Below are 72,089 nucleotides of genomic sequence, written 5' to 3'. Positions count from 1 at the left end.
TTCCATTAAGACTCTATAAACAGGGGGAGCACAGAGTCTGAAACTCCGCAGCTCAATACGTGGCGGTGCTCTGGTGGGAAGGGGGAGTCCTCAGGAGCAGACTGAGGTCTGAAGGGTCCTCAGGCCACATGCAGAGAGGCAGTTCCCCTGCTGGAAGGACATTTGGTAGAGGCTGTGCAACCACCACACAGGCAAGGGTCCCAGTGGATCCTGGAGAACAACCATATTCACTGGTGCTGGAACAAGGACATTAAGGGTGAAGCCTGGTACCAGATGTGTGTTGTGATTTACCATATCCCTGAAACACTGCTACATGATCGCATGAAATTTTTCTGGGGGACACTGGCACCCAGCTGCAGTCTCTGGGCATCAGCAGCACCACAGTTCCACAAACATTCCAGGGGGGCGGGCCAGCACCCTGCCATTGCTCGGTGAGACTCTCCCCCAGATGGTCAGAATGGATCAAAGCCACAGTTCCTTAAAAGTGAGGGGTTGGGAAATACAGCTGCATCTGAGATAAAACTCAAGAGGGAGGTGCCGCCTGACAACCTGACAGCTTGGTCACGGACAGTATAAAAGCAGGAAGTGGACGGAAGCCAGAGACAAAGGATGGGTGCAATATTGCTGGTCAGGGAGAACAGAGTTCCGATACTAGAGACTGGATAGCTGGGTAATGTCATTTTTCACCCCTCCCACACATGTGCATACACATCTACAAATGCCACAACAGTCCAACCCAGTAAACTCAGCAGCACCACTTGGTGGAGAATAGAGGCATTACACTAAGCCCCACCCAACTGGGCCCGTCTCATTCTTCAGGACCACAAATCTCTCCTCCTACTTAGTTTATGGACTATAAAGAGCTTCATAGTTTGACTTCTAGGAGAAACCGATGTAATTCCAATCATATTTCAGTCTGTTTGCTGGTCCATCTATTAAATTTTTTTCTTTTTCTTTTCTTATTCTTGAATACAGAAAGAAAAAATTTATTTTTATTTCCAATTGTTATTTAAAATATTTTTCTTTAATTTTTTTCTACTATATGTTTTACCTTTTGTAAATTTTTTAAATTCTATTTTACTTCCATCATTTCATTTTATTCTTTTTTAATTGATGTTTATTTTGAGAGAGAGAGACAGAGACAGAGACAGAGCATAAGTGGGGGAGGGGCCGAGAGAGGGAGACACAGAACCCAAAGCAGGCTCCAGGCTCTGAGCTATCAGCATAGAGCCTGATGTGGGGTTCGTCATGGACAATGAGATCATGACCTGAGCCGAATCAGACACTTAACCAACTGAGCCACCCAGGTGCCCCTCATTTTATTCTATTTCACTATATTCATTTTTTCAAATTTTCAAACATTTCCCTTTTTTTTCTTTTTTTCCTATTTTCTTTTTTTTTTTTTTTCTTTTCTTATCTTTCCCTTTTTCCTCTAATCTATCAAGCTCCATTCAACAACGAGACCAAAACACACCTAGGATCTAGCATCATTTATTTGATTGTGTGATTGTGTGTGTGTGTGTGTGTGTGTGTGTGTGTGTGGTTCTTAATTGTTTAATTTTAATTTTTTTTACCTTATTAATTCCTTTCTTCCTTCAAAATGACAAGACAAAGGAATTCACCCCAAAAGAAAGAGCAGGAAGAAATGACAGCCAGGGACTTAATCAACACAGATATAAGCAAGATGTCTGAACCAGATTTTAGAATCATGATAATAACAGTACTAGCTGGGGTTGAAAATAGATTAGAATCGCTTTCTGTGGAGATAAAAGAAGTAAAAGCTAGTCAGGATGAAACAAAAAATGCTATACCTGGCTGCAAGCTTGAATGGATGTTACAGTGACAAGGATGGATAAGGCAGATGAGCAAATCAGTGATAAGGAGGACAAACTTATGGAGAATAAAGAAGCAGGAAAAAAAAGAGGGAGTATAAGGCAAAAGAGCACTATTTAAGAATTAGAGAAATCAGTGACTCATTAAAAAGGAACAACAACAGAATCATAGGGGTCCCAGATGATGAAGAAAGAGAAAAAGGGGTAGAAGAGTTATGTGAGCAAATCATAGCAGAAAACTTTCCTAACCTGGGGAAAGACACAGACATCAAAATACAGGAAGCACAGAAGACCCCCATTAGATTCAACAAAAACCAACCATGAACAAGGCATATCATAGTCAAATTCACAAAATACTCAGGCAAAGAAAGAATCATGAAAGCAGCAAGGGGGAAAAAGTCCTTAACCTACAAGAGAAAACAGATCAGGTTTTCAGCAGACCTATCCACAGAAACTTGGCAGGCCAGAAACAGGATATATTCAATGTGCTGAATTGGAAAAATATGCAGCCAAGAATTCTGTTTTTTGTTTTTTGTTTTTTTAGACCAAAGGTTTATTCAATTGTGATGACCTCTAAAAGGTACAGAGTATTTATTTATTTATTTATTTATTTATTTATTTATTTATTTTAGTCTTTTCTCCCCTCAGAGAGTCCCCCTTAAAATTTCTTGCAGGGCTGGTTTAGTGCCCTTTAGTTGAAGTCTGTCATTCAAAATAGAAGGTGATATAAAAAATTTCCCAGGCAAACAACAACTAAAGGGCACGAAACCAACCCTGCAAGAAATTTTAAGGGGGACTCTCTGAGGGGAGAAAAGACTAAAATACATACGTACATACATACATAAATACCAAAAGCAACAAAGATGATAAAGGACCAGAGAACACCACCAGAAACTCCAACTCTACAGGCAACATAATGGCAATAAATTCATATCTTTCAGTACTCTAAATGTCAATGGACTAAATGCTCCAATCAAAAGACACAGGGTAACAGAATGGATAAGAAAACACAATCCATCTATATGCTGTTTACAAGAGACCCACTTTAGACCTAAAGACACCTTCAGATTGAAAGTAAGGGTTTGGAGAACCATCTATCATGCTAATGGTCAACAAAAGAAAGCCAGAGTAGCCATACTTATATCAGACAATCTAGACTTGAAAATAAAGACTGTAACAAGAGATGAAGAAGGGCATTATATCATAATTAAAGGGTCTATCCACCAAGAAGACCTCAGATGTAATCCACATTGTTTTGTGGATACTGAACCAGCCCTCCATCCCAGGTATAAATCCCACTTGGTCCTGGTGAATAATTTTTTTAATGTATTGTTGGATCCGGTTGGCTAATAAGTTGTTGAGGAATTTTGCATCCATGTTAATCAGGGAAATTAGTTTATAGTTCTCCTTTTTAGTGGGGTCTTTGTCTGGTTTTGGAATCCAGGTAATGCTCCAAGGTTATGCTCCAAATGTGAAAGCACCCAAATATATAAACCAATTAATCACAAACATAAAGAAAGTCATTGATAATAATGCCATACTAGTATGGGAATTCAACATGCCACTTACAGCAATGGACAGATCATCTAAACAAAACATCAACAAGGAAACAATGGCTTTGAATGACACACTGGACCAGATGAACTTAACAGATATATTCAGAACATGTCATCCTAAAGCAGTGGAATATACATTCTTCTCCAGTGCACATGGAACATTCTCCAGAATAGATCACATACTGGGACACAAATCAGCCCTCAACAAGTATAGAAAGATCGAGACCATACCGTGCATATTTTCAGACCACAACACTATGGAACTCAAAATCAACCACAAGAAAAAATGTGGAAAGATAACAAATACTTGGAGACTAAAGAATATCCTACTAGAGAATGAATGGGCTAATCAAGAAGTTAAAGAAGAAATTAAAAGTACATGGAAGCCAATGAAAATGATAACACCACAGCCCAAAACCTCTGGGATGCAGCAAAGGTGGTCATAAGAGGGAAGTATATAGCAAACGAGGCCTTCCTAAAGAAGGAAGAAAGGTCTCAGATATACACCTTAACCTTACAACTTAAAGAGCTGGAAAAGAAACAGCAAATAAAACCCAAAACCAGCAGAAGATAGGAAATAATAAAGATTAGAGCAGAAATTAATGTTATCAAACCTAGATAGATAGATAGATAGATAGATAGATAGATAGATAGATAGATATCAATGAAACCAGAAGCTGGTTCTTTGAAATAATTAACAAAATGGATAAATCCATAGCCAGTTTGATCAAAAAGAAAAAGGAAAGGACCCAAATAAATAAAATCAAGAATGAAAGAGGAGAGATCACAACCAACACAGCAGAAATATAAACAATAATAAAAGAATATTATGAGCAATTATGTGCCAATAAAATGAGCAATCTGGAAGAAATGGACAAATTCCCAGAAACATATACACTATCAAAACTGAAACAGGAAGAAATAGAAAATTTGAACAGATCCACAACCAGTAAAAAAATCAAATTAGTAATCAAAAATCTCCCAAAAAACAAGAGTCCAGGGCCAGATGGCTTTCCATTTAAAGAAGAATTAACACCTATTCTCTTGAAGCTGTTCCAAAAAATAGAAATGGAAGGAAAACTTCCAAAGTCTCTCTATGAAGCCAATATTACCTTGATTCCAAAACCAAAGACCCCACTAAAAAGGAGAACTATAAACTAATTTCCCTGATTAACATAGATGCAAAATTCCTCAACAACTTATTAGCCAACCGGATCCAACAATACATTAAAAAAATTATTCACCACGACCAAGTGGGATTTATACCTTGGATGGAGGGCTGGTTCAATATCCACAAAACAATCAATGTGATTCATCACATCAGTAAAAAAGGACAAGAACCATATGGTCCTCTCAATAGATGCAGAGAAAGCATTTCACAAAATACAGCATCCTTTCTTGATAAAAAACCATCAGGAAAGTAGGGACAGAAGGATCATACCTCAAGATCATAAAAGCCATATATGAAAGATCCATTCTCGCCACTGTTATTTAACATAGTATTGGAAGTCTAAGCCTCAGCAATCAGACAACACAAAGAAATAAAAGGCATCCAAATCAGCCAGGAGGAGATCAAACTTTCCCTCTTCACAGATGACATGATACTCTATACAGAAAACCCAAAAGATTCCACCAATAACACTGCTAGAATTGCTCCATGAATTCAGCAAAGTGACAGGATATAAAGTCAATGTACAGAAGTCAGCTGCATTCCTATACACCAATAATGAAGCAACAGAAAGAGAAATCAAGGATTAATCCCATTTATAATTGCACCAAAAACCATAAAATAGCTAGGAATAAACCTAACCAAAGAGGTGAAAAATCTATACACTGAAAACTATAGAAAGCTTATGAAAGAAATTGAAGAAGACACAAAAGAATGGAAAAATATTCCATGTTCCTGAATAGGAAGAACAAATATTGTTAAAATGTCAATACTACCCAAAGCAATATACATATTCAATGCAATACCTATCAAAATAACACCAGCATTCTTCACACAGCTAGAACAAACAATCCTAAAATTTGTATGGAACCAGAAACGACCCCAAATAGCCAAAGCAGTCTTGAAAAAGAAAAACAAAACTGGAAGCATCACAATCCCGGACTTCAAGCTGTATTACAAAGCTGTAATCATCAAGACAGTATGGTACTGGCACAAAAATAGACACTCAGATCAATGGAACAGAATAGAGAACCCAAAAATGGACCCACAAACATATGGCCAACTAATCTTTGACAAAGCAGGAAAGAATATCCAATGGAATAAAGACAGTCTCTTCAGCAAGTGGTGCTGGGAAAACTGGACAGCGACATGCAGAAAAATGAACCTGGACCACTTTCTTACACCATACACAAAAATAAACTCAAAATGGATGAAAGATCTAAATGTAAGACAAGAAGGCATCAAAATCCTCAAGGAGAAAGCAGGCAAACACCTCTTTGATCTTGGCCGCAGCAACTTCTTACTCAACATGTCTCCAGAGGCAAGGGAAACAAAAGCAAAGTGAACTATTGTGACCTCATAAAAATAAAAAGCTTCTGCACAGCGAAGGAAACAATCAGCAAAACCAAAAGGCAACTGAGGGAATAGGAGAAGATATTGGCAAACGGCATATCAGATAAAGAGTTAGTATCCAAAATCTATAAAAAACTTATCAAACTCAATGCCCCAAAAACAAATAATCCAGTGAAGAAATGGGCAAAAGACATGAATAGACACTTCTCCAAAGAAGACATCCAGATGGCCAACAGACATCCAGACGGCCAGATGGCCAACAGCACATGAAAAAATGCTCAACATCACTCATCATCAGGGAAATACAAATCAAAACCACCATGAGATACCACCTCACACTTGTCAGAATGGCTAACATGAACAACTCAGTCAACAACAGATGTTGGTGAGGATGCAGAGAAAGAGGTTCTCTTTTGCATGCTGGTGGGAATGCAAACTGGTGCAGCCACTCTGGAAAACACGATGGAGGTTCCTCAAAAAATTATAAATGGAACTACCCTCCAACCCAGCAATTGCACTACTAGGTGTTTATCCAAAGGATGTTCGAAGGGGCACAGGCACCCCAATGTTTATAGCAGCACTATCAACAATAGCCAATACCTACTCTATTGGAAGTCTACTAAAATTAAATTTGGCTCTTTTTTACTTCTTTGCTGCTCACACTTTAGCTCCTCACTGGACTGTCATGTCACTCATTACAAAGCAAGATGTAGCCTCCATGACCTCCCTGCAAGGGGATTGCTGCTGGAGCACCAGCAGTCCAGGACAGACAGTGATCACACCTCCATCAGGGAGACTTTATGGAGTCTTTAAAGGAGACTCCTGATCTCTCAGTCAGAGCCGGGGAGACAGGAGGAAGAGCTCGTGAGGCTTGCAGGCATGTGCTCGCTCGCTCTCTTTCTCTCTCTCTCTGGTACAGAAGCAGCCCCTGGATTAAGCCACAATAGAGAACTATACCAGGGGTTGATAATGTCCTGTGTACTTCTGGCCTCAGAATGTTTCACCTTCCCCCATTTGTCTCCTAGGCCCTAGGGAAACATGAATATTTGTACAGTACACACAGAGGACAAGCCTAAAGGCCGGGACGCTATCCAAAGCCCAAGCCCAAGGCTCTCTGCTTGGAATCACGAGACGCCAGGCTCTGCCACAGGGAAAAGAGAAGGGCCTTTTCGGGACAAACATCTCCAAGGCAGAGGGTCTCCAAGGTAGGCTGATTTCTCCCACGTCTCTGGAGCATGACCACTCTTGTCTTTCTCAATGCCAGTTTGGCTGGTTGTGCTCCAAGGGGCTGAAGTGGGGAGGGAATCAAGACCGGGACACTTACCGTACATTATCTCAGTTAATCCACACAACCGCTTGAGAGCTATGCATGACTATTATCCACATTTTACAGATTCAGAGAAAGTGAATGGCCCAAGATCATATGATGAGTCAGTGGTGAAGTCAGGATTCCAGCCCAGATCTGAGCTCGGCACTAAATTATAAGATCTGCTGGACCATAGCTGCTCATAGGTGAAGCCAGCAGGTGAGGCCGGCTCTAGTGTGTATCAACATTGCCTGCTTCCTGAAGGAAGGGTCTGTGAGAGTGTCCCCTGAGAGCACAACTGGGACTGCCTGTTACCTTCCACTTAGGAGTTGCTTTTCCTCCAACACTCCTGCTACCCTGCGGTTCACATTCTGGGAAATTCATAATCAGGATAATGAATTTTTTCTTCTCAGTTCCTGTTTTTGAATGCTGTCCATTTGAAAGAATACAGATTCCTATTGTAAGAACCATTGGTTGTTTCTATCATTGGGTTTCTCTATGTGTCTCGGAAAACTTTAAAAATCCAAAGTTGAGGGGCACCTGGATGGCTCAGTCAGTTAAACATCCAACTCTTGATTTTGGCTCAGGTCATGATCTCATGGTTCGTGAGTCCCAGCCCCAAGCTGGACTCTGTGCTGACAGCGCTGAGCCTTTTTGGGATTCTCTCCCTCTCTCCCTCTCTCTCTCTCTCTTTCTCTCTCTCTCTCTCTCTCTCTCTGCCCCTCCCCTTATCTCTCTTCCTCCCCCCCTTTCAAAATAAATAAATAAATTTTTAAAATTTTTTTAAAAAATCCAAAGTTGAATTGATGACATTGTCTTTTTCTTTTGCCACATGGAATTTCTCTAAAATGAGCCATCATTTCTATGCCTCGTAGATTCTCAGTCTTGCTCTTAAAAAAATGAATGTAAGACGTCTTTTGCAAAGGGCAGCTCAAGTTTGAAAAATATTCCAGGGAGGTTTCTATGTTCACATGCTGGATCAGGACATTGGTCTATTGAAGCCAGTCCAGGCCTGCATTTATACCAGCAGGCAGGTACACGGAGGGGGAACAGGGGCCCCTGGCTCCTGTTCCACCAACTGACACCGATTGCAAATTACTGTGAATTATAATCTTTCCCACGTAAAAAATTGTCTTTAGGAAAAAGAGATTATTCTGTATCCACTCGAGATAACCACTTCAAATTTCAAAGTTAATGGGTTAAAGAATGCTAAGGAGGCAAAAACAATCACCAGACAATGGTAATTAAACCAGAATCAAATTACTAATTAAGAATAGACCCAGGAAAACAAAACTTGCTTCAGCCAAACTGAAATCTATAGGAGTTACAAGTCGAACTCATGGCATTTAGCATTTCAACTTGCAAGTCACGACACAATTTCGGGACAGTGCCTGCTGAGGACAAGCGGCTGCCAGGACGTCATCCACTGCAGCCGGATTCTAACACCTCTGTCGGGGCGATGTTTTAAACTGAGTGGATAACAACATACTCCAATAACCTCTGCTTCCATAAATTCAACCCTGCCAGTATTTGTGAACACTGAATTCTGAAAATCACATCATAAATAAAAATTTTACAAGCCGCCACCTCTTCTTTAAACTCGGCCATGGACCATAAAAAAATTATGAAGTTACGTCTCTCCAAAATGTGCACAGTCTCCGGGGCCAGGGGAGCCTTAGCAGATGAAAGAGGAAGGCCCGTGGCCCCTGGAGGACCAAGCAGACTTTGCCTCAACTGGGAGATGCCTCTACATCTCGTAACTCCTACAGCTTTGCCCTTAAAATGAAAACTTAGACACCTGCCTCACCTTCCCAAAGATGCTCTTGAAATCCCAATTTATAAGTCATCAGAGAACTCAGTGATACCACTAAAACATTTGTATATCACTTTGTTTTTCCATATGTTTAGTTATCTCATTAGATTCCTCAAACTAGGTCTGTAATGTTGCAAATAAGTTCAGAGAGCCCCAAAAGATTAATTCCAAAGTCACAGGGCTAGCCAACGGCAGAAGCAGAACTCACACTCAGGTCTTCTGGCTCCAAATGTGTGCTCTTTGCACTACATGATGCATTGCTTTCATCACAGAAACCTCAAAATTTTGTGTGCTTTATTAAGGGAGCTGAAATACTGTAGCTATGCTAACATACGTTCAATGCTATGGGCATAGGCTAAAGATAAGTTTCTTGCCATCCCAGAATTTGACCAGTCAAGGCATGGATCCTCATATCAAGGAAATATGAAAATATAGTATTTTCACATTTAAGAGAAAATGCCTGCGAACATTTTTGGGGACATAGACATGGGGTCGGAGGATAGCACCCTTGCTTTTATTCATTCCAAAAATTAGCACACCATTCCTGAAGATCTCTTACACATCTATTTACGTGTAGCTATGAATTCAAATCAGATGGCCACCTTGGATCCAGCTGTTGTTTCTCCAGCCCAAGAAAATTTCCACAAACCCCCCCAGGCACTAAATTACTACCTCCATCCTCTTCTTTTAACCTCAAACTGGGTCACCTTCTAATCAAGAAAAATTAATGACTAGCAACATATTTTTCTTTTCCTCTTAATTAGAGTAATTCCATCCTGGCAGTAACTCTCAGACTGAAACTATGCTAATGGCAAAGTTCTCATTCAGAAAAAAGGGACAAGCCACCAAAAGTAACTAGCCCAGGGGCGCCTGGGTGGCTCAGTCTGTTAAGCATCCGACTTTGGCTCAGGTCATGATCTAGCAGTTTGTGGGTTCAAGTCCTGCGTTGGGCTCTGGGCTGACAGCTCAGAGCCTAGAGCCTGCTTTGGGGTCTGTGTCTCCCTCTGTCTCTGTCTCTGTCTGTCTCTGTCTCTGTCTCTCTCTCTCTGCCTCTCCCCCCACCCAAAAATAAATAAAAGTTAAAAAAAAATTTTTTTTTTTGAAGTAACTAGTCCATGCTATGCCTGGTAAACTGCTAGTCAAGACAGCAGGCCCACAACCGATTTACCATGAAGCCAATGAAGCTTCAGCTTAAGGGACCCTCACACAGCCGGCCCCTCCCAAGGCCTGGAGCCGTGGTGCACACGGTCATACGTGTTTGCAAAACTTTCAGAAGTGAGACATTTTAACCGCAACTGGTTAAGATTAATCCCTTGCCACTCGAACTTTCCCTCAGCCATACCTCCCTCCCAGATTAGGCAGCACTGGAGTGGTGGCTGGAATTTGGGGAATCCAGACAAGGAGCAGTGTGGAATTCATTCAGTTTGGGTTTAGAGACCCATCTGTCTGTAGCCTGCAGTCATTTCCATGTATAGGTAAGTTAGTGCTGGCTGTCCCAGTCTAAAGAGGGCTTTCCTGAATTCCCCTCCCACCCACAGAGCCCACTGATCCAAGCCACAGAGGGTGAGGGCCAGAGATCACATCGCATCGCATTGCCCATACTGGACAAAGTACTTTAACTCCTCAGAGCCTCAATGTCTCATCTGTAAAATGAGGATATAACATCGCCTCTCTCAGAGACTGACATGATTTATTAAAATCGATTATTACTGGGGTGCCTAGGTGGCTCAGTCGGTTTATGCATCTGACTCTTGATTTCAGCTCAGGTCTTGATCTCACTGTTTGTGGGATCGAGCCCCACATCAGGCTCTGTGCTTATGGCATGGAGCCTCCTTGGGATTCTCTCTCCCTCTCACTCTGACCCTCCCTGCTCACTCTCTTGCACGTGCAAAATAAATAAACATTAAAAACAAAAACAAAAACAAAAAATGTCTAAAATCGATTATTAACACTAGCGTTACTCTATATCGGGCGTGGTGTTATGTGCTTAACATACATTATCTCAATTAAATCCAGGCTTAGAGAAATTAAGTAATTTATCAAAGGTCACGCAGCTGACAAACTAAGGAGCCACGAGATGAATATGAAGAGTCTTTCAACCACTATGCTACACAGGGGCTCAACCTAGATGCTCAGTATCGCCATTAATGCCTAACATTTAAGGGAACAGGCACTCACAGGAGAATGATGGCAGTCAAGATCATGTGGGAGGTGGGGGCTGGGGGGGTTGTTGTACAGGACAGACAGAAGACCTAGGCTCTAGTCCAAGGGCAGGATAGGGATCATAACCTGCAGGGAAACATCAACAAAAACAACTACCATGTGCCAACCTGCATCCTAGGCATATCCCATGTATTTAAATTGGGATTCTTTGACATATATTAAACCACCAAAAAAAATTGAAAATCAAATTAATAATATTCAATGTTGGCAACATTTTGCCCACCTGCTACATTCATTTATTCATGTCAGGTATGTAAATTGCTACACTCCTAGAAAGCAATTTGACAACATATATCAGAAATCATGAAGACATTCATACCCTTTGACACATTAATCCCACTGCTGGAAATGTATCCTAAGGAAATCTTTGAAAGAAAGCAAAAGATCTATTCACACAAAGATATTCACTACAATGATATTTGTGATTCTGAGACTCTGGAAGCCTCTGAAATGACCAGAGGGGAATTGATAGGTAAATGATAGCACTCCACCTTGATGGAATAACATGCGCTCATTAAAATGATTCATGGGGTCTATGCAGAACGTGGGCAAGCACATCACATGTGCAAAAGGACTCGGCAACAATTATGCTATTTTTGCAACTATAGATCTGTATGGATAATGGCAGGAAGCACCACCAAACAATTCCCCCAGGGTGAGGTATTGTGAGAGATCTCATTCTTACACCTTTTTTTTTTTTTTTTAATTTTTTTTTTTTTAATTTTTTTTAACGTTTATTTATTTTTGAGACAGAGAGAGACAGAGCATGAATGGGGGAGGGTCAGAGAGAGAGGGAGACACAGAATCGGAAGCAGGCTCCAGGCTCCAAGCCATCATCCCAGAGCCCGACGCGGGGCTCGAACTCCCGGACCGCGAGATCGTGACCTGAGTTGAAGTCGAACGCTTAACCGACTGAGCCACCCAGGCGCCCCAATGTTTATTTATTTTTAAGAGAGAGAGAGAGAGACAGAGTGAGAGTGGGAGAGGCGCAGAGAGAGAGAGAGAGAGAGAGAGAGAGAGAGAGAGGGAGACAGACAGACAGAATCCGAAGGAGGTTCCAGGCTCCAAGCTGTCAGCACAGAGTCCGATGCAGGGCTGGAACCCACGAACCGTGAGATCATGACCTGAGCTAAAGTCGGAAGTTTGACTGACTGAGCCACCCAGGCACCCACCCTTGGAGTGTTCTCATGGTGGTGTTAAATGAAAGCTAGGGGGAAACAGAGCCCACAGAGCCCACAAAGCCCAGCGCAAGTGAGAGCAGCTGTCAGAGGGCTGGAGGACAGAGCCGATCGAGGACTATGGACAATTCCAGCAAATAGCTCAGCCTTGGTCCACCAGCCAAACCAGGACTCTGGCTTCTCCACCTTTCCAATCAGCAGCACCCAAACTGCTCTGAGTCTCAGTTTCTTTAATTGTACTATTGTACTTATATGTACTATTACCTTTTGGGGGGCAACCTCGCAGGGTTGTGGGGGGTGAAGGGTCCATTCAGATAATGCTGTTTCACTGCCACTTAAGAACACCTTTCTAGCATCTGTCCAAAGACATCAGAAAATCAAAGGTACGGCTCCAGCCTTCCAGTCCAGATCCTGGGGTGGAACAGGTTTACCAGCTGGCCCTTAAGTCTCTAGCTCTAAGTGCTCATGTGCAGTGGGCTGGCCGCCTCACTAGTGTTGCAAAGCACAGGTCCAAGTTAAGTCACTTATTGTGGGGGGGTATCTCCTGCTGTTGCTCTCTCCAGTGTATCTTTCCAGGCATGCTGTACACCCATTCTCTTCAGGGCCAAGAGAATTCCTCAATTCTCCCTCTTGAGCCACCATTAAAAGAAGAAAATATCATTCTCCTGCCCAGTTACCCCTGACTTGCACCACACTAGGTGCAGGAACCACCTTGAGCCAACTCTAAAGCCACCCAGGAACACCATCATTGTGAGCTGAGCCCCCCAAACCCAGAGCCTCCTCTCTTCTCGGTCTTGCCCCCTGTAGCATCCCCAAAGCCAGGGATGGAGTAAGGGCTTTGCACAGAATGGCCTTCCCTATTTGCAGCCTGGTAGACTCCAGCCATGTTTCAGGTCCAGCTCAGACCCTAGGGTATTACTTCTCATCCTTCACATTTGAAGGACCCAATTCTTTCTTGTAACAGGGTGTCCCAAGCACTATAGGATGGTTACAGCATCCCTCTACCCATTAGATGCCAGGAGTACCCCCCCACCCCGCCAACATCCAATTTTAACAATCAAAAATGTCCCCAGACATTGCCAAATGTCCCCTAGGGAACAAATCACCCACTGCCTCCTCCTCCCCACGGCAGAAAGATTTCCTTTCCCATCTATTCATTCCTGTAGTGTATATATCTATAATATCTAAGTATCTCCCTTTTATCCTTGTCATTTTATCCTATGGCTAATTCTCTACCTGTCTTTTGCTGCTGGGGCAGACCTTAGTTTCTCCAAGGTAAAGGCGGTATCCTGAGTAGTGTTCCATCCCCAGCACCCAGCACAGAGCTTGGCACAGAGCAGGTACACAAACAAGCCTGCAGAGTTCGGTGATGGCTTAGTGGATCCCAGGACATTTCAGAGACAAATAAAGATGACCCTGACCCTGACCCTGACCCAGAGGTGTAATACTTTGTTCCCTCCTAAACTGAGGTGGAAAAACTGGATGATATGCGCATTTATTCAAAGGGGGAAAAAACTAGATTCTATTCTTTTTGCTGAAAGAGATGTTCAAGAAAGTTTGGAATTGTGTTGGGGATTACTTTCAATAAGTTTCTAGTTTGAGATCGTGCTAAACTATACCCATGGGGACTAAACTGCATATTCCAAGAGAAAGGACAAGAAGGAATACTCCCAAAGCCTCAAGGCATTGATTTACACTTGGTGAAACTCTCCCTAAATCTCATCTGATGCTACTTACAATAAGATGTCCCGTGACTTCCCAATGGAAAGACTAACAAGTGAAAATGTGTTTACTCTGAGCCATGAGGGATTTGGATGAACCATGGGTTAGAGGCCATTGTAATTGGGGACATGAGGGACTGGAGCTCAGAGTCAGGTTCCAAAAAGATGGATGCTGAGTTGTCTCCAATGCTCTAGAGAAGAGGGGGGAAAAAAAACCACACAAGAAAAGTGGATTTACTTTCTGTTGGATAAGCAATACCCTTCCCTCTAGCAAAATCTATGTAAATAACCTTGATGTAGAACACCTCTGAAAGAAATTGACCTTCTAAAAGATAAATGGAGCCTTTGAGGAATTTTCTTAAGACTTTAAATGAGCTTGGAGAGTCTGTACAAAGTGTCTCTGCCCCACCCTCTCCAGATTAATGAGTGTGTACGCGTGTGCATACCTGCACACATCGACCGTGCCTCTTTTCTTTGGTGGTTTATCAGGCTGCCCTGACTTTATGCTTGGGACTCAAGGAGGAGGAGTGGGTGATTTCAGTGGGACCAGAGCCAATGGTAGGATTCAAGAGTTCTATCTCCCCAAGGTCTTCTGCACACTTACAGGTCTACACCCCATCCCACCAAGCTCTAGGGCAGCTGAATAGCCCAGGCCCAACCCCCTTCCACTTGGCCTGGCAAAACAATGTCCTGCACAGACCTGTCAGCCCCAGGGCTCCTTGGATACTTCTTCCAGTGGAACTGAAAACAGCACTCAAGTGAGGAGTGGGTATAGGCAGGGGGTGGGGCCTGGACTATATCTGACAACTCCCAGGAGACCCCCTCAAGTTAAACCTGTCTGTAAAGGTGAGAGCAGGTGTGGGCAGTAGGGGCCCTTAGCTCCCAAACAAATATCTTCCCTCAGTCCGCTGAGCCCAGAAAGCCCCCATGAGAGCTAAGTCTGAGACAGCTAATACACCAGGAAGACATAATAAAACACCCTCAAAACAGTCACTGTCAAGTGCAAACCACTCTTCTCTGAGGTCATCTGCCCCTGTCCCCCACCCTCTGACCTCCCGTTCTCAATAATGGTACCTTCTTATCCTCCAGGCTGGAGGCTAAATGTCTTCCCTGTCTGCTCTGTCCTAAGTAAGTCCCTCTTGGGAATCGTGATCACGGTTCCCTGTGCATGTCCTTCATGATCCCCCACTACACTGGGGTTATGTCTGTGATGTGACTACCTGTCTCCCCAACTCAACTTGAAACTCCCTGAAGGAGATCATGCCCATCTTGCTCGCCTGACCTGTGCCCATTCCCAGCAGTGCCTGGGGCATAGCTCATATGCCTGATTATGCTCAGGGCATAATCTTGACTGAATTTGCTTATTGCCTAGGAGGGGGGCCTGCACCCCTTGCTGCCTCGGGGAGCTAAGAAACAATAAAATAAAGGAACTCTGTGTTCACATCCCTACTTCACTGCTCCCCAGTCATGTGTATTGCACTGGTCCTTCCCTAGGACTAACATACAGGAAGACTGGTCTGAAATGCATGTAAAACCACAGTATAACCTGGAAATTGAAGAACAGCACTTAATACATCAACCTGAGACAACCCCTAAGTCATGACTCAGAGACCTAAGTCCAAATACTAGATCTGCAGTAACCCTTCCCCTTGGAAGATGTGTTAAATCAGCCAAATGTGAAGAGGCTATCTAGTTTAGCAACCAGTCAGAACACGGCTATAACCACTGCCTTCAGTGGAAGAATGATTCCAAATCAATCTTAAAGCACCTGAAGCCTGGGCCCATCAAATACTAAAGTTCAGCCGGTTTCATTAATTTCCTGAAGTGTACTTGCTGATACAAAATCAAACGTAAGTTCTGCCTGGGTGATAATCTCTTCGAATCCCGAAAATCCACCTTCGGTTTTCAGTCTGACAAATGAAGGAAGGAAACTAAATTACTCAACTTTGAACTCCAAACATCTTGGCAACTTTGGGCTACCTGAAGGCTTCAGGTGGGATCCTCACTTGTCTTCCTCCAAATCTCAATTTCCATGGAAGTTTTCTGGATGAGAAACTAAATATGGCACAAACTCCACTGAGCACAACTTAGTAGAATCTTGGCCAAGAATTTTTAAAAACTGTAACGTCAGACTCTATTAAAGAACTTAGGGATTTTTCTTTCCTTTCCTTTTCCTTCTTTAATGTGGCATTGGTATGCAACCCTCCTCAGGTAGATCTAACCAACCGCAAATAACTAAAAGGCATTTTAAATCTTATTAATAGAGCTGCTTTTCTTACTGACAATACAAGAAAGTAACAGCCTCTAAATTTAACCCATTAACAAGCCTTTCCAGCTTCAAATATGTGTGAAATGTCACAAAGATTTTAAATAAGAAAACATCTAGTACAAACACAGGGGAACCCAAGGGTTTGTTTGGAAATTTATATTCTCTCCACCCAGACCTCAACACAAAACACTTTCGGGAAGCAAGGATATGCAGAGGCAATCTACCTGCCTATTCTGCATGATGAATAGCCCCAAAACTTAGTGGTTAAAAACAGTCACTTTCTCTGGTTTGGGATTTGGTCCATCGTGAATTGGATCAGCTGGGTGATTCTTACCCAGGACTTTTCATGTAGTTTTAGTCAGATGGGGGGGGGGGGGGGGGTGCCTGCTGTCATCTGAAAGCCCAATGGGCTGGACGTCCAAGATGGCTGTCAGCCAGGAGCTCAGCTGGGGCCATTCCTTGAAGCAAGCACCTCCACATGACCTCTCCATGTGGTTTGGACTTCTCATGGCATGGCGGCTGGGTTCTGAGACACAGCATCCAAGAGTAAGTGTTCCAAGAAACAAAAGTAGAAACTACATAGCTTCTACTTACCCAACCTCAGGAGTCACTCGGTGTCATTTCCACTCCATTCTGTTGGTCGCCAGTGGGTCACTGAGGCCACTAATATTTGTGGGGAATTTGTCCCACCTCTCAATTGAAGGAGCATCAAAAAATTGGGGGCAAGTTTTGACACCTGTCACAGTACCATCAGAAATGATTACCCCAGGGGCGCCTGGGTGGCTCAGTCAGTTAAGCACCCAACTCCAAGCTCAGGTCATGATCTCACGGTTCATGAGTTTGAGCCCCGTGTCGGGCTCTGTGCTGACAGCTCAGAGCCTGGAGCCTGCTTTGGATTCTGTGTCTCCCTCTCTCTGCCCCTCTCCCGCTCATGTTCTGTCTCTGTCTCTGTCTCTCTCTCAAAAATAAATAAACATTTAAAAAAATTTTTTTAATGATTACCCCAGTGCTGAAGGCAAAGCTGGCCTAGGCCACATCTCTCTCAGACAATGCTATCCTTCCTCACACATACTATGTTGTAGGAGTCCAGACAACAGTTCCTTTCCTCTATGATTCAACCACATATATCCCTAATCCCCTACCTGAACCCAGCTCAGAGAAGAGTGTGCAAAGTAGGGCCCCAGTGTAGAGTTGTGCCGGCTGTGCACTGTGCAAAAGTAACCAACCGAAACGTGCACCCTTACCTAGTCATGCACCTTTCTCAAGCCTCTGTCTACCCAGGGAGGCTGTTTTGCCTAATTCCTACCAAGGTACTGTATAGTCTAGCAGCCCCGGTGCTCACCCTTGCCTCAGAGGCTCCCAGCTCCCGTTGCCATGTACTCTCTCGTCCCTCACTTTCCTGTCAAATTCACTGCTGTGTGTGGGGTGACAGGAAAGGGTAGGGAACATATACCTCCTGCTCCACAGCCAGCGATAGAATATACGAAGTGCTGGCAGAGTGCAGATGGACAGATGCCTCAGGCTGAGGGTGTAAAGAAAGGCTCCACACAAGGAGAGCCTCTGGATGGGCACCAGGGATGCCTGTGATCTGAGTTAGGGAAGAGGAGAGAGGAGGAGCCATTCCCAGCGAAAGGAATGAAAGTGCAAAGGCATAGAAGGGAAGGTGTAACCAAGTAATGGAATAGGGGGGGTCTATGGCTGGAGCCCAGGTTAGCAAAGGGAAGAGGGGGAAACTAGGCGAGAAAGAGAAGCGAGAGAAGCCACCAGCGTCTGTGGACAAGCGCCGTCTCCTGAGGCACAGTAGCTCCTGCCGGTGTCTGCCCAGGTCCCTGTCGGGTTCCCTGTGACCCTCCCGAGCCCCCATGCTTGCTGCATCCGCAGAGGACTTCCCTAGAACAACCACAGCCACGCGGAGGCCCAGAAGTACCCGGGAGTTACCGCGGGAGCCAAAGCCTGCCAGTGAAAGGTCAGGGCAACCTCTGCGGGTGATTTCCACACCAGGTCATTCAACAAGTTGGAACATCACCTGAAACCTCACCCCTGCTTACCTTCCTTTCCCCCCTGTCCCGGTCCCCACTCCCCTACTTGTCTCCCCCGGGGAGAACATCCATAATGGCCACTTCACATGAACACACATGAAGGAACCCAACCCGAGACATGAAGGAAGTGCCAGGGATCATTCCGGGTTTCATTTTAACCTGATTAGGCCTAATAGTAACGTCCAACCAAAGAAGACTGACCCCTGACTCTCCCTGCTACCTCCACCCCCACCCCGTAAAAATTGGTGTTGTTATTGTTTTTTATTTTAGAAGCCAGACTCAGATTTACAGCACTGCAACAAGAACGCCCAAGAAGTGTTGGCCGCATTCATATCATGGTGCACCGGAAGAAGAATGGCTTCTCAACGGTCACCAACCTTTTCACTTTGGAGCCCCACAGAACCTCACAGCCACAGGAGAGAGGCATCCATCACCATATTTTGCCTTAAGCAGAAAAAATATTTAATAGCACCATGGCATAGGCACCAACCAGTGAGAATGGATGGCCAGCTGTAAAGCATCAGCATTGGTTGGTTATCTAATTATCCTCAGTCATAAAGAGGATGGGCCTCTGTAACTTGCAGCTTACCACAGTCCAAAGACTACATTTTGAACTTCTTTAGCACTTCCTCGGTGCCGGGTCTGTCGGTTACTATCTGGGTGTCCTCAGACAAGTTGTTTAATCTCCTGAGATCTTGTTTCTTCTTTTGTAACATAGAATAATAATGGTGCCCTTAATACGGTTGCTAGGGGGTTAAATGAGGTAATGCATGCAAACATTAGCAGGGGGCAAGCTAAAGGGATACGACAGATATACCTCAAAATGTACAATCGGCCAAACACAAAGTGTTTCTTGGTCACACGATAGACCCCTGAACGTGAACCTGGTTCATCTTGGCCTTTCTCCGCATGGCGATTCAACGACCCAGACTCACTCCATCTTGTGGCTCTAGGGACATGTCATTGTCTGCATCCAGCCGGCAAAGAGATGGAGTCAGGAGGACATACACCCATTCTTTGAAAGGGCTCGGCACATCACTTCTCCTCACAGCGCCATGGAGGGACTTGGCCACATCTCAACACAAGCGAACCCGGGAAGTGTTCTGGATTCCGATAGTCAACTTGCATTCTGTGCCCTAGCACTCCATAAATGCAAGCTGCTGTTGTTCCTGCTCTTTTTGTTGGGTAAGCCAGTAGGTATTTGCAGGTCGCTTGAATGATTCATCAAGTGAAAAAGACAAAGAATAAAGCAAGACAATGGATGTTGCAGGGTAGCCTACAAGAAGAAATAGAAATGGAGATGACTGGAGAGAGGAATGGGTAAGAGGGTGGTACACAAAATATAAGTAGTACAAGGAGTAGCTCATGCCCACCACATCAAGAAATAATACAACCAGGGGCACCACAGTGGTTCAGTGGGTTCAGTGTCCAACTCCTTATTTCAGCTCGGGGCACGAGCTCACGGTTCCTGGGGTTGAGCCTCATGGCAGGCTCTGCACCAACTTCTCAGAGCCTGCTTGGGATTCTCTCTTTCGACCCCTTCCCTGCTTGCACACATGCACAAGCTCGTTCTCTCTCTGTCTCAAAATAAAGAAACATTTTTAAAAATTTTTAATAAAAAAAAGAAATGCTATAATAAGAGTCTTCCTTTTCACCTGGATCCCAAAACAAGCGCACAAGTTCAGTCTTCCAAGTCACAGCATCCGAACAGTTGAGAGTCCCCTTATGATCGTCACACTCGAAGAGCAGCAGAAAAACCCTCTCTTGCCTTAAACTCCAGGTTGTTTTAAGTCTTCAGTCTGCACTAATTTGCATTCTCAGCTTTGAGTGGGTTAAGGGCCAGAGGAAAAAGCCTGCCACTCTAACTACATCCGAGGAGTGTGCTAAATTCTTGTGGATGGTAATTAGCATCCAGCTTCTTTACTCTGCCCGTACAGTATTTTCAAATCAATTGCTCAGCATTAGTGATTCTGCTGGGATTGATTTAATAGTCTAATATGAAGTCTCAGCCCTTCTGTACAGGTTAATTACATGTGGTCTTATACATTCTAATTTAAAAATACTGCCTTTGCAATTATCATCAGCACTAAAACAGAGCACTAGTAATGAAGCTGGGCTTGAGTTTTTTTCCAGAAGTAATGAATTGAAAAACCGAAATGACTTTTAATTTCTTTGGCACTTACCATTTCAATCTCTCTTCTCTTCTGTGGGAAATATAAATCAGGATCTCCTCCTTATCGCAGATTGTTATGAAAACAGGCAAGATTGCCCTGAAGAAAGCAGAAGGCTTTGATTTTGAAACAGCCAAGACTTGACTCTTTGAGTCTTGACCAACCCAAAGGGCGCTTCCTTCACCCTAATCCCTCAGTTAGGTATGTATTTGTCTGTGAATTTGTATGTTTGACAAGCACTTACATGTTGATTACTGTGTGGCAGGTACTGTTCTAGAGCATTATAAATATTAACAGCTCTATGAGGTGCTGTATCAGTTATGTAACAAAGTACCCCAAATGCAGCAACTTAAAACAACAAGCATTTATTATTTCCCTTTCTGTGAGTCAGGATTGGGGGGAGAAGCTTGGCTGGGTGGTTCCGGCTCAGGATCTCTCACGTGGATGGAAATTTGGCCAGAGGTGCTATCTTCTGGGGGCAGAGGACCCATTTCGAAGTTCATTCATGTGGCTGCTGGCAGGACTAAGTTCCAACCCACATGGGCCTCTCTACCGACTGCCTGAGTGTCCTCACTTCATGGCATCTGGCTTCACCTGGATCAAGTAATCTGAGAATCAAAGCGATACATGTCACTTCTAGTGTGTTCTCTGGGTCACGTGGACAACCTTGGTTCGATGTAGGAGGAGATACTAAGGGAGTGAATACCAGTAGGTGGGCGTCCCTGGGGGCCAGCTGGCTACCAAAAGTAGGTGTTATTATTATTTCTGATTTACAGGTGAGCCAATGAGGCACAGATGAGTGAAGTCACTTGTGCGAGGTCACTGTTAACGAATGGCCAACGCAAGATCTGAATTTGGCTCATCTTTCTGCCTCTAGAATCCAAGCTCTAAACAAGTACTCACACACAGAATGGTGTATGCTCCTCTAACAGGTTTTAAAAGCAGCTTCTAGACCAGCCGACAGCATTTATTCTGTTTATAGTTGATGGAAACCCTTTGCTGAGGATACAACATCTAAACAACTCATCATCATCAAAAAACACTCCTTAGTGTCCCCCGGCCTCTGTTGCGTGATGTTAAACATTCCTATTTCCTGGGCATTCCTTATTTTCTTGGAAAATCAAGCAAACAGCCATCACTATCTATAGATTCTTTCTGGATACTGTACCTCCCATTGCACCACTAACCAGTTTCTTCCTGTTCAACCTCTGAGAAGACAATGTCAGCTCTATACAAGGACACTGCTTATGCTAAAACTCATTATTAATCACACCCACCCTTCATATCCAAGGGTCACACTACCCAGACCCTCCAGGTGTCCCTGATACCAGCTCTGGCTTCAGATACATATCCAAACATCTGAGGATCAGACTGCATCAGAGACCTGGCTCCAAGAAGGATTGAACATCAGGGTACCTTCCAGTGGAACGTAAAAGGGATTTTGCTAGCCAGTATTCTAGGCACTTTGTGTATATTTCATTTAATTTTCCTGTATCCTATAAAAATAATCATGATAATCATAAATCATAGCTAGAAGAGATAGCAAGCTTATTATGTGCCAGGCTCGGGGCACCCAGGTGGCTCAGTAGGTTAAACTCTTGATTTCAGCTCAAGAAAGAAGAAGAAGAAGAAGAAGAAGAAGAAGAAGAAGAAGAAGAAGAAGAAGAGAAGAAGAAGAACAACAAGAATGGCAAGGCACAGGCTAAGAAAATACTATGTGCCAGGCTCAGTAGGTTAAACTCTTGATTTCAGCTCAGGCCATGATTCCAGGGTCGTGGGATCAAGCCCCACATTGGGCTCCATGCTAAGCATGGATCCTGCTTGAGATTTTCTCTCTCCTTCTGTCTCTCTCTCTCTCTCTGTCTCTCTCTGTCTCTCTCTCTCTGAAGAAGAAGAAGAAGAAGAAGAAGAAGAAGAAGAAGAAGAAGAAGAAGAAGAAGGAGAAGAACAACAACAACAAGAATGGCAAGGCACAGGCTAAGAAAATACTATGTGCCAGGCCCTATGTTAAGTGCTTTATATACATTAATTCACTTTATCATCAGACAAATCTGCGAGGTAAATTTGACTATTGTTCTCATGTTACAAATAAAGAACCTGAAGCTCAGAATGATTAAATGACTGTCCAGAAGGCACACAGAGGTGGGACTCAAACCTGAGTACGTTTTACTATAAGAGCCTTCTTTCTAAACTGGATGAGGAAGGTTAGGGACAGAGGCATCTATCCTCCATTTTTTTTTTTTTTTTCAACGTTTATTTATTTTTGGGACAGAGAGAGACAGAGCATGAACGGGGGAGGGGCAGAGAGAGAGGGAGACACAGAATCGGAAACAGGCTCCAGGCTCTGAGCCATCAGCCCAGAGCCCGACGCGGGGCTCGAACTCACGGACCGCGAGATCGTGACCTGGCTGAAGTCGGACGCTTAACCGACTGCGCCACCCAGGCGCCCCTGTCCTCCATTTTTATACAAAGCAGCTGGGTGCTACTCCCAGCCTTTCACATCCAAATGGTCCATCTGAGGATTTTTCTAAACAAAGACCATTCCTTCTCTAGAAGAGATTCTGGGTCCAGGTGTTAAATGCCTTTTTTAACTTTTCTCCACTAGCAAATAAAACAATATATCAGGGGGTTAGCAAGCCTTCTTAAAGGACCAGATAATAAATATTTCCAGCTTTACATCTGGGCCATATGGCCTCCATCATGAATACTCAACTCTGCCATTGTAGCAAAAGCAGCCATGGACAATATGTAAATTAATAAGCATGGCTGTGTTCCAATAAAACTTTATTTATGGACATGGAAACTTGAATTTCATATCATTTTCTCATGTCATGAAATAGTCTTCTTTTGATTTTTTGTCAACCATTTAAAAATGTAAAATCCATTCTTAGCCCCAGGCCTTACAAAAACAGATGGCCATAGTTTCTTGGCCCCCACAACTTATAACAGAGAAGTCAAATTCTCCCAATGAGTTCAGTATCTTGGATTTTATCAAATCAACAAAAAGCCAATTCTTAGGAAACATATTGTCTATAAGGGTTGTCTCAAACCTAAATGTATAGGGATAAAATCAAGTGGAAGTAATTTCTCACTTTCCACACACTTCCTAAAAGATTGGCTGGGGAAAGCCAATGAGGGATGTGGTGTGCACTCAGTAAATTGTGCCTTTGTGACAGAGACTCAGATTTCACCTTATCTCTCCTGTTAGATCATAACAGGGGCTGAGCCTTATTCACCTGTGTGTCCCCACACTGTCCCATTCCAGCTTATTCCAGAACCTTAACCATACCCAGGGGCATACTTCCCAAGCCAGATAGAAAAGCCCAAGGCCTAGCAAGGATTTTTTTCCATTTTGTGAGTTCTGTCATGTGAAAAGTTTAACAAGGATATTGAAACCAAATCACAGTTAGTTAAATATTTAATAAAACATCTTATTGGAAAAGAATAAAATTATTAAAATATGGCCTATACTGGAAAATCTTAGCTATAGAACACTATGAATGTGGCAGGCTTTCAATAAATGTTAAAAATGAAAAAAAGATCAAGGGAGGGAGAGAGAGGGATAGCAGAGGGAGGGAAGGAAGGAAGGAGGAAAGGAAGGACAGACAGAAGGAAAAGACAGAATATAGACTATTTCTTATTAGGCCCCTCCCAAATGGGTTCAATAATTTATTTAATAGAGAACTACTTCTAATAAAGCCAGTGATTCATTCCACATCATTTTTGAGTAAGGTACTATTTTCCAGCAATACTGTCCTTACTTCCCGTTCAACTACCTTTTTCAATAATAAGGGAAATTATTTACATTTGTGTGTATGCCCAGAACGACACCTTTTAATGTTTTAAGAATATCAAGATTATGTTCAGTCTTTTCATCCAATGCATTAAACTGCTCCTGGAACACAGAATAAGATAACCCAGCTTCCCACAAGACACCATACACTTTTCTGCAACAATGGGGCCAACCCCCGTAGACAACAGGTTTTGGAGGGCAGGGACTGTCTCATTCATTTTAGTACTCTGGGGACCTGGTACCACAAGGCATTTGATAAATGTTTGTTGAATGAAACGTGAATGAGGGAAACGTTTCACCTTAAGAGAATTAAAACCTATTTTCTAACAACGCAACAGCACCTGAGTGAGGCAAGGGTTCCTGGGAGAGAAGAGACACCCAAGAGAATCAAACAGCAAGAAACAAAGGTGAGTGTTGCAAATGTCGGGGAGGGCAAACCGGAGGGCTATTCCTGTGCTTAGAACAAATGCTCCTGGAAGAAATGACTTGACGGTAATCCATCTCAACCCACCTCTTTGTCTAAAATGAGAAAATTTGTCTTAAATTGCCCCAAGCTTAAACAAGGTTTAGTTAGAGTCAACATGTTCTAGTAGAAAGAGAAAAGCAAGGGAGTCCCAACAACTCTGTTCTATCAAAGTTGGAGCTACGTTCACGGTTGTGTTTTATTGTGCCAAGACCACCAACATTAGAAATCATAATAATTGGGGCTCCTGGTGGCTCGAACGGTTGAGCGTCCGACTCTTGGTTTCGCCGCAGGTCATGATCTCGTGGCTCGTGAGTTCGAGCCCTGTGTCAGGGCTTGGGATTCTCTCTCTCCCTCTCTCTCTGCCCCTCCCCCCACTCCCAAAATAAATAAATAAGCTTTTAAAAAATTGGTAATGATCGCTGAGTGTGTGTCTGGGTTGTGCCGCCAGCTGATGTTCAACTCATTTCAGCCAAAATGATCTGATACTTTTCTGACTTCCTGACCTCGTCTGAATCTCAGTCAGTTGCCACCAAATAAACGCCAGTCAGAAAGGAAAGCATTATTCGTTTCTCTGTGTGTAGAAATCAGGGTGATTTCCCAATCAGGGCACCGCCAGGGCCAGGAAAGTGACTTTTGTGTTAGGGGAGGAACACACTCCCTGGGCAATCGTTTATCAGAGCATGGGTGGGAAGCCCCGCCTCCCACAAGCCACCTTAGCAGATGGGATACTCCTGCCCACGAGGCCATGGGGCTGCCTCTGGTCTCCTCCAGGACCTGGCTTTGGGAGGGGAAGAACAAATGGGCCTGTTACTTTTTATATTCACACTTCTACACAGTTTTTTTTAATGAGCACACGTTTCTTTTATAAAGTATATGCCCTTTTCTAGCCAGCCCTATGATCTAAGAGAAGTTACTGCCATTTTCTCACACAACCTATTCCACAGGGTAGTTAAGAGATATGGCCAGGACTGGCTGGCTAATCCCCAGATCCGCTTCCTCTTCTTCCTGGTGCACAGCCAGACTACAGTTCCCAGCATCCTTCGCAGCAGGTGTGCCTATGAATGGAGTTCTGACCGTGGAATGTGAGTGGAAGCGGTATATACCACCACTTCCAGAAATCGCCCATAAGACAGTTCTCCCACTGCCATCTTCTTGTAGACAAGCACACTGACTCTGGAAGCCATGTGTTGAAGATGGCTGAGCCACAAGATGGGAAAGGCCTGGGTTCCTGATGATTCCTTGGATGATAGCCACCTACCCATCATGAACACTCTCTCAGACATTCTCTTAGTTTACCACGGCTGCTGTGACACAGTCCCTCCAACTGGGTGGCTTAAACAACAGAAATCTACTGTCTCACGGTTCTAGAGGCTGGAGGTCCAAGATCAAGGTGTGGCAGAGTTGGTTTCTTCTGTGGCTTCCCTCCTTGGCTTGTAGATGGTCACTTCTCCCTGTGTCTTCACTCGGTCTTCCTTCTGTGCCTGTCTGGGCCTTAATCTCCTTCTCTCATAGGAATACCCGCCATACTGGATTAGTGCCCATCCTACTAACGTCATTTTAACTTAATCACATCTTTAAAGAGCTTATCTCCAAATACAGTCACATTCTAAAGTACTGGGGGTCAGGGCTTCAATATATGAATTTGGGGTGGGGGGGGGGGACACAATTCAGCCCATAACACATGTCCAAGCCCAACATCAATGAGACAAGGAAGTAGACTCCACCCACTGTAGCAGAGATGGGGAAAGAAGCAAGATGTGAGCAAAATAACATAATCTGCCAGTGGCACCAATGATGATACAGTGTAAGAAGTGCCAAGATGAAGGATAACACACCTGGATAAAATTCAAAAATATCTGGCATTCAAACCGCTCCAAAATCTGACCCCCGATTATCCGTCCTTCCTGATCTCAGGTTTACTATTGAATAGCATCAAACCCCTGTACAAAGGGGCAGTGACAAGTACAATGTGATGTAGTAGAAAGAGTATACCCAGATTCCTAAGACCTGTTACTTTCTACATGGTATCCTAGTTTCTCTTCCAGTGTGAGCCAAAAACCATCTGTGTGATCCTGATGAAATCATTTTGTCTCTGCGGATCTATACCCTGATTTCTGAGATGAGGAAACAGACACTAGGGTCCCTAAGATTCCTTGACCCAGTTTCTTTCCTTTGCAACGTGTGTTCTGTTGAACATTAGTCCCAAGAGATGCCATGCAAATAAATGTTTCCATGAGCAAATCACTTGGAAAAAGCTGCATACAATATCCCTTTCCTAGAATACCAAAGGTTATGAAAAGTCCTGCAATAAAAAAAAAAAAAAAATCCTGTTTTACCTCAACTGTTTCCCAGATGTATTTGGCCTAAGAATTTCTCCTTCTGCCCCTTGTAACATGGCTCAGAAGCAATGAACTAACTCCCTAAGTACACTCAGGCTTGGGAGAGTTAGATTTGTTAACAGCCATGTCCACCTTCCCCTCCCTGCCCCCAGGGAGCATGATGCTCCGTGAATTTTTGCTTCTAAGCCAGGAAGCCCCCAGACTAAGAGGTAGTTACCTCTCACAGGCCTTCTCAGGCCACAGCTCAGTCTTCCCCATTGTCTAAACGCTCCACAAACAGAGCAACAAAAGCACCAGACGTCCCACGCGTCCATTGGTATATGGGGACTCGGGGCCCTTATTCCCAGTGTTACTCAAAGGACTTTTTGCCTCTCCCTTTTGGAGATACTCTTCAGTCTACTGCGTATTTCCAAAATCTCTTCAGTCGTGGCACCTCTTTGTCCTTTGCGGGAGAGATTCGAGTTTGGGAGACAATGAATGTCTACTGGAGCCAAGTCTGGTGAATCCCTTGGGCGCTGAAGCTGAGAAAGACTGTTTCGGCATCAGAAATGGAGGGTGCAGTCCACCTCATCTTTCAGTCAGCCTCCTGCTCATCTGGCTCCCAGGCTTCTGGAACAAGAATAGTCATTCCAAATGAGATCGCCTGTGCATTCCGGAATCTCCACACACCATATGCCGAGCGGTCTGTGGCTCCCTTGAATGGCAAACAATTATGTCCGCTTGTTTGTTTTGTTCCTTTATTTGGCCCCTTGTCTGAACAGAGATGCCGAATCCAGCGTTTCTTGCATTGTGAGTTCTCCTGGGGCCATTCGCGTTTCCGTCGCCAGCTATTGTTCTGAATTCAGAAGACCATCCCCAGATTGCGCATTCGCATCCCTAATTGAACCAAAGCCATTCTAACACCTCCCGTTCTTCCTCTCTCCCCTTATCCCCTGCACACTATCTGTCTGCCTCTCTCTGGCTTTGATCCCAGGGTAAGGATTGTTTTGTTAACACTAGTCCTGTTATTCAGTAGTCAGCTTGTGCTTTTTCTTTCCTTCAAATAACATTTAATTGCTTTAACACAACTTTTTCAAGGAGGCAGAGGAGTGTTCTTTGAAGACCCAAATTAGCCTCAAAGCTGGTCTCTCAATGCTGCGAAGATTTGTGCTGACTTTGAATAACCAGAACATGAGACAAAAGAAAGTTTTATAGCACCTTCTCTGAGAGCATTTGAACTGTAGCTATGTAACCACAGATTGTCAGAGCTGGAAGGTAATGTAGGGGTCGTAGATTCTTAGTGGGTCCCAAACTTCTTTAGCTGTGGGACTCGTTTCAGGGAAAGAAGCTTCCAGGATCCCAACTATTAAACAAAAGCAACGAGAGTTTCTCAGGAGAGTTTAGATCTTCAGATTGGCTTCAAATGCTTCATTGAAGTATCTGAAGTATCTGAAGAATCCTCTTCTGGATTTTGATCACAACTTAAAAACACAGACATTTTGGGGCGCCTGGGTGGCGCAGTCGGTTAAGCGTCCGACTTCAGCGAGGTCACGATCTCGCGGTCCGGGAGTTCGAGCCCCGCGTCGGGCTCTGGGCTGATGGCTCAGAGCCTGGAGCCTCTTTGATTCTGTGTCTCCCTCTCTCTCTGCCCCTCCCCCGTTCATGCTCTGTCTCTCTCTGTCCCAAAAATGAATAAACGTTGAAAAAAAAATTTAAAAAAAAAAAAAAAACACAGACATTTTGGGGAACCTGGGTGGCTCGGGTAATGATCTCAAGGCTTGTGGGTTCAAGCTCCACATCAGATTCCGAGCTGCTTCTGATTCTGTGTCTCCCTCTCTCTCTGCCCCTCCCCCGCTTGTGCTCGTGTTCTCTCTCTCTCTCTCTCTTGCTTTCAAACGTTTAAAAAAAATTTTATAAAAAAAAAATAAACTCACAGACATTTTACTAAGGTCAAAAGTAAGGCCAAGAGAGAATCAACTAGTACCTGACAGAGCAAAAAACAGAACCCTCACCTTCTGGTTCCTATACCAAGTGTGGCTATAAATCCAGCTGTGCATCTGAAGCACTAGGGAGCTGGTTAGGAACACAGATTTGGGAGCCCCAGCTGCTGAGGATTCTTATGAACTAGGTCTGGAGTGAGAATTTTGAAGAAGCACCTTCTAAAAATTCCCTGTGAGTCTGATGGAAATCCAGGTTTAAGAACCACAGATCTGTAGTATCCAGTCCTCCATGCCCAGGTACCAAAGGGCAATTGATTCTTTTCTTTTCTTTTTTAAGTTTATTTATTTATTTGGGGGGGGGGGTGGAATCCCAAGAAGGCTCCACACTTGCAGAGTCTGATGCAGGGCTTGAACTCATGAACCATGAGATCGTGACCTGAGCCGAAATCAAGAGTTGGACATTTAACCAAGTGCACCACCCAGGTGCCCCTGATTCTTCTTAGGAAAAGCAAACCAGGCCACAGAAGAGCCTAGATTTGCCCATGATGTGACCATCACCAACAATGTTAAAGTAGAGTGAATTGGGACTGCTTTAACCAGGTCCTAAAATCAATTAGTGGGTTACAGGGGTTATTTACAAAGTAGCATTCAGAAGGAATTTGACCAATGTTTTGTCTTCCTAGGTAATTGGACAGCAGTTTATAGGAATAATCTCTGAACAGTCGTATCTTAAGATGGATCATGCTCCACCTTTTACAAAGTGGCTTTCCGTGCACTATCTCTTTCAGTCCATTCAACAACCCAAAATATGGGTAGAGCCGGTCTTATTTTCCCTATTTCACAGACAATATGACTGAGATACACAGAAAAGTGGCACACTGAGTACAGAGGTGGTGGGGCTTGGTCTGAAACCAAAATCTTGGGATTCTGATTCCAATATGCCTCCTTAATGCATCAAAAAAAAAAAAAAATCCATAGTACCATAGCCTTCTCTTTTCTGCTCACTCCAGCACAATCACAAATGGTATTATAAAATGGAAAACTCGATAACTCTAATAGCTATTAAAAAAACACTATTGATGCTCACAGCCAGGACCTCATGATGTTTATTCTAATGTCCTCATTTACTACTAAGCTATCATTGTAAAATGAAAACCGTTCAACAGAATTGTATCTTTTGACTTCCCGAAATCAATTTCTACTTAGGCTAGGAAGTACAGTAGTAGGTTAAAACTCAAAAATGGGAAGACTCTACATCAGAAATTGTTCATCAACAGCAACAATAAAAAAAATCAATGTTTATTTCAATTTTAAGAGGAAATAGAACTTGTTAGGAATCAAAATAAAAGGAAAAGCTACTTCAGAAATGTGAGTATTCATCCTCAGATTACATTCAAGGGAACCAGGTTAGCCATGGCCTGAGTAATCTGATGATTTTCCTTCGCATCATGATCCACTTTGTACCTGTGGACTACACTGAGGATGTTGCAATATAATTGATTATTACTCTGGCTAAAGTCATGGCTCTGTCCCTGGTCTTATTTCAGTCACAGGGATGTTGCTCTTGTCACCCAGACATGAGTAAGAGAAGAACAGATTACTTTGACTGAACTTGAGGATACCCCAGCAAAGCTTCCTCCTGAAGAGCTGGGAGAGTTCCCTGGGCATCAAAATCTTTACCAATTAGATGGGAGTTTCCTATCCACTCCCCCACCGCAATAAATCCCTCTGTTTCCTCCTTCTCCTGATCTTTGCCCTGCATCTCTGTTTAACTTGATCCTCTTAAAAAGAGTTCTAAAAGTCTTGCCTTGCCCAGTATTAAAATGTATTGAAAAGCTACAGCGTGTAAAACAATATAGCAGAGGTTCAGGAGTAAACAAATAGATCTCAATGTCCACTTTGTTTCGTTAGTGAAATTGTTTCTCTCTCCCTCCCTTCCCTTCTGCCTCCTCTCCTCTCTCTCTCTACCCTCTCCCTCCCCACCTCTACTCTCTCTCTCTTTCTCTCTCTCTCTCTCTCTTTCTCTCTCTCTCTCTCTTTCTCTCTCTCTCTCTCTTTCTCTCTCTCTCTCTCTCTTTCTCAATGGATCTGTAGGAGTATGAAGTCTCTCTCGTTCCCTCTGAATACCTAAAGCTCAGAACAGAATTGAAGGACAGCTTGGCACCCAAGTTCCAAAAAGGAAACATTCTGGACAAGATAAAGGAGGTAAATGGAGTATCCAGTGATAACAGAGGCAAAGAGTGGAGAAACACAAGTGGAATCCGAAGGAAAATGCCAAGTAGGAGTTGTTTGCTATTGTTGTTGTTGTTGTTGTTGTTGTTGTTGTTGTTTTAATATGAAGTTATCCTTCCTGTGTCTCACTAACCCTTACTGAAACCTCAACTTAACAAAACAGCATGCAAATATGCCACCCTAACTATGAGGAGGAGGGACTGGGGTCACAGAAGGATTTTCTTTGCATTTTTATAGCAGACGTATTCTTGTTTCTAAGCGGATGTCTCCGGTGCAGGGGTACTAAGAGTCATTCTATGAAAATAATTGGCCAAATTTTAAAAAGATGTAAAAATGATATTTATCTCCAAGTTATTTATAACAGTGAAAAATAGGAAACAACCTGAAAGTGCTTCCACAGAGGGCTGGCTAAGTAAATTAATGTGCACCCATACAACTAGGTTCTGGGTGGCCGTTTAAAAAAATAGAGGGTAATTGTTATGGAAACATAGCTGCAGAATATCGTTAAGTGGAAAAAGCAGCTAATAATAGTATGCATAATAGGAGATGACTTTTGAAAAATATAAAGATACTTACACAGGAAAAAAAAAGTCTGGGAGAATATTAATAGTGGTTAGTTCTGGGAGGTGGCATTTTCCCCCACCTCAACCTCTCACGGCAATTACTTACTTTTAGGGAAACTACAGTTCCTTTTTCCAGAACATACAGCGAACTACACTATAATACATTTTTACAAAGAAAAATATAGTTATTTCTCCACCTAGCCATCCAACTTTCTACATATAGAATTTTATTTCTTCCCACCAACTCTAAGAGACGTGCCTCATCTATTGTAAGTGTTGCCATTATAGAATTCAAATACGTGCTCAGATTCAGTCGATTTTAAGACCAGAAATAATTGCCACGTTCAGTTGAATGCCACGTGCCTACAGGTGTCCAAAGGTAATATTTTAAACTTTTAGGTTAGAGATTAGCACGGTAATTGATGGAGAAAGTCACATCTTGGAAGAATGTAGTAACTATATCACTGACTTGACGATGGCCAGTGCTAAGGCAAGGAAAATTTCCATGTATTCAATAAGGGAAGAGCCCCAGGAGAAAACAGAAAAGATGCTTATGGCTTCTTTTACTGTTCAAACCATCTCCTCTACCAGAGTTATTACAACATCACAGACACCTCTTCTGCTTACATGTGGGCTGTAACCAAGGGAGCAATTTCCCCACCACCCCATAAAAACATGGGGGAGAATGGATGAGGAGAAGAGAGTTCAGGAATTTTCTCCTCTCTGTTTCCAACACCAGAATCCCCAGTACCCGCTCTCCTAGGTGCAAAGGAGAGAACAGAGTCCCAGAAAGGAGGGAGGGAAGGAGATAACTCACTCTTCCCTCCCAGATACAACAACCTCATGGCTGAACCTGTGTCAGGAGCAGAAATTGGTTTCACAAACACGACAGATCTGAGAAACAAAGTTGTCATCAGCTCATATGTTCCACCGATTTGATGTGGTTATAAAAGAAGAATAGCCTCCGGATAAAAACCTGGTTTCTGAGATCATGGGCCCTATTACGATGAAATTTCCCTGTAACAATTTAGATCCAGGTATATGGAAAACACTTCACTTCCATGGTTTCTCCCAAGTGTATTAAAATTTTTATTTCATCCACAATAAAGCCTGTTTTCTCCCAGAAAGAGATATGAGAGGTTTAATAAGGGAGTGGCTTTGCAGAGTTTGCAGACTCTGTTTATGGAGGCCAGTTTTCTCCTGCATGCCAGGGACCAGGGACTCCTGCACACATGGAGAAGGTCACCTTCTCTGGGTTTCCCATGATTAATCCTAGACTTGAGCCTAGGGACAAGCTTGGTCCAAATTCTGACTCCAGAGCTATCCCCTTCCACATGCTGCCTGCTCCAGGGCTTTGTCCCCTGTTATTCTAACAAAGGCTTAGCGAGGTCTGAAGCCTAAAAGTTCTGGAAATGCCCAGGCAACACAGTGTTGTTAAGCCTCTCCTTTCTGGGCCCTTATTCTTACTCTAGGCACTCGGGATGCTTTCCATATCAAAATTTCCTCTCTGGGAAATAACTCTGTGTCAGTCATTCACACTTTAGTGTGAATTCAAATACCTCCTCTTCCAAAAGCATCTTAATTTACAGTCCTTCTAATTGTAAGAAAGAATCTCTTGTTTCTTAGAAGAATCTCAGGCAGCGACGCTTAGGTGGCTCAGTTGGTTGGGCGTCTGACTTCAGCTCAGGTCATGACCTCCCGGTTTGTGAGTTCAAGCCCCCACATTGGGCTCCGTGCTGACAGCTTGGAGCCTGGAGCCTACTTCGGATTCTGTGTCTCCCTCTCTCTCTCTCCGCCCCTCGCCCGCTCACACTCTCTCACTCTCTCTCGTTCTCTCTCTGTCTTAAAGGCAAATAAACATTACAAAGAAGAAGAAGAAGAATCTCAGGCATGTTCAATTACACTCTTTGGGGACCGTAAGCAAGAAAGAAATCTCACCACTTTCTGGGTGGATAGTTAAAGCAAAAAAGGCCACAGAAGCAGAGTTGCCCTTTGGAGAACAGGTTCATGGTCACATGGGAGAGAAATCTATGTTCAAGCCATCCCTTTCAATGGTTGCCTCCCACATAGACCAACCCGATGTCTGTTCCTTACCACACCACTCCTTTCCCCCATGCTGATTGAGCACCCCGCTGGGATGGGTCCCACCCTCAAGGAAATAGAGTCTCACTGGCTGGAGAGTAAACACGGCACGGTACAATCACCTGTAACTTTCAGTGATGGGTTGCATATTTACAATTATTTTAATTACACTTGAAAGGACAAAGATCAGGAACAGATGTCAGACATATGAATTAAAATTAATGATCATTTGTTAATGGAGTGAAGAGCCATTCATCATTTCATTAGAGCTCATTCTTAAGGCCATATGGAACCTTGTACAATGGAGCAAATCTTGACTCTCTTTAGAATGTGAAGATTTCGACTACTAAAATGCAAGGAACAGGGTTGCCCAAGGAAAATTTGCTTCTATTAAATGTAGTAGTTGCCAGTTAGTATGACAAACTATGTTCCGGTAAAGTAAGTACACAAATGTTGACCAGGGTGTGCTGCTCTTTCTGCCTTTCTTCCTTCATTTATTTATATGGAAAGTCTTTACTGAGTGTCAAGTACCATGTTAGGTGTAGAGATAGTATAGTGAACAGAACCAGAGATGGTCCTGCCTGCCTGGGTCTAACAGTATTAAAGGAAACAGATATTAACGAGATAATTACACTCACAAATGTAAAATTGCAATGGAACAGCTGATAAGCATGTACAAAGGCCCCGTGACAGAGGGTATCCCGAAGCACGAAATGAAAGAACCAGAGAGCAAGAATGACGGGAAAAATAAACCTGAGGAGAGACCTGGTGTGAAAAGAGGTTAAAGAGGCAGTCAGCGGGGCAGGGGGGGTGCGGGTCTGGGTGGCTCCTTCTGTTGAGCATCCAACTCTTGATTTCGGCCTCAGGTTGTGATCCCAGGGTCATGGGATCCAGCCCCACATCAGGCTCCACACTGAGTGGAGCCTGCTTGAGATTCTCTCTCTCTCTCCCTCTGCCCCTCCCCCTCCACTCGAGCTTTCTCTCGCTCTCACTCTCGCTCTCTCTCTCTCTTAAAAAAAAAAAAAAAAGGCAGGAGCTTGTAGCCATTTCTAGAATTTTATCTTTTTCCTAAGAACAATGGGAAGGCAGCAAGGGGTTTTGAAACGGAGAGTGGCAGGGTCAGATTTGAATTTTGAGATCTCTCTGGCTGAAGTGTGGAGTCTAAATGGGAGAGAAGGAGGCAGAGTGGCTGTGTGGACAGCAGGTGTATCAGGTACTTTGCGGCAATGCAGGTATAAGATGAGGAAAACAGGAGAGGGGGAGGGCAGACGCTGGCAGTTCTAATGGCCAGGCTGGGGTGGAAGTGAAAAGGACGGGAATGCCTCAGTTCAGGAGGTAGTTTGAAACTATCTAGGACCAAGGAGTGGATTGGATGGGGACAGTGATGAAGACAAGCAAGGTGTCACTGGGCAGCTCTTAGGTTTCTGACTTGCAGAACTGGATGGAGGGTAATGAAGTTCACTGAAATTAAAAAATGCTGGATGAGGCCCAATTAAAAAGGGAAGGTTCTGGATCCCCGGGTGATGACAGCTGCATGTCTGTCCTTCCCTGATCATAACACCTCTGCAGAAACCACAGCTACAGCAGAGAAGATGATGGATTAAAAAGGCACAGTTTAGTGTGGCCATCTCTACCTGGTCAAGTGCCATGCCACCCTCCCCTGGGGACATCAGCACCTGGAAAGGATTGGAGAGATTACCCAGCCCTACTTCCTAACCTGACAGGCACGTGAAGAGACCTTGCCCAATGTCACAGAACAAGTGAACAGGACCTCCAGGACAACCCAGAGGTTACCTTAGAGAGAAGGCCCTGGAGAGCCCCCAGCCAGCAGTCACTCAGCAAACCTGCCCAGCGCCTTGCCAGGTGCCACGGATCAAAGACGAGCAAGTCTCGGGGCTTACGATGACCCCCAGGAAGGGTCAGAGATGTGTTCCTAGGGTCACCCCTGAGCTGAGCTGTGAAGAATGATGGGGGGAGGGGGGGTGGAGGGGGAGGTCAGAGTTTCCAGGGAGAAGAAACGGCGGGACAGAAAGTAGCAGGCTGTAAGCAGTTTAGGTCGTTGGTGCCCCTACTTCCTTCTTCTCCCCCATACCTCTACCCCAATACCCTTCTTAGCATCATCCCCACAAGAAGTTCAAGCTTTGGAAAACACGGCTAAGAAGAGCATTTGCTCCTCTGCAGGCAACTCCCACTTCCTGGCCAGGAAACACGGACTCTCCTGGGGTTGGTCGGGCAGAGTCCGATGACCTTTGTCAGAAGTAGGCATGGGGTAGGAGTCATTATGATGGGGGAAATATAGCAAGAACAGAACACCAGTGGACATCTCAATATATTATCCTCCCCCAAGTGTTCTAGGAAGTTCATCTTGACTGCAGTATGGAGAATGTGTTGGGAAGAGGTGTGGGGGTTGTTTAGGAGACAGAGCAGCTGGATGGAGGGTCCCGACTAGGGAATGCAAACATTTTTCTGTGGGCAGTGTGCAGACATTTGAGCAGGCAAGCAACATCAAATCATCCTATGTAATATGCCACCCTCTTGCCCTCCACAGGGGGCTACATCGACCCAAATAAGGTGCCAAATTAGAAAAGCATAAACCTGGAAGGCAAGGGGAAAAGTAGACCGGTTTCCACTCCGACAGAAGCTGAGGACCTGAAGCTTTCTCCTCTCTGAGTTCTGCAAACCCAGACCTCAGGCCCTTGTGGGTCCATGGGGAAGAACTGGCTCAGCCAACCTCTCAGCTCCTTCACTTCAGGGGACTGAAAGGGGTGTCAGTTTAGCAAGAGTGAGCAGGTTTTGTTCTGACCTAATAACACTTGAAGTCGGTACAGAGGAGGGACTCTCAGGATGAAAATAACGATGTGACAGCAGATGTCAAAGCCTGGCCCTCAGCTAACCAGAAGGCTGTTGGCTGCCTCCACCAAATGTCCTTGCTACATTCAATCCCTACCTGCTGTCTCTCTTCTCACCCCCTACACACACACACACACACACACGCCTGCGCACACACACAGACACACATATACATGCATGCGCTCTCTCTCACTGATTTAGGGAGGTTAAGGAGGTCATTGTGCCCATCCCCTCCCTCCTCAAAGCCTTTGCTCCCAACAGAAGACAAATGTCCCTCCCCCGTCCAGCCTACTTCACCACCCACCTCCTTTCTTCCCCTCCTATGGGCTCTCCCATCATGAGGAAAATTTAAGACCCCTTCACAAAAAGATATGGGCCCCCACTTTAGCAAATGGGGGGTGGCCGTGTAGAACGGCTTAGGGGTCAGGACGAGCCATTCCACAAAGCTGACAGAAAGCACCAATGCCTCATGGGTCCCCGGCCCCTGAGATACATTTGCCCCCGGGGACACGGCACTAGGATCCTTTGGGGATTGATCACCAATGTTTCCCATCCTTGGCTTCTAGGAACCCACTCAGGAGTGTAGTTCTTTTTTCTCAAAGACCAGGCAAAAATGAGTTTCTGGAGACTGAGCTGTTGAGCCCGCTGGACACATTCCTAGGAGTGAATACCCCAGGGTCCTGGCAATCAATCCCCCCATCACCAAGGCTGGGCCGGCCTTTAGCAGGCTCGAGTGTAATTTAGGGCTGTGCTTATTACAGGCTCAGACCTTGTTTGATGCACTGGAGTGGAAAAAAGTTCCCTCTCTGCATGTGGCCATGTCCTGTGTGTCTGTCGTATCTTTAACAATGTAAACATCAGAAACAGATGGGGAAATCCAAGCCAGTGCCAGGCCAAACAGGGCTCACTGCAGACAATGCACCATGGTGCCAAGACAAATACGCTCTGTGGATATCACTAATTTATAGTGCACTGGAACCAAGCAAAACAAATAACAATTAAGGCCCAGAAATCTTAAAATGAATAACCTTTCTGTACACAAACTCAATGCCACTATTAAAAGGCCATCAACTGCGATGAATATATGAAACATAACAATGAAATCCTTCTTATGTGAATAATTACTGAATAATTACCAGGAAAGGGGGCATTTCTCTAGTTTGCAGAGTCTGTGGATTTTGCACACTAAGCTTGGCTTTGGAAGAGCACATAGACACTCTGAAATGCCTTCACAGACTTCATGTCACCATGATAATATCGCAAGGGGTAGGGGTTAGGTATGGCAGGCCCTCACGTCCCCATTTTCCAGATAGGACCACCGTGGCATCGACTGATAAAGAGAATAACCCTGTCACAGCGCTCTGATGGACAAAACAGGGTCTAAATGGACAAAACTTTTAGCCCAGAGTTCTTTCCACTGCTGTACACAGTCCTCCTTTACCCTCACCTGCAACCCCCACTATGTATCGTAACCAGGCAAGCAGGTATCAGAAACCTCTTAGACACAGAATGCACAAAGCAGAGGTACAGCCGGGACACAGCCATGGCGATGCCCAGGTATCCTTCCAAGCCTTCACCCACCATCTTTTCACCAGCTGAGGCTGGTGCCTTAGTGGAGTGAAGATGACCAGTGCAGTCACAACTAGGCACAACCAGCTTCAGCCGAATGGCTTCATATTTCAACCAGGGATAAGCCTCCCTTAGGGAGTCATGGCTCAGTGCAGGGATTGGAAAGAAGAATCCGCCTGAAAACATAGCCAATCCCCTCTCTGCTTGTGGTGTCCGCCCAATGAATCACTCACTTAATCTAGGCACAGCCCAGCAGCAATGCTGCCCATCTTGTGGGGATCTATACCCTGGGGATCTGGTTCCCTTAGGAGAAGGGTCCCCAGACTGCATAGCCACATGGATCCTGAGAGTCACTGACAAGCACAGTAATTTTGATCTTGCCCCCATCTGATTCACAGAAAACTTAAAACACTGATTTTTTTTATGTTTATTTCTGAGAGAGAGAGAGAGAGAGAGAGAGAGAGAGGGAGGGAGGAACAGAGAGAGAGGGACACACAGAATCCGCAGCAGGCTCCAGGCTCTGAGCTGTCAGCACAGATCCCAAAGCAGGGCTCAAATCCATGAATGGTGAGATCATTACCTCAGCCGAAGTTAGATGCTTAACCAACTGAGCCACCCCGGTGCCTCTAAAACACTGATCATTTTAACTGTGGTGAAACTTAGGGAAAACAGGAACAATAATGACTTAAGGAAGCTTAGGGAAACAGGTACAATTATAAACTCTCAGGAGGAGGGAAAATTGATGTAATATGTTTAAAGGTGATTTGGCAATTTCAATTAAAACATATTAGGGCAGGGCACTTGGGTGGCTCAGTCAGTTAAGCATCCAACTCTTGATTTTGGCTCAGGTCACGATCCCACGGTCATGGGATCGAGCCTGGCATCGGGCTCCATATTGAGCATGGAGTCTGCTTAAGATTCTCTCTCTCTCCTTCTGCCCCTCTCCCCCACTTATGCGCTCTCTCTGCCTAAAATTTTAAAAAATTTGTTCATTCATTCATTAAAATTTTTAAAAATAATATACTCAAGTACTACTTGTGGAATTTAAAAACTATATTAGCCAAAAGCTGTTAACTGGCACTGAGGGAGTGCTAGAGTTGTTTCTAAAACACTTCCTCAGCAGTGGAGGTGCTAAAGAGCTGGACAGGCTGAGTGTGGGTGCAGGTGACCCTGTGCTGTTTCGTTTCTTGCTTGCCAGTCACAATATCCATGCTGGTGGAAAGAAAGAGAAGAAATAGCCCATTTAAAAAGCACCTATTAGATGCCAGGCATGGTCCCATCAATTGTTTCCATAATCCTCATAATAATGGTGGACGAACCATAATGGTCCAAAAAGTAAGGACTTGTCCGTTCAGCTAATCTACATCTGACTCCAAAGTCTCTGTTCCTTCCGCTGTAACATGTTGGGGATAGTCAGGTTCTTCCTTGTTTGGAGCGCCCCCTGGGACCAAGCAGAGCAGGGATGCCATCATAGTGTCAGTGGGAGGAGAGAGAAGAAAACGTCTACCTGGGGCAGATAAAGGGAGGAAGAGGATGACGATAGACAGGAGAGATACAAGAGAGATGGGGGGATGGCCAGGAATGTTGGCAGGGGGCCTGGTGACTGAACATCACTGTAGCCATGACAGTGAGCATGGTGCTGATGGTGAAGCCACCAGGCTGGTGGTAAAGAGAGTCCTGGTGAAGGTGGGTGATGGGAAGCGGGAGCCTTTTTCTCATCAGCACATCCAGGTGCCTCTAAGGCTAGGCAGGTGGAGGATGTGGCGGCAAAGGTACTGATGGGCTCTGAGCTGAAGACAATAAGGTGACGGTGGGGGGTGGGGGTGACAGTGGAAGTAGGTTTTTTGGGCAGAAGAGAACGTCCCCCAAACAGGGAGAAGAGAAGGAAGAGGAGGAAAAAGGAGGAGAGTGAGAGTCTCTGCCAAGCTGTTGAGAGTGCCAGGCAAGCAGTTCTTTATAGAAATTCCATAAATAAAAATGTAGCAAGCCAGTTCCTCAAATCAGTCATTTTCTCAGGCCTTTCTGTGTGCATTGGTTCCTTGTCTTGGAACATCCCCCATCTCTCCCCTCCCAGGCGCTCCTCATCCTTCCAGACTCAGCTAAAATGCCCCCTCCCAACCACCCAGAGAAGCTTTCCTGTCTGCACTAAGATGCCACCCCAACCTCTCCCCCTCTCTCCTACATATCACTCAGAAGGTGGGGCACATTTTTAAATTATTGATTCCCTTTTCCTTTTGCTAATTACCAATCACAGTGGTTCCTAAACTTCATATTGGGGAGGAGGGGCACGTAGATCAAGTTGGTTTTATTTATCATATCCCCAGCACCCAGCAATGTGTCAGGCACAAGGTTGGTGCTCAATAATTGTTTGAAAGGTGGATGGATGAAGAAAGAAAGAAGGGAGGGAGAGAGGGGAAGGGGCAAGAGGAAGAGAGGGAGAGAGGAGAGGTAGAGGAAGGAAGGAAGGAAGGAAGGAAGGAAGGAAGGAAGGAAGGGAGGGAGGAAGGGAGAGAGGGAGGGGGGAGGGAGGGAGGGAGGAAGAAGGGAGGAAAGAGGGAGTTAGGATATGCCACTTCAGTTCTCTGTTACCCAAGGGCAAAGGGGTACCCAAGCAGGGAAAGGAAATGTCCCTGAACATTTCTTCCAGCAGTAACCTACTCCAAAGTAAGATTCTCAGTTTGGAAGCCTAGGCTGCAAGCCTGCACTAAATTGATTCTCCACTGGCTCTATCCACACCCAATCTCTCCTCCATTACTCAGGATAGTGAAGAACTGGCTGGAATTTGCATGTTGGATTCCGCATGTGCCTCTGAAATATGATTCAGTTCTCCTGAGAGCCGCTAGACTACACTCTAAGCTGGCTTCATAGAGTATTTATAACTGCCAAAACAACTTATTTCAAAAATAAACATGGTATTTTTAGCCCAATGTTGCTGATAACCTGCTTTGTAAAGTCACACACTCGGCTCGGAATCAGCAATATGTCTCCGGTCAGCCCCAGTTGCCAGAGTCATCTTCAGTCATTGGATGGACAGGACCAAGGCCTGGCCATCATCTCTAGATTGTCCATTACCCAGGACGGGCCGAGAAGTCTGGTTAGCCCACCTTGGAAGGCAGGGTTCACTCTCTGCCCCCTTCCCTCCCATGTTTTTGGACCCCCTCTGTAGGTGGCCACAGTGAGAATGGCAAAAGGGAAACAAGTGTGTGCATGAAGGGGGTGGGGATAACTCAAATGCCACTTTGGCAGATGCCAAGGGCAGCCCAAGAACAGAGGTGCGAAAAGAAGGCAGAAGGGAAGGAAACGGACAAAAGGCTCCAGCATGGCCAGAGGAGTTCGACCACCAGGGGTGTAGAGGACGCCCCTGGGGTCTTCTGACCTTGGATCCAAAGCCTGTACACCTGAGACAGAGGTTTCTGGAAAGGGAAGCTTCGGTCTCCAATTCTCTTCAGTTCTTACCAACATTTTCCTCTCCCGCTGCTGCTGCTCTGTGATCAAGATTTTGGAGAAGCACGTGTGGTAGAGAGACTATGCAAAAGCATCAGCATCAGACAGATTAGGCTTAAACTCCAGCTCGGCCCCCTGATAGCTGTGTGATCTTGGGCAACTTAGTCAATCTCTCTTCGTCTCAGGTTCCTCAACTATGAACGATGGAAAATAGTAGTACCTGACTTCCAAGGAGGTTGGAAGAATGAAACACTAATATTTATAAAGTGCCTGCCACATAGTAGGAATAAATGGGGACTCTTGTTTTCATTACCCTTTGGCCCCCTATCCCCAGTCCCTTTTATTATAAGTTCAGGGACAGGGTGGTTGAAGTCTGGACAAGGACTGCAAGAGGAGGGATGGACGCAAGAACTGTTGTTTGAGAGAGATCAACAGGACTGATGAGGACAACCAGGTCAAGCACCTGAGGCTGTGGTTTCGAATCCCACCTCTACCGTTTCCTAACTACGTGGCTATGGCAAGTGTATTAGTTTCCTATAGCTGCTATAACAAATGACCACAGACTCAGTGGCTTAACACGACACAAATATATTCCCTTACAGTTCTGGAAGAAAGAAGTCCAAACCCAGTTTCCCTGACTAAAATCAAGATCTTGGCAAGGCTAGTTCCCTCTGAAGGCTCAGGGGGAAATCCATTTCCTGGCCTTTTTCAGTTTCTAGTGGCCAGCTGTAGTCCTTGGCTTGTGGCCTCTTCTTCCTCCATCTTCAAAGAACATCATTCCAATCTCTCCTCTGTCATCACAGCACCTTGTCCTCTGACTCTGACCCTCCTTCTCCCCTCTCATAAGAACCCTTGTGATTACACTGGGCTCACCTGGACAATCCAAGATGATCTCACCATCTCAAGAATTTTAATTAATCACATCTACAAAGTCCCTTTTGCCATATAAGGCAATATTCACAGGTTCCGGAGACCAGGACATGGACTTGGCCGGGGGGGGCATTATTCAGCCTACCACTGTCGGTGAATTAATTTCTCTGAGACCTGTGGTCTCTACCTGTAAAAAGGAAATTATACCTATTATGATGGTTAATTTTACATGTCAACCTGGCATTTGGTCAAACACAGTCTAAATGTCACTGGGAAAGTATTTTTTTCAAGGAGATTAACATTCAAATCAGTAGACTTTGAGTAAAGCAAATTGCCCTCCATAATATGAGTGAGAATCATCCAATTAGTCAAAAACCTCGAGAGGGGTACCTGCGTGGCTCAGAGAGTTAAGCATCAGACTCTTGATTTCAGCTCAGGTCATGATCTCACAGTTCATGAGATTGAGCCCCACTTCTGGCTCTGTGCTGACAGCATGGAGCCTGCTTTGGATTCTCTCTCTCCCTCTCTCTCTCTGCCTCTCTCTCTCACTCTCTCTCTGTCTCAAAATAAAAAAACTTAAACATTTTTTTTTTAAACTTCAAGAGAAATAAAAAGACTGGAGCACCTGGTTAGGTATCTGACTTTGGCTCAGGTCATGGTCTCACGGTTCACAAGTTTGAGTCCTGCGTCAGGCTCTGTGCTGACAGCTCAGGAGCCTGCTTTTGATTCTGTGTCTCCCTCTCTCTCTGCCCCTCCCCTGTTCATGCTCTGTCTCTCCAAAATAAATAAACATTAAAAAAAATGTTTTTAAGAGCAAAAAAGACTGATTTCCCCTGACAAAGAAGGAGTTCTGCCTCCAGACCGCCTTTGGATTCTGGCTGCAACATTAGCCATTCCCTGGGTCTCCAGCCTGCCAGCCTACAAATCTTGGACTTGTTAGCCTCCACAAATATAAGCCCTGATTCCTTCTAAAGTAAATTATGTATGTGTGTATATATGTGTGTATATATATGTATGTGTATATATGTATATATATATATATGTATGTGTATATATATGTATGTGTATATACACATACATGTGTATGTGTATGTCTGTATGTATACACATCCTATTGGTTCTGCTTCTCTGGAGAACCCTGCCTAATATACCTACCTTTGAGGCATTCTTGTCCAGCTTAAATGACATGAAATATGTACAATGTTCAACACAGTGCCCAGCACACGAAGATTAATAGACATTAATTGTGGTGGCTGTGCCTTTTTTTAACACAAAGAAAAGATGCCTCTCACTGTGAGTTATGATTATGCGACACTGGACATAGGGTTAGATGTGGAGGGAAGACAAACCGAGATCAGGTCTAATGGCTCTTTAGAAACTTCCCTATAACCTGGAATGGAAACTCCTCAGGGCACTTCCTGTGGTCCGCTATTTATCCTAAATTAGGGTCGCGCCCTGAGGGAGTCATTTCCTATGAAGAAAAGATGAGTTGAGAGCTCTGAACAAGCCACCACCCCTGGATATGGCCTGCAGCCTCCATGCTATAGGCATGGTCCTGGGAATGGAGACAAGAAGCCAACAAAGCCAGAGACCTTTGCCTGCAAGGAAATGTCCTGAAGTCCTGACTCTCCTCACCTGCTGGGAGCAGCACTAAGTACCAAGCCTGCCAACCTCAGAGATGAAGACAACCTCCCACATGAGCAATCCATTTCTTTGCTGACCCAGTGAATGAGACAGAAGGAGGAAAGGAGGGCATGGGAAAAGAAAGTCCCAGCATCCATGTGTGGGCAGTGCTACAGTTGGCGATGCCTATACTCAAGACGTACTCAGAACATCACACTACAAAACTGGTCAGAGTTATCCTACCGCTGACATTTAAAGAGGAAACTTGTTCAAAGATCAACAGGGACACACCTTCAGGCATACTCTTTGGGTTTTCATATTTTAACAGCGACTCAGCTTGGAAGGTACCACAAGTCTCCCCTTCAGTGGGAGTCACAGAAGTTCAAGTTCACTGAGCTGTGGCAGGCAACGGTGTCTTAAGTTCAAACAGTGTGGCAATTTGCATGGTAATTAACAGTGCAACCCTTTGTCCCCCTGTCATCCCCAAGAAGCCCCCCCAAAAGTTGAAGGAAAGCAGCTCAAATGTTTACAGCCTGCTTGACACACTGTGATTTCACCCCTCCCCTTGCCAGACAGAAGGAGAGGGGACAGAGGGTGTGGGTTTTATTGTGCAGGCTGGCATTCTTTGACATCGTTCAGTAGAAAGACTGGAATAAAGACAGAGTTAAGTCTTACATCTGCATTGTAAGGAAACCTAACATCGGAAACTATTTGTGATTAGCTAGACGTTAACCTTTCAAGTAGTAATAAAAATGATGTGTTCCATTGGTATAATGCTCTTCGCTTTCCAAAATATATTTCCATTTATTGTCTCCGACAGAGAAAAGAAAGTTCTATATTAGAAGTGTTATGGACTGAATGCTTGTGTGTCTCTCCCGAATTTCATATGTAGAAGCCTCAACCCCCAGAGTGATGGTATTTGGAGGTGGGGCCTTTGGGAGGTGTAGATGAGATCATGAGGATGAGGTCCTCCAGATGGAGTTATTGCCCTTGTAAGAGGAGACCACAGTGCTGGCTCGCTCTCCCCCACCCTCTCTCTACTCCATGTGAGGATATGGCAAGAAAGCAGCCATCTGCAACCCAGGAAGAGAGCCTTCACCAAGAGCTTCACCATACTGGCACCCTAACCTTGGACTTCCAGCCACTAAAAGTGTGAAAAATAAATGCCTGTTGTTTTAGCCACCCAGTCTGTGGTAGCTCAAAAACCCATGGTTCTGATCTCAAATTTTAACATATCCAATTATCTTATTTAGCCCAAATAAGCAGATTTTTAGCTATTTAGAGCCTGCCTGCTCTGCATAGCCAACATCTGCTAGCCATAGATAAGATAAGCCCCGAGGCTATAAAGACCCCCAGCCACTGCTGCTTTGGGGAGCTCTCCGACACAGACCAGGCTGCTGAGTGACATCATCTAGATACCTAAACCACCCCAATCCCCCAGTCCCCCCAACCCCTCTCTAAGTAGTGACTCCCATGTCGTAGCCTCTGGACAATCTCATGCTAGGAGGGACTTCTTCCACATTCAAATCTGTCACAGTGCCACCCAAATAAAGCCTGTGTAGAACTGCCACCTCCTGATCATATCTTTTTCCTCAATCAGCCCCCAAATCCCTCAAATTATCCACAACCAGGGTCTCAAGGAGTAAAGTCAATACACGCATGGCCTAAACCTACCATGATACGAGTCTAGGAAGCAGCAAATTCTGAGTCCAACAGGCAGCAGCCACAGGCTCAGAACACCACTCCACAGCTAGATCCTTACAAGAGATTATACCAGGGGAGGCTCCAACCTCCCTAGAGGCAGGGCCAGCAAATGCCAGGCTGAATGTCATGACTCCAGCCAAGTAGAGAACTGTGCAAGGAGGGAAAACAAAGAAGAATCCATGCATCATGGTTGGGAGAATGGGGGGGCTCACGCTCTTCCTCAGACGTACAGTGGTTACAGCCAAGGCTAGGGCAAAGCTGGGGCCTGATATCTGCCTCACCACCAGATATTGTTACATATCAGGTACTTAGAGAGAGTCTTTGGGATGGCAGGATGATGGCGCTGCAGATGATGATGATGGTGGTGATGGTGATGGTGGTGATGATGATAATGGTGGTGGTGGTGGTGCTGGTAGTGATGATGGTGGTGATGATAATGGTGGTGGTGATGGTGATGGTGGTGATGATGATAATGGTGGTGGTGGTGGTGGTGGTGGTGCTGGTAGTGATGGTGGTGGTGATGGTGGTGATGGTGGTGGTGGTGATGATAATGCCGGTGATGATCATGACAGTGATTATGGCAATCATAATGATGACGGTGATCCTTATGATGATGCTGATAATCACGGTGATGATGCTGATGGTCATGGTGATGAAGACAATGGTTATAATGGTGACGGTGATGATGATCCTGATGGAGATGATAATGATAACTAACAGGTATTAAGCAGGCATTGACTTCCCAGGCATTGCGTTCAGCACTTAACATGTATTATTTAATTTAATCCTCACGGCAACCCTGTCAGGCTGTTTTCCTTCCATTTCACATATGAAAAAACTGAGTCTCAGAGAGGTTAAGAAAATTGTGCAAAAAAATGTTGGAATCAGAACTCAACCCCAGGCAGCATTCCCCAGCTCCATACTCTTCTCCCAAACTATCACAGAAAAACAGAAAAGGCAAAATTTGTTCCATGTCCCATTTTAAAAGTTTCCAAAACCGCACAGTCTCCCAGGAAAGAAAAAGACGGGCACCTGGGAGGCTCAGTCGGTTGGGCGTCTGACTTCAGCTCAGGTCATGATCTCATGGTTGGTGGGTTCATGCCCCGCGTCGGGCTCTGCACTGACAGCTCAGAGCCTGGAGCCTGCTTGGGATTCTGTGTCTCCCTCTCTCTCTACCCTTCCCCCACTTGCACTCTGTCTCTCTCTGTCTCTTGAAAATAAATAAATGTTTTAAAGAAAGAAAAAGAAACACCAAATATACAACACACGAAGGTGCTTCTAACATTAAAGAGGCTTAAAGCTAAGAACGTGTATCTCCATGACCCCTGAACATCCAGGGTGCAAAATGAACATTTCAGTCCCCTGTGCAGATGTGCAGGCTGTTGGAAGGCAGGACTGTTGCTTCTACACTGTGGGCAACACACAGAGTAGGGCTGTATAAAAAGCATGGCATCATTTCATATAAAAGAAGAGCATTAGGAATTAATCCACCCAGGAATAACAAGTTAAAAACATGCATTTTGAAAAGGCACACACAGCCCGTGACAGCATCAACCAACCTGTCAGAAGTATAAGTGGATAGAAAATTCTACCTTTCCATTAATGGCAGGGTACTTTGTTTTACTTTCAAATGCTTCAAAAAACAACCTGCTCAAGGTGGGTGGTGAGTTATGTTTCGTACCCTCTGGGAAACTGGAAACTCAGGAAAGACGCTCATGGTTTCACAAAACAGTTCCTGGTGAAAGCCAAGTAAGAATGCAAAGGCCAACAAAACCTAGCCCTGAACCAGAGGTTTGTGCCTCTCTCTGTGATCTGGAAAGATGAAAGGAAAGGCCTCCTTTTTAAAAAGCCCAGTGCAACTATAAGAAGTTGACATCAACCTGCAATGTAATTAAGACACAGTTCTATTCATTCCTATCATCATCCATTTTCTCATGTCCATCTTACTCAACTAGATTAGAAGCTCCCTGAAGCCAGGGATTATATGACTCATGGCTCTAATTTCCCCTCTAGCGACCAGTGCAGAAGCTATGCAGCATGGCCCCCAGTTGATCTAGCAATGAACGTCTTACACCCACACTGGAGGCTCCTCAATTCACTTGGAGCCAAAGATTATCATTACTGAGTCTGCTCATTGTTCTCATATTGAGCAGATAACTGCAAACTAAATCATAATTTCCCTTAGCAACAATCTTGTGATAGGGAGTTCCGTTGCTAATCAAGAATTCAGCATCAAATCAATCATAAATATGACTACAATCCTTTAAATAGAATCCACAATCACTTTAAAAAGTAAAATTATTCTCCAAGTAGGAGAACTTTCAAGCTTGGGAAGACCTGACAGGTTTCTTCCATCAACTCCCTCTGCTCCACACAAGCAGAAGTGGAAGCCCTGGAATGGTGAGCCACACAAAGCCACCCAATGGGTGAGGGGCAGAGTCAGAATTTGACTTCCAGTCTGTGGGGTTTTCTTCACAACATGCTACTGTGCCACTTTGGGAATCTTGTAAGATTGGCATGAATGTATCATCTTCATTCATTTAATGAGGGGCCCCAATGTACCCATTTCAAAAGTCCAATGCTACTATATCATAATCAAAATTCCCCAAAGTGGCCTTCCTAATGTTCATCTCACCAAATGTTAGCATGTGCTGTGCCAGAGACTCACTCGTGATTTTAGCCTTTACTCCCGCCCTTCTGCACTGAATTATGGAAAATCTAGGACCTCCCAAACTACATTTTGCAGATCCCCTTGCCAATGGGCTTCCAGTTCAATTCTGCAGGAGGGAATGTGAAGGAATGGAAGGTGATTCAAAGATGGGAGGGTGCATTCATTTTCTACTGCTGCCATAACAATTTACCACCAACTCAGTGGTTTAAAACAATACTCATTGGGGCGCCTGGGTGGCGCAGTTGGTTAAGCGTCCGACTTCAGCCAGGTCACGATCTCGCGGTCCGTGAGTTCGAGCCCCGTGTCAGGCTCTGGGCTGATGGCTCAGAGCCTGGAGCCTGTTTCCGATTCTGTGTCTCCCTCTCTCTCTGCCCCTCCCCCGTTCATGCTCTGTCTCTCTCTGTCCCAAAAATAAATAAACATTGAAAAAAAAAAATTTAAAAAAAAAAAAATTAAAGAAAAAAAAATAATAAAACAATACTCATTGGGGTGCCTGGGTGGCTCAGTCAGTTTAGCATCCAACTCTTGATTTCAGCTCAGGTCATGATCTCACAGTTTGTGAGTTCAACACCACGTCGGGCTTTGTGCTAACAGCTCAGATTTTGCTTGGGATTCTCTCTCTCTCCCTCTCTCTCATCCCCTCCCCCACCTCCCTCTCTCAAAAATAAATAAATAACTTTTAAAAAGATAAAACAACCTCATTTTTTATCTCATGGTTCTGCAGGTCAGAAAACCAGGATACTCCACTGGGTTCTCTGCTTAGGGACTCACGAGACCAAGATCAAGGTGTTGGCCAGCCTGGGCTCTTCTCTGGAGGCTCCAATGGAGGCTCTATTCCAGCCTCATTCAGCTTGTTGGCAGAGTTCTTTCCTGACACTGTAGGACTGAGGTCCCTGAGATTTCCTTGCTGGCATCAGCCAGCAATCATTCTCAGCTTCCAGAGGTTGCCCACATCCCTTGGCTCCTGGCCCCCTTCATCGTCAAAGGCAGTGATGACAGATTGAATCCTCCCATGCTTCAACTTTCTCTGACTTCTCATTCTGGCTTCCTCTTCTACTTTTTTTTTTTTTTAACGTTTATTTATTTTTGGGACAGACAGAGACAGAGCATGAACGGGGGAGGGGCAGAGAGAGAGGGAGACACAGAATCGGAAACAGGCTCCAGGCTCTGAGCCATCAGCCCAGAGCCCAACGCGGGGCTCGAACTCACGGACCGTGAGATCTTGACCTGGCTGAAGTCGGACGCTTAACCGACTGCGCCACCCAGGCACCCCCCTCTTCTACTTTTAAGGGTTCATGAGATCACACAGGGTCTGTGTGGTAACCCAGGATAAGCTTCCTGTCGTAAGGTCAGCTGATTAGTAACCTTAGTTATATCTGTAAAGTCCCTTTCACCATGTGATGTGACAGACTCACAGGCTTGACACCAAGAGTTAGAGATCTTGGGGAGCAGAATTCTGCCTAGCACAGAGGGCAACATCCTCCAGGAAACAGCTGTGGGCTCCAAGGTCCTTGCACAGATCCAGCTGTCACAGCTCAAGCCACTTGTATCATCCTGGTTCCTATCTCCCCGGTGTCCCCACCACCTGCCACCATGCCCTATGCCCCGTTGGCAGTCTCAGCATCCTGTGGGTTACCCCCAGGGTTGCAGAAGCAAGTGTGCCCCACGTTGTGATAACACCACATCTACACTTTCGGGTTGCAGCTACTCCCTGCAGCTGTGAACCTCTGGGTCACAATACCTTTTAAGCTTTTCCAGCCCACCCAGAACTTTTTCAACTAGATCTATATAGTCAATCCTCTCTGAATTATCTAGCTTATTTTCAGCTTCTTGAGTAGACTCTGACTGGTGGAGGTGCCATACCACAAAAGGGCCCCGTGACCATGGGACACACAAACTACATCTCCCAGACTCCCTTGCCAATGTGCTCACCCACAGGTAAGCAGTGTTCCTCCCTGCAGCTCTTCTCAGAGCATTGACTATGTGATGGGCATTGTGAATACCCAAGAAGGGGACCTAGCACACAGCATCACTGTTTCTCAAACAGTTTTTACCAAGGAATCCTTGTTTTATAGAGCATCTTTCGCACCTAGAGCTTGTGGAACGTTAAGAAACACTGGAATAGTTAAGACCTTCTTGAGTTATCACGTTAGCTCTAATCAGCACTACATACCTGATTAACAAAAATTATATTTTCCAAATTAGGCTAGCATTTGGAGTCGATCTTGGATGCCTTAACACTGACAGGTTAAGTTTGTTTTCTCCATCAGTTTCCTGTAGGCCACCTTTCTCCAGGCATCGAAAGTCACTCCAAAATGTAAATGAGAAAGTCATTCTCAAAATCCGCCTTTGGTGAACAGAACTCACAGGTGAAGGCCAGGTTTCCTCCCAGCTCTTGGCTTTAGGAGTGTCAACCGTGAGTGTGTGTAAAGCAGGCTTCCTTTTCCTTCCTGTTCTTGCTTCTCCTGATGTTGTTTTTCTCCTGCTTCTGCTCCCCACCCGCCTCCACCGCTTCCCTCGCCTGCCTCCCGCACCCCAAGAATAGCCGAGGTACCTGTATCAAAGACGATCCCAACGGAGAAACAGAACACAGAAGGAGCCGCAAAAGGCCCCACAACAGAACAAGGGTTAAGTGATCTACTCCCGCTTTGATGAATTCTCATACAGTCATTAAAAATGATAATTACGATGACTTTGCTACAACATGGAAAAAATGCTTATGATATAATTAATGCTAAGTGGAAAAATGCAGAACACAAAATGATAGCTACACTATGATTACGATTATTTAAATTATATGTTCGCAGGGACAAAAACTGGAAGGGATCACGGAAAAAATAAAAACCATTTAATTTGTCAGGGATGACAGTGGCAATATGGGTGCATTTTTCTCTTTATATTCGGCTAATGGTTCTGTAACACCGAGCAAGTTTTGAAAAACTAAAATAAAAACCAGACTTAAGAATGTGTGGAAGTGAGACAGGAGAGGCCGTCATTCTTGTTTGCCTGAGGGTGAGAAAGGAGGAAGCGTCTGGATAGGAATAGTCAACCTGTTTTTTATATCAAAATGCAACTTGATTTCTTGCTGGTTAGAAAACAGATGACCATGTTCCTAAGCAAACACCTAGGCCTGCTTGGGAAAACCGACTCTATGTTACTAAGGATTGGGGCTCTAATGTAAAGGGTGATTCCATCCTCCCTAAATGGGCCTTGAAGGTCACTGTGGAAGGAAAATAACAAGAAGAGAACAGGCTTCCTGCCAAGTAGGGCTAGGCACTGAGAACAGGGAAGAAGGACTGGCAGAAAGGAACCTGAATGGGACCCAATCATGCAAGGTCACATTCCAGAAGGTTATCAAAGAGGGTCTGCAGCAAGGAGATGCCATGGGAAGGATTGCACCTGCACCCATAGGTCCCAAGGATCTCACCAGTCGACTATCCCAAACTCATGTTGGGGGCCACTCATCCACCTGCTCTGAGAGAGCCCACCTATGGTGGTCCAGCTGTGGTGTGAGTGTCACAGTGCTCTTCCTGAGCCTGGGGCCTTAGGATCTGTGGACTTTACTAGTCAGTGGAAGGGCCCCTGGGCCACACTGAACATATAGAACATTCGGAGCTGGGCAGAGGGGAGCACAGGCTGGATAAGGTAGAGTGACAGTTGGATGCACTTCTGGTCAGGGAGGCAGGGTGAACCTGTAACAGTGAGCAGGGCTCCTCTAACTAAACTTTGGAGAACAAGGCAGCCTAAAGAAACATGTCTGGAAACACCCTGTGGGGCAGGGTAGTTCTCCGAAGCCAGACAGTGGGAAGGGAGGGCGAGAGAAGAGGGCTTGCTCTAGGCCTGTGGGAGCCTGGCCAAGGGGACAAGTGTGCTGGTAGGCCCTAGGAGCAAGAATTCTGTGACAGCCAGCAGAGCACGAGCCAGAACCTGAGAATATGCTACCTTATGTGGCAAGAGGGACTTTGCAGATTGATTAAGGTTAGAGACCCCAAAAGGGGGAAATTATCTGATGAGCCCGAAGCAATCACAAGTGGCCTTAAGAGAGTGAAGCAGAAAGGTCAGAGTCAGAGGATGTGTGACAACAGAAGCAAAAGTCAGGGTGATGTGAGGCCATAGGACAAGGAATTTAGGTAGCCTCTAGAAGCTGGGGAAGGCAAGGAAACAGGTTCTCCCCTAAAGCCTTTAGAAAGAAGGCAGCCCACTAATATATTGAGTTTAGCCCAGGAGGACTGATTTTGGACTTCTGACCTCCAGAACTATAAGATAACAAATTTGTGTTGTATGAAGCCACTATGTTCATGGGGTTTTGTTACAGCAACAACAGGAGACTAATACACGGCAGTTAAAAACAAAAGCTCCAGGGGAAAAAAAAACAGGTAGTGGTCTCTGAACTCCAGCTCCTGCTAGTCCTGGCAGATGGGGGACACTTGATAATGTTAGATAATAATTTACACAGAGAACATAGACTTCCAGGCAGCACTCAGCTTGTCAGACATTTGTTCCCACCTGATACAAGTAAAAACACATTGAGTCCTTTGTGTGTGTGTGTGTGTGTATACATATATGTATATATATATATATATATATATATATATATATATATATATATACACACACGTAGATATATATACCAGACCTTCCATGACGTGCCTGACGTACGCTACGTCAATGAATTCTCAGAAAATCTCAATGATGTGGGTTCAATTGGCATCACCATTTTACAGATGTGGAAACTGAGGCTCAGGCAGGTGAAGTCATGTATCAAAAGAGGGGAACTGGGATTTGAACATGGGCTGCCTGACTACAGGGCCTGAGCCCTGAGCCACTGTATGATGCTGTGTCATGAAAAGAAAAGGACATTCACTCCACTCTGTGGGGCACAGAGAACATATATCCTGTGCTGCTCTCCTGAATTGACTACCTGGGGATGTCTATACGGTAGCAAGTGCACACGCAAAGGACTGCCTTTCTAGAACTACAAACCATGAGCTCCGTACAGCCTAGACAAGACATTCTCCTGGGCCTTAAAGACTAACTGTAATGATCTAAATGTCCAAGAATTTAAGGGATTGATTGATTAAATCATGGTTCATTGATGCAATAAAATACTAGGCAGCTTTTTTTAAAGATGATGTAGATGATGTGGATCCATATGTATTGACATGGAGGGATGTTCCTAATACATCATGAAGTCTAAAAAGCAAGTCACTAAATAGTACACACAGCATGAGCACACATACACACAGAGAGGAAAAGTCTAGAAATACATATACAGAAGGCATTAACAGTAATTATCTCTGTGTGTAAGGCATAAGAATACAGGTGATTTCATTTCTTTCTTCCTGCTTGCTTATCTTTTTTGTAAATTTTCCACAATAAAAAGAAATTGTTGGGATAATGCTTAAACGTGAGGAAAATGAACCTTAATAATGGCAAGCAAAAACGTGCGATGATAAAAAATGTTATGAAGTACCTATTTCCTAGCGACCCAGTCTTGATACGTTTACATAAATTTGAATCTCCCTACCAGTCAGTGTTGACTAAGGACTGCAGTCCCCATTGTTTTAGATTTTTTTGTAACTGAGGCTCAGAGAGATTAATTTGCCCCCAAAGTCGCCCAAACTGGAGCCATCGGACTGGGATTTAACCCAGATCTGTGCAGTTCCAAATCAGGCGTTCTCTCCACTATGTGACTCTAATCTTTTACCACCAGGACCATGAGATTTCCAGGCAAGCAGAAAAACAGAAGAAATCCATGTGGACCAGAGGGCGTGGAGGGAAGAAATGAGGATAGGCAAGGGCAAGAGTGTGTTACTCACTACTCCTGTACTTTGGAGTAGGTCTCCCAACCTTGGCACACTGACATTTGGGGCACAATAATTCTTTGTTGTAGGAGGAGCAGGGAACAGTCTGTGCAATGCAGGATGGTTAACAATATCCCTGGCCTTTACCCACTAGATGTAGCAATCTGTGACAACAAAAATGTCTCCAGACACCACCAAATATCCCCTGAAGGCCAAATCAACCCTTGGTGAAGAACACTGCCCTGGAGAATTGCTACCACCAGAATGATATCGGGGTGGGTCCAGCACGTCATTTGTTATTTACCATATATATTCACGTCTCAATCAAACATACAGTTCATGCCACTAATCTGTCCTTCTCAAGGAATCCTTCAGCCCTTACATATTTTGAGATTTGATAGCTCCTTCAGGCGTCATTAAAGACAAATGTCCGAATTGGTGAGCCCCAAGTGACATCTGTGGCCATCATCCTGATCTCCAGAAGGAACAGGAAGTTGAGGTGCACCCCTTCAAGAATGGCTCTGCAATGGGCCTTCTTTCTGCCACCCTCTTGTGGGGGTTCATCCATGCCCCTGCACTCCCTAAATTAAAAGTTAAGGGAAGCTGGTTTTCTCTTGTAAATACCAAGCTGTGCAGTCATTACAAGCTTGCTTGGAGATAATCAGGGCTGACACTCGCTGTACGTGCAGGGTTTATTGGAGACCACCCACAAAGTTGCCTCGACGCAAAATGACACTACTAAGTAATCTAATCCCAAAATGTAGATTTCATTCCAACAAATTGCACACAAGTGGTCTCCTGCTGGTTTAACTGTTGCCTGGAAAGGCAAGCCCAACTGTATCGGTGACAAGTATGTTAGCATAAAGCATCCAAACCATAAACAGAGAATGCAAATGCCATATCTGGGACCGTAAACACTGAATGTCACAGAGAGAAATGAAGTCCTTTTCTAGTGAATTAAAATATAATTAGAAGATAGGGTAGAATACATCACTTTTGTCCTAACTCATTCCTCCCTTTGAATCAAAGAACAAAAAATAGAACAAAAAGATGAAGAAATTAAGTATTTTTCTCTTTGCATCAAAGACTCTTGCAAATCCTGCAGAGCCATATGTTCTGAGATGAACCAAAATTTGAGGAAGCTACCACCCTGGCTTTATCCTCACACAGCAAGTGGGTATCTGCAGCTCCAAAACACACAGTCCCCAACCCCCAAAAAAGGGCATATAGTTTACCCCACACTGCCACCCCCCCCCAAAATTAAATACATAATAAAAAATTGATGACAAGGTTTGTTTTTTTAAGTCTCAGAGAATGGAACATGAGTCCAGTGTGAGCCAATAATTTACTAAGGTTGCCTGAAAGGCTGATAACTATCTTAGGATGCATTAATAGAGTTTGCTGATCAGGTAAAAGGAATTGACAGTCCTGGGATCAGGTGATCTGACTGCATGTGGAGAATAGGTGTTCTCAGATTGACATGAAGGTAGACATCTGTGATGTTTGGCCCCTTGGCATACACTCAACTGTTTAGGTAGTAGCACACCACGATGAGGCGCCATCTTTGAGTAGTGAGCTGACCCAGGTGCTGAATGAGAGAGGGACAGCTGACTGCATCCTCTCTAACACATCACCCTGAAGGCAAGAACTGGGTTTTATCCCCCTTCTGTCTCCCCCACCCCTGCACTAAAAACTAGTTAGGCACCTTGTGGGTATTCAACAAATGCCTGACGGATTTTCAGAGAAATCCTCACTGAAGCTTTATCTCTACATTAAAAAGCCAAGCAGAAAAACAATGTGTATGCCATTTAGATCAGTGGTTTTCAAATGATGAGTCACAACCAATTAATAGTTTGTTAAATCAGTGTCATAAGTCTATATAATCAGTTATTTCTTTAATGAAAAAAAATCTTCTGGGTGCCCCTCTCCTGCTTGGTAGAACTCCATTGGCAACCCCTGAAATCCAACTCTCTCCCCCTGTTCTGTACTACATCCCACAGCTGAACATGGCTGAAGAAAATCATACAACCGACACCCACTCGTCTTAATGTAATTCATTTCCATGACCTCATCTGGGTCCTCATGCTGCCTGGCCATCACGCCTCATTCCCTCATTCATGCACCTGCCACCCTCCTGGATGACCATCCCTCACCCTCCAGCCCATCCTCTCCCTCCTTGCTCTAAGTTGCTAACCTCACTTTCTACCTCTTGGAGAAAACAGAAACTTTCAGAAAAGAACTCCCACAGTCTCCCACCTCCACTTCTATACACCTACCAGCATCTGCCCCATAAATACTGCCATCCTCCCCTTACTATGGATGGACCATCCTTGCTCCAAGAGAAGGCCAGCCCCTCCACTTGCACCCTAGGTACCACTCGAGGACATCGTTTCAACAACCCTCACCTCTCTCTCCTACATCATCACACAATTTTCCTTCTCTGCTGGATTATTCCCATTGGCATGTTATTGCCACCTTTAAAAAAGAAAAGACCTACACGAGGTTATTTTCAACTGGATCTCAAGAAAGCTGAAAAAGTAAATTGTAAAAACCTTTAGGGGCTCCTGGGTGGCCGAGTCGGTTAAGAGTCCAACTTTGGATCAGGTCATGATCTCACAGTTCATGGGTCCAAACCCTACATCAGACTCTGTGCCGACAGCTCAGAGCCTGGAGCCTGCTTCAGATTCTGTGTCTCCCTCTCTCTGTGTCTCTCTGTCTCTCTCTCTCAAAAATAAATAAACATTAAAATTTTTTTTATTTTAAAAACCTTCTTCACTCTATTTTCCCTCTAATTACCACCCCATTTCTCTGCCCCTTATATAATAAAACTATAGAATAAAACTCCTTGTAAGAATTGTCAGTGCTCCTTTGCCAAATCCTCTCCTCTCGTTCTCTTTTATACTCCCTCCAGTCAGATGGTGACCCCCATCACCCCATCAAATTGCCCTTGTCAAAGTCAACAGTGACATCTATGCAGCTAAATCAATGCCCAGTGCCCCTCCTACATATCACTGGACATGCTGCCCCCTTCCTCCTATTTGGAACACGTTGCTCACTTGGTTTTCAGGCCATGACTCTTTTCTAGTTTTCCTCCTATCTCATAGTCATTCCTTCTCATTCTCCCTCAAGTGCTCCTCCTGGTCTTCCCCACCTCCTCATACTAGAGGGCACAGGGCTGGCCACCGGGGACTCTTCTCTACATGCCCTACTCTCTTGGTGATCGCATTCAGTCACGGCCTTCACAGGATTCTTCCAGGCCCTCATCAGTCCTTCCCCCTCCCCACATGAGGGTTACAGACATGCCACTTGTTTGTGGCTCATTGAATAGATGTCATTGATATGGACAATCTGTTTATTAGGAACTGTTACATCCAGCTAATCATTTCATTCATAAACGACCAACTAACCCTCATCCTGGAATCCTTTTGACTAATTCAAGTCAGGTGTGATCCCATGACCTCCAGGTGAGCAGTGGGGTATCCAATTTGCCACCCTGGAGCCATCCATCCCTCTGGCTTTAGAGTCCTGGTATTCCATGATACTCCCTTCCCTGACAAATCCCTTGTCACCCAACCCCATGCAGGTGCACGCCTCAAATCTGTAGCTGCAGCAGCTCCTGCTGGTATCGGTGCAGCTGTTTCCTTTCATGAACCTCTTTTGTGCACTGACATATCTGAAAAAAAAGAGGGGGAGCATATTGAATTTCAGGAGATGAACCAGCTGGCTTAAGACAGACAAGGAAGAAAAAGATGACTTGGTCACTTTTTCTCAATTTTCATGAGAATATAGTTCCAGGAATCCAGGTCCATGCAGGGAGTTGCACAGTGTTAATCTTGCCCCTGAGATACGGATTAAGAAGATTCTGCCCATAATGATGCATGCTTTTCAAATATCCTTCCAAGCCTGGAATGTAGAGATCGTTCAGGAGCTCAGAATCTGAACACTGTCACTATAGCCCACTCTGGTTTCAAATTCACTTTGCGTTCTTTCTTGTATTTTTTATTTTTTCCAGGTGTGGAGATTGGTTAAGTGGCCACAACATACTCTTACTTAACATCAGTGCCATTTGAGGACTCAGCTAAATTGGCACTGGGGCCAATATGCGACTTTTTTGACCTTGTAATTGCAAATATGGAGCTGTTTGTTTTCTCAGAAGTGTCTAAAACATGTGAGACAGGTATAAAGTTTCCACATAAGCCAACCTCCTTGTTTGGGTCTGATCTAAACAAACTGCTTCCTGCAGCTGGGCCAAGAATATTCCTTCCAGTCCTATCTTTTTGAGCAGGCCCAAGCTTGGAGACTTCCAAGATGGAATGCTGCCATGACTCGTATGTGGCAAAATCTTAAACCAACACTTCTCAGTGCCAGAAAAATAGCAACCTAGCCCAGGAAGAAATCAAAGCTGCATTCCTATTAAACAAAAAAAAATTATTAACATGATACAAAAAGAAAGACCATTTTGTTAATGATCAAATATACAGGCTTCAGCCAATTAAAGCTTTGAAGCAAATAACCATAGCTAGAATCCCTCACTGGAGCTAATCATTATAGCAAATGACATTTGAAATCTTTTTTTTTTCCTCCTAACTATAAGAATTAAAAGTTAAAACAAGTTGCCAGCACAGCATGTGATCTGAGCTCAAAGTGCACTTGCTCCAAATTGCAGAGCCTTTGACTCAAATGGGACAAGACCCTCTTCTGCCCAAATTAGCTAAACAGAATTTGCAGTGAAACTCCCTAATGTCCACTAGCAACAAGAACTGCGTCCTGGCAACCTGCAGGGAGGGGAGTCACGTGCTGGACTAAAGCAAGCTCCAAACAACCAAGCCTGGTGCTTGGCATTCCTTTGTCCAGCCGGCCCAGTGGGTTAACAAGAACCAAGAGAGCAAGGCTTCTGTGAGCCAGTTAGCGCTCCTCCAGTTTGCAGTCCAAGATTGCACCTTACACTTGGTCAACGATCTTAAAATGCAAGCCCCTTCTTGGGGCACCTGGATGGCTCAGTAGGTTAAGCATCCAACTCTTGATTTCAGCTCAGGTCATGATCTCATGGTTCATGAGATCAAGCCCTTTGCCTGGCTCTGCACTGACAGTGGGGAGCCTACTTAGGATTCTCTCTCTCTCTGCCCCCCAAAAATAAATAAATAAACATTTAAAACAATGTAAGCCCCTTCTCTCTGTAGAGCAACCAGCCCGTGGAGGGTGAGGGGAAAAGTTCTCCACCTTTGCTAAAACAGCTCAGAGGTTTTAACTACTGACCAGGAGCGCAGCATCATCAAATAGTGAAAGAAGAGAACACTACCATGGATTCTAGATTGGTTAAATAAAATATGGAGTAAACATCCCATTCAAGAGAGACCCCATTTTTCAACGCAATAGGGATGTCTTTTGTGCCTAACAATGATTCATGTTTAATGGCACAGTAAACCCTTGCATTTTTATAGGGCTTTACAATTTATAAATCACTTTCACACATACTAATGCTTTTTTAATCCTATTAGATAGCAAGGCAGATATTTTACCCCACCTCACAGATTTAAAAAAGAAGAAACAGGAGCCCAAAGAGATCACGTAATTTGCCCAAAGTCATGCTAAGAAGCAATTAGAGAAACATCCAGGTCCAATCCCAGGTGCTTGCCTCTATACACAGTGGATTTTGACACCTGCCCCTGGAGAAATATCAAAAAGTTCAAAGTTGCAACTCTGATCAATCTCATGTGTGCAGATGAAATGAAGGGGAAGAAATATGGATTTTTCTCTCCCTGGCCCCACCACCACCCCAACCAAGCACAACTGTGTCCATAAGACCATGACCAAAAGCAGTAAGTAGCCCACTGCACTGGCTCTTCTCACCAGCCATCTCAGTTTACTACTAACTAAATCCTTCTTGCTACCCATCCTTCCTCACTCCACCACCACATATACTCCCTAGAGTACAAGCCCCTGAGGGCAGGGTCTGGGCCATTCTTGCCTTGTGATGGTCCGCTGTGCACCACAGAGTTCATTTCACTTACCAACTGCCTATTATATATCTGCTCCTTATCATTTTGGAAAAATACGAGTTTATCCCGAGGTAGAGCTAGGAGCATAGAATAGACCGCGTTGCTTCCTCACTAATCACCATCTACTAGATTCCCCTGTTCATGCTCCTCTGAGAAAACATAAGAGATGGTACCACCTGACAAAGATGGTGGTCTACATCCAGGCACAGCCTCCAAGCCTTGAAAATACCTATTATTTTATACCTGAAGGATTTTACTCACACAATACCCTTTGCTACTGAAACTAACAGGATATAAAGAGAACAAGTCTTAGACCTCACTCCAGGGGTAAATGAAGAGAGATTTCTCATCTCTAAGGCAGTGCCATGACTTGCACCAGCAGCATAGCACCCGTTCAGAATTCTGAAAGACTACGGGTGAACCAAATGCATAGGTAGAAGCTGCAAACCAGGAGTGAATGGAATAAGGACTATTAGGAGAGGCTATCAAAGTAGGAATGGGAAATATGTCACACCAGGCAGTCTCTTCTTTGACCTATTTATAGCAGACATCATCAATGAACACAGCAGGGATCTGTGTGTCCTGCCAGGGACCTGACCTATCAGGGATCTGACCCTCCCAAATACCACACTTCACATGGCCATCACCATTCAGGTAGGATCAGCAAGCAAGATGTCACCTATTTGCCATCCTTGTGTTTAAGACCTTGCTGCAAATCAGCATTTCACATGTTGGCCCTCAGTCATGGTGCTTCCTCAAGCCCCTCTGATTCCAAGACTCCTGCTATTAGATTAACAATCCAATTCTGGGGGGTCTGGGCGGCTCCGTCGATTGACCAACTGAGTCTTGGTCTCAGCTCAGGTCATGTGTTGCTGGGGTCATGGGATCAAGCCCCATGTTGGGCACGGAGTGTAGAGCCTACTTAGGATTCTCTCTCTGTCTCCCTCTGCCCCTCTCCCCCACTTGTTCTCTCTCTCTCTCCCTAAAATAAATAAAAATTTTCAAAAATGAGCAATCCAATACTGATGATCTGGATTCTTGACCTCAGCTCTTGGTTGTTCTTTGCCCTTTCCCCCACACCGATGCTCAGCCCCCGACCTCTGGCCAGGGGTTCTGACCAAGGCCTGGTGACCTGCCTCTACTCCTAATTCTTGTCCCCCAACACACATCTTGTTCTCATCTCTTCCTCCCCCCCCCCCCCCCCCCCCCACTCACCATTGAGACTCAGCAGAAAGGACCCTGACCAGGTCTAGATTCCCTTCTCTGACTGCATAACAACAGCCCAAGATCACTGAATAACTGAGATAAGCATGGCAGAAGCAGGGAAATTCCAGACTAGGAAAGGAGAAGGGGAGAAGCTAGCTCATGGTTCACAAAATCTCCCTCAGTTATGGAGTTTATCTGAAGGTTGGGCCCTTCAGAGAAAGTGAAAGATTCCAGTTCTGGCTTTTTTTCTGCTTTATGGTCAAGTTTCTGCCTTCGAGGTAAAGAGCAGATGTTTCCTAAGCTCCCAGGGATTTGTCGGCCTTGTTCACACCTTCAGCAGACAGTTCATTGCAGGTTTAATTTATATGGTTCTATTTCACTGGTGGGACAATAACTCGCGCTCCATCTTGAGTCACAAAATGGCGGCGTGCAGGAAAACCAGACTTGCCTCCCCACGCCTAGCCCCACGCCTCTCGCTGCTCACCTCCCTACTCCTCAGCCTCCCTTCCATCACATTCCCCCGTGTTCTCTGAATCCAAACGATACAGCCAATCCCACATTGGCGACGTGCTGCCAAGGAGGCTCCCTGTCAGAGGAGATGTCCCTGGAGAACATCGATCGGTGGGGAAGCCCGCCTGTGGGGTTCAAAGCCCAGTTCTGCCTGCAATTCACCAGCCAAATGGCTCCCCTCTCTGGGCCTCAGTTTCTTCATCTGTAACCTGAGGGGGAGTTGGGCTCAATGACATTGTATTAAACTCAAGTTTCTCATCTGTGAAGGGAGGCTTTGGACCTCCACGCCGGTTGTGCCCTCAGACTTCCCACAATGCCCCGCTACTACTCCCCTGCTATTGAGGCTTAACCAGCAGAGGGAGAATCATTCCCAGCTGCTGGCAGCCTAATCCGGCTGCCTTGCGGGGAGTTTTGTTATGCCTATTTCACAGTGGGTCGTGTCAAGTCAACATGTATTTCTTAAGTGCCTCTGACAAGCCCAGAAAGAGGGCGGAGCCCTCTGGGGCCTCAGTGACTTCATCTGTGAAATGAAAGGCTTACGCTGGCTGAGCCTCTGAGGTGCCTCCCAGCTCTTAAGTCTTGAGAGTCAAGATTCCACTGGGGGAGGGAGGTCCCACCCTGGGGTTGCCAACCTCCAGCCCCACCTCTGATGTGGCCCAGGTCCAGCTCCTTTCAAGCCTGTTGCACCTGGGACCACACGTGGGCAGTGCAACCCTAAATGCAGCTAATAACCCATTCGGAGGCAAGGTAGTGCACGAGTCACAAACACAGCCATCCCCCACCCTGCCTCCTTGGCTGAGTCTTGCCCTTGCCCCCTCCCCAGCCCGCAGCTCTCTGGGCTACTTTAGAGAGAAGGGGAGAGGCAGATGCTTGTCTAGATGGTGTGATCTGAGGAAAGTCCCCACCACCCCCACAAACTGTCTCTCACAGACCTGCCTGAAACCCTCATCATAGGCACTCGGTTTCTTTGCATTCAAGCATCTTGCTTCCAGAAGTTTCCTGTTAAGCGTGCACAGAAAAGGAGCATGTACTCAGCCTTGGACTTGTTTTCCCAATGCTGCCCTCTTGCCAGCTCCCATTCACCAGTTCCCATTGCCAGTCTCCAACCGCCCAAAAACATCTGATAAACACGAGAAGAACTTACCCCACAAAAAGAGGCACGAAACCCAAATTTATGAAGGAAAAACTGAATAGGAATGAGGAGTAAAGAGGCATGCTGTCTGGCTTCCACCCTGACTTATGTCCTCAACAGCTAACAGAAGAAACAGGATTGGAGAAGGAATTAGTTGAAGAAGAGAAGGGTAGGGGATAATGTAATAGCGATTTTCAAACCCACTGTGTTATTAGGGTTTTTAAGGAATTAAAGTTCTCACTTGGGAGAGTCACAAAGCCCCATCACTGTTTGACTTGGCTCTGTGCGCCTCTTCTTAGATTACTGCACGTGTTTACTATTTAAATTTGAATGAATAAAAATTAATTTTGAGTGGATAAATTTTGAGGGATAAGTGTAGATGCACAGATGGAAACCACAGATATACCGAATTAGGATTCGCTCTCTGCCCTCCCCATGGAAGCCAGAAGAAACAGTGGCTTCACCCTCCATGGAGCAGGATCTAAGCCATGTGGGAGACTTCCCTGAAGAGCGGGTTGTTGAATCTGAAAGAGTGAGTTAAAGGAGATTGTGAGGGCATTTCCTTTTTTCTGTAAATATTTTTAAAACAGAACCAGTTCCCATTTGTTATGGATGGAATTCTGTCCCCCCCACCCCCACCCCCAAAGTTCACATGTTGAAGCCCTAGCCAATATGACTATATTTGGAGAAAGGGCCTAGAAGACGGTAACTAAGTTTAAATGAGTTCATAAGGTGGGGCCCTAATCTTACAGTATCCTTGTAAGAAGAGGAAGGAGGGGTGCCTGGGTGGTTCAGTTGGTAGCTCAGGTCATGAGCTCACGGTTCTTGAGTTCAAGTCCTACTTTGGGGTCTGCGCTGACAGTGTGGAGACTACTTGGGATTCTCTGTCTCTCTCTCTCTCTCTCTCTCTCTCTGACCCTCCCCTGCTCACTCTCTATCTTTCTCTCTCTCAAAATAAATAAATAAGCATTAAAAAGAAGAAGAGGAGGAGGAGGAGTGAGAGGGCAGCCATCCAGAAGCCAAAGGGAGAGGTCTCACTAGAAACCAGATTTCCCATAACCTTGATCTTGGACTTCTAGCCTCCAGAACTGTGAGAAAATAAATGTCTACTGTGTAAGCCACCCAGTCTGTGGCCCCCTCATTATGGCAGCCTGAGCTGACTAATATGTTTCTGCCTGAGGGAGGGAGATAAAACGGGTCCGTTAACAAATGGGGATTAACTACTTTTCTAGGCACTGGGTTTATGGCAGTAAATATGACAACATCTGCAGCTGGGAGGGGCAGCCTCCTCACAATACCTCTATCCTGTGGGTTCTAGAATCCACATGGCTTTTTCTAACATGCAGCCTCTGGGACTGTGTAGCTGTACCTTCCCCAGAGTGGTTAGGAACAGTGCTTATTGTCTGGGTGAGGAAGCCAGTGAGCGAACTACTCTCCTCTCCCTCTAGACTGTTGCCTCAGCAATGCCAGGAGTCCAGGTGTAATGCCATGGAGTCCAGATTTGACCTGTCAAGAAATAAGAGGATGATGCTGTGGGGAAATCAGAAACAGCCACTGTTCCTCACAAACACACCTGAGGAGAGCAGACAGCCCGGGTGGGTCTGCAGACCTAGAATGGCTTCTGGAGCCAAAAAGAACCAGTGGAGAGTCTGAGGCCTTAGGGTAGAGACAATGTCAGGGGACAGTTACCCTCAGGAAGCCAGAGGAGACAGGAAGAGGAAAATGGGGGATTTTAAAAGGAAATTGGGCTAGTGTGGGCTTAAAGAAAGGAATCAGACTGTGCTTGAAAGCTGGGACAACTTGCCTGTCTTTTCAACAAACTCTGGTTAAAATTAAGAGCAGAAATCTGCACTTGATAAAAAACTTTCGTCTCAACACTTTTGAAGAAGGAGCAGAAGGAAGTCAGGCTATTTGTGTCTCTTTTTTTTCTGGTAAATATTTGTGGGTGTCACTGTTAAAAAAAAAATGACGTGAGTAGGTTTCAGTTAGTACACAGAAGGGCATGTAGGCTGTGGCATACGGGTACGCCAGCAGGGGGCGGGCTTGACGCGTAGTGTTTGCCAATTTCTGTGTTGTAAATATTCCCACCACGGCTGATTTCAAGCTACCGATGGTTGAAAAAGCAGCTTGCAAAATTCCTGCCTTTTTATCCACAGTACCAGATGACTCTAGGATACTTCTACAAGTCACATAGAGCAGATAGCAGGTGACCCTGCGCAGAACCAGCTGGGAGGACCAGAGAAGTCCAGTGAGCAGAAAAAGGAGGACCCCAGAGGGTGATGTCAGGAACACAGCAGACTTTGCTCTCTGGGATGTGTCACCTCACATGCATTAATGGAGGTCCACTGCCATGGTCGTTCGGCTGTCCTCCTTCCCAGAACGGGTAAGAGCAATTCTGTTAAGGAAGCACTACTTTATCCCCTGTGCGTTGCGGGCATGCTACCTCAAGCTCAAGGGAACAGCAACAGCCACAGAGAATCCCCAAAACCCACCTTATTTTTAAACTTCTAAAATGCCAACTAAAACTTTGACTTACAGAAAAAAAGAAAAGAAGGGAAACAGGGAGGGAATTGAGAAAAGACCTTCATGTAAAACCAATAAGCCCAATTTCCCCAGGGACCCCAAGAAAATGCCTATTATTTCCCCCATAAAGGGAGGAAGACAAAAGGAATTCCCATTTTTGGATTTGGCCAGACACGTGTACCTCTCCCCACCCCCACTCCCATCTCCCCCAGTATAAGGCAACAGGATGGAAGCAATTCGATCACGCAACCACCTCTAGCCTTCTGTAGATTATAGTTATGGACTGACCCATTCTCTGGACACGCATACATAATCCATCTAGAACTTCATTCTGCAGTTCAATGTTAGTCTTCAAATGAACTACAAATGTATGCTTTTGTTTCCAAAACAAAACCACAGGCAAAAACTGAGACTGAGGTCTCTTCCTCTCGAGATTACCTTGTAGTACCTGGTGCTGGGCTCCATGCTTGGTCAATCCTCACCCAATTTAATTCCTCCTCTTTCCCCTGCAGAAACTCACCAGGGGATATTCTCTGAGGACTCATGGCAATCACCTCCAAGGGGGTTGGGAGACCCTACTCTTTGGGCCATGAGTCAGAGAAATGGGCAGAACTTGAGCTGGCACCAGTAAGCATTGAACAACACTTGATGAAGTAGATGAACTAAAGAATAGGATTATTATACATAACCTAAAGGTTCTTACTGTATGTATGCAAGTTATCTATTTAAAAGTCCAGGTAGATAATATGTCTCAACAGTGCTTATGTAAGAAGATGCAGCCAGTGTGAATGATGCATATATTTCCACCAGCCCTCTGGCTGTGCTTGCGGCCGAAACCTCCTGCATTTCCTTGGACTGAGGAATCACAGCAGAGAAACCGGTTATTGGGAACAATAAAGGAGAAAGGGTGACCTCTGCTGGTCAAATTGGGAGGTTTTTATAATCTGGTTATTTTCCCAACTGCAAAGAAAAAAGTGAGCAGAGTTGGGGAGGTAAGCGTGTGTAATGTCCTCCATGAACACATGATCATTTTTTCCACACTAGTTATTTTTACAGACTTTTCAGCAAAAAATCATTGTTTGGCCCAGAAACTCTTTAATGCTGTGTAGAAATGAGATTCAGTGAGGTTTTTATTGTGTTTAATAATTATTCTCCAGAAAAAAAATAAATAAATGCTTTCACCCAGAACTCAATAATTTATTTTTTTCTTTTTTTTTTGATATGTCATTAATGAAATGAAGAATTTGCAACCGATTTTGAAAGTAGAGGCTAATTAGAATAAATGAAAGTGCAGCCCCCTCCCCTAAATGTCTCATTAAGGTTTACATTTGTTAGATGAATGCTCATTTTAGGAATTAAAAATTAAGCATTTTCAAAAGAGTTTCCACAATTTACAATTCAATGTCTAATGAAAAATTTGAAATAAATTACTTTGCTTTAAAACTCAGCAACGCTCAAAACAAAATCATTTCCATGGTGTTCTCATTATGTTGCTTGATTTTGGCCCTCTGCGTATCTTTCATCACCTTTGACAAGCAAAAAGCATGTGTGATGCTACTGGCCCTGTAATAGTATTCGATTGTTAGTCAGACTTTCCCCGATCACAGACATCACTTTGGTCTTTAGCTTTGCCAAGTTTAAAGCAAAATACTTCATTTCAAGTTTTCCAAAGAAAAGCTGGGCAAGACCTTTTAAAAATCTAATTTTTTTAATTGTCTAGTGCTGCCACACATGTAGTGATTATGTGTGTGTAATCAGGCTTGTTGAAGGGAGGAAAAAAAAGAAGACATACAAGAAAGCAGACTGGGAACCCTATTTAGAGTTCTATGAATTGGGGGGAACCACCTAGCTTTTGGGAACTGTAACAATAAAAGACATCAGTATCCAGCATAATGGAACCTATGCTCTGTCTTTACCAATAAAATATAATGTTCAAATTAAATAGTGCTTATTTAAATGCATGTTCACATGCCTTACGTAATAAAAGGCTGGATTTTTGTCAGATGATTTTCTTAAGCAAGTGCACGCTTGCCTCTCATTTCTCTTGGTCTGAGAAGAAGCAAGCCTCTTTCATGATCAACACCTTTAAAAATGTGGCAGAGGGGCACCTGAATGGCTCAGTGGGTTCAGCATCGAACTCTTGATTTTGGCTCAGGTCATGATCTCACAGTCATGATCTAGATCGAGCCCAGCGTCGGGCTCCATGCTGGACATGGGCCGGCTTGGGATTCTTTCTCTCTGACCCCTTCTCCACTCACTCTCTCAAAAAAATTTTTTTCTTCTAATTAACTAAATTTAATTTTAAAAATAAATATCTGGCAGAGAGGACAGAGAAGGGGAAGAGTAAACTTCATATTAATTGGTTGGGCTGCTGTCCTGGGCCTAAACTGGAGTAGGAAAGGAGAGAAGAATTATAATAGAAATAATCCAAATAGGATTCATTCTCAGCACATGCCATGACCCCTGCACCCGCTTGCTTTTTTATATTATATAATAAATGTGTTTCTTCTTTTCTAAGTGTACCAAGGAGATGTGAAATCCCTTGAAGGCAACATTTTTTGTTTTGTCTTATGAAAAAATAATGTAGACACTGAATTAAGAAATTGGTAAATACTAAATATTAGCATTTATTTAAATGCCAGTATGCATTCAAGTTTTTTTTAATAAACATAAGACTTTAAAAATTCAAGTAGGGGCGCCTGGGTGGCGCAGTCGGTTAAGCGTCCGACTTCAGCCAGGTCACGATCTCGCGGTCCATGGGTTCGAGCCCCGCGTCGGGCTCTGAGCTGATGGCTCGGAGCCTGGAGCCTGTTTCCGATTCTGTGTCTCCCTCTCTCTCTGCCCCTCCCCCATTCATGCTCTGTCTCTCTGTGTCCCAAAAATAAATAAAAACGTTGAAAAAAAAAATTTAAAAATTCAAGTAGCTGGATTTAATATTAATGACAAGAAATAGTAATAATGGAAAAACATACTCCCAAAACCATATATATATTTCTTCACAAAAGAACTCTTTGCAAGTATAATCATTAATATCATAATTGTACTCAATAGACAACCATCAAATAAATAGGTCTCTACAAGTGCTCATTTCTCTGGTCTGATATTTATTAAGCACCTGCTGTATGCCATGCATCGTGCTGGGCATTGGGGAGATGATGGCTAATGAAGCCAGATACCTTCCTAGTGTTTACGCAGCTTCCAATACTATGCAGGAGCCAGACATCAATCAGCTATTCACACCAGTAAATATAAAATTACAGTAGCAATGAGTGCTAAAACCTAGAGGTAGATGGTGCTACTGGAGCATTGTTTTTCTTAAACTAAAGAACTCTGTTTTAAAACTCTGTCTGCATGGTAGGCAAACCCAGCATTGTTGAATTCTGGCCTAGGGCAGAGAAAGCTCAAATCAAAGAACCAAAATCAACATTTTACAGGCACAACAGGACCAAGCAAACTGAGAGGTACTTGGTCAAAAAGGTGCCTGATTCTATTTAAGTGTATTTATTCAGCATCTGTGCCCTGCAAGGCAGTGCTTCCCAAACTTTAATGTGCGTGAGAATTACTTGGGGATCTTGTTCAAATACATACTGTGAATCTGTAGGTCCAGGGTGGGGCCTGAGAGTGTGCATGTCTAACAAGCTCCCAGGGGATGCTGATACTTGTGGTCTGCTGATCACACCTTGAATAGCCCTAGTTCAGGCCAAGATGCTGAACCGGCATGACTGCTGGGTCCTCACCCCCAGTCTCCCAGCCCCATCCACACCACAAGAACAGAAAAGTAAAGAGAAAGTTGTGAGAAGCTCCCAGAGTTTACCAGGGCTGTTTCAGACTGGCGTTTCTGGAATGCTGGCTTTGTCCAGGGCAGGACCCAGCCCAGCAGGCTTGTGAGAAAATAGAAGAATAGATGGGATTCTGTTCCTGCCTCCCCCAGCCATCCCCTCATCTCTTTGTGGCAAACAGTGCCTGCACCCCTCCTCCTAAGACATAGAAAATGGCACAGATGTCCTCAGAAGAAAGGAAAAAAACACAGGGGAACCAACTGACCCCTGTAAGTTATTTCCATATTCCTTCTCCTTCAGGCTCCCAGAATCACAATCTAGTCGTGACGAGGGGTCTCAAACTTGGCTGCATGTTGAAATCACCTTATTTTTTTAAATTCTGATATGTGCTATTTATAAAAGACATACTTCAAACATAAGGATGTGCAAGGGTTGGAAGCAAAAGAATGGAATATTAGGCAAATATTAGCCAAAAGGAAGCGGACTTAGCTATATGAATTCCAGAGGAGATAGTCTTTAAGTAAAGAGCATCATTAGGAATAGAAGAGTTCCCTCAAACACAGCAATTACACTCCCAGCTACAAACCCGAGGGAAAACCGTGTCTGTGTGGAACAAATGACGTAAAGTGGGCCCCACTATACTTATTTCCTGGTACTTATGCCCCTGGGCAATCTTCTCCCTTTGAGTATGAGCAAGACCCACACACACTTGCTTTGAACCAACAGAATATGGCAAAGGTGATGGGATGTCACTTCTGTGACCATGTTACGTAAGACTAACATTTGCCATGCTAGCAGGCTTTCCCTCAGCATGCTAGGAAGTTGAGGGTCACCTCTGACTGATAGCTAGCAAGAAACAGAGGCCCTCCGTCTGACAACCTGCAGGGACCAGAATCCTGCCAGCAACCACATGAGCTTGAAAGCAAATCCTTCCCCAGTCAAGCCCTGAGATTAGCCCACAGTCCCGCTTGCTTGTGAGGACTTGAAGCAGAAGAGCCAGGTAAGCCATATGTAGACTCTCAACTTACAGAAACTTCAAGATAACAAATGTGTGTTATCCTAAACCCCTAAGTTTGGGGTAATATTGATAACTAACACAAGAGACATATACAAGAATGTCAGTACTAAAACAAAACTATAGAAAAATCTGGAAACCAGGATGCCTGGGTGGCTCAGTCAGTTGAGCATCTGACTCTTGATTTTGGCTCAGGTCATGATCTCACAGTTGGTGAGTTTGAGCCCTGCATCAGGGTCTGTGATAATAGCAAGGAGCCTGCTTGAGATTCTCTCTCTCCCTCTCTCTCTGCCCTTCCCCTGCTCACACTCTTTCTCTCTCTCTCAAAATAAATACACTTAAAAAAAAAAAAAGAAAAGAGAAATCTGTAAACCAATATGCCAAATGCCTATCAGTAGAATGTGCAAGAATATTACACTCACAGCCAGATGTCAAAATAGGAATAAATCTTAAAACTATGAAACTAAGTGGGAAAAAAAATGCCTCAAAAGATTACCCCAGCATGATACCCTTTCATAAGTTAAAAACAATTAAATCAATGCATTTTGATGTAATTGTTTAAATAAAAAAACAAATTAAAATCAAAAGTATTATTTATAAAGTTAAACATATAAAGTTCTGATAAAATTAAACATAGTTCTTATAAAGTTACACATAATCTTGCCATATGACCTAACAACACCACTCCTAGATTTTTATTCAAAAGAAATGAAAACATATACCCACATAAAAACCTATATGTGAATGTTTATAGCAGTTTTATTCATAATTGCCAAGAACTGGAAACAACCCCAATGTCCCCTAAGTGGTGAATGGATAAACATACACATATACCATGAAATAGTCACAACAACTAACACAGTCAACAGCACAGGTGAATTTCAAATTTATTACACTAAGTGGAAGAAGCCATATTCAAAAGACTGCCTACCATGTGATTCCATGTATGACTTTCTAGAAGAGGAAGAACTATGGAATAAGAAACTGATCAGTGGTCACCAGGAACCAGAGGTGAAAAGCAGATTTGACAACAAAGAGGCAAAGGGAAACTTTTGGGAGTGATGGAACTGTGTGTGTGTGTGTGTGTGTATAAATATATATATATATATTATATATATATTATATAAATATTATATAAATATATATATTTTATATATATATATTAAAATATAAATATATTATATAAATATATATATATATATATATTTCAGCGGTAGTTATATAACTGAATTCATTTGTTAAATTCATAAAATTATATACTAAAAAGGGTGAATCTTACTGTATGTAAATTATTCCTCAACTATATATATTTAAGTGCCCTTTTGACAATCCCTTGAATCAGATCCCCCACCCTACCATACCCTCCA

At 44.4% G+C, this 72,089-nt stretch overlaps 2 long non-coding RNA genes across 2 annotated transcripts; both read right to left on the bottom strand.

Annotated features, from left to right (window-relative positions):
• Positions 1-20,978: 20,978 nt before the first annotated feature.
• Positions 20,979-28,424, bottom strand: LOC147578690 (uncharacterized). Its single transcript, XR_015254335.1, has 2 exons — positions 27,661-28,424; positions 20,979-21,237 (listed from the first exon to the last, which is right to left on the bottom strand). It is a non-coding gene; the product is annotated as an uncharacterized LOC147578690 (long non-coding RNA).
• Positions 28,425-57,896: 29,472 nt separating this feature from the next.
• LOC147578689 (uncharacterized) lies at positions 57,897-63,104 on the bottom strand. Its single transcript, XR_015254334.1, has 2 exons — positions 62,814-63,104; positions 57,897-58,231 (listed from the first exon to the last, which is right to left on the bottom strand). It is a non-coding gene; the product is annotated as an uncharacterized LOC147578689 (long non-coding RNA).
• Positions 63,105-72,089: the final 8,985 nt, after the last annotated feature.

This window comes from Puma concolor, chromosome C1, assembly GCF_028749965.1.
Source record: "Puma concolor isolate L17-30 chromosome C1, mPumCon1.1.hap2, whole genome shotgun sequence".
In the NCBI taxonomy this organism is placed as follows: Eukaryota; Metazoa; Chordata; class Mammalia; order Carnivora; family Felidae; genus Puma; species Puma concolor.
This window is presented reverse-complemented; position numbering and strand designations above follow the sequence as displayed.